This window comes from Hevea brasiliensis, chromosome 11 (assembly GCF_030052815.1).
Source record: "Hevea brasiliensis isolate MT/VB/25A 57/8 chromosome 11, ASM3005281v1, whole genome shotgun sequence".
In the NCBI taxonomy this organism is placed as follows: domain Eukaryota; kingdom Viridiplantae; phylum Streptophyta; class Magnoliopsida; order Malpighiales; family Euphorbiaceae; genus Hevea; species Hevea brasiliensis.
Window position 1 is genome coordinate 19,906,051 of NC_079503.1, and position 72,089 is coordinate 19,978,139.

At 34.6% G+C, this 72,089-nt stretch overlaps 3 protein-coding genes and 1 non-coding gene across 4 annotated transcripts in view; 3 read left to right on the forward strand and 1 right to left on the reverse strand.

The window, feature by feature from the left end:
- LOC110634924 (vacuolar protein sorting-associated protein 2 homolog 2) overlaps positions 1-1,007 on the reverse strand; it is a 4,644-nt gene extending 3,637 nt beyond the window's left edge. The window contains exons 1-2 of the mRNA XM_058129997.1: positions 770-1,007; positions 250-294 (exon numbers count right to left, since the gene is read on the reverse strand). Coding sequence (XP_057985980.1) covers positions 250-294; positions 770-803 — 79 coding nt within the window. The 5' untranslated portion in view covers positions 804-1,007. The remainder of the gene's footprint in view (positions 1-249; positions 295-769) is intronic.
- A 9,484-nt stretch (positions 1,008-10,491) lies between these two features.
- LOC110634971 (alpha-glucosidase) lies at positions 10,492-13,809 on the forward strand. Its single transcript, XM_021784138.2, has 5 exons — positions 10,492-10,863; positions 10,946-11,640; positions 11,775-12,005; positions 12,097-12,743; positions 12,841-13,809. Exons 1-5 carry the CDS (start codon positions 10,658-10,660, stop codon positions 13,723-13,725), a joined length of 2,664 nt encoding a protein of 887 aa, XP_021639830.2. The 5' UTR covers positions 10,492-10,657; the 3' UTR covers positions 13,726-13,809.
- Positions 13,810-16,458: 2,649 nt separating this feature from the next.
- LOC110634943 (alpha-glucosidase-like) lies at positions 16,459-19,802 on the forward strand. The gene is made up of 5 exons (XM_021784100.2): positions 16,459-16,673; positions 16,810-17,537; positions 17,841-18,071; positions 18,191-18,843; positions 18,918-19,802. The coding sequence occupies exons 1-5, from the start codon at positions 16,459-16,461 to the stop codon at positions 19,800-19,802; spliced, it is 2,712 nt and encodes a 903-aa protein (XP_021639792.2).
- A 26,602-nt stretch (positions 19,803-46,404) lies between these two features.
- On the forward strand, positions 46,405-46,511 carry LOC131170935 (small nucleolar RNA R71). The gene has a single exon (XR_009141699.1). It is a non-coding gene; the product is annotated as a small nucleolar RNA R71 (small nucleolar RNA).
- The last annotated feature ends 25,578 nt before the right edge of the window (positions 46,512-72,089 follow it).

The following is a 72,089-nucleotide window of genomic DNA, read 5'->3' on the forward strand; positions in this document are numbered from 1 at the left end:
AAAATATCAACAACATGGAAAGCTTCATATCTAAGAAATGATTTTTAAATGCATTTATTCAATTTCCAAAAGGAATTCAACTACTGTAGGTTTCTGGTGGAATTCTAATATACTATAAGATTTTTTTAAAATTTCGTGTTTCCTTCTGGTCCAAAATGAACCAAATATTTCCTAGCAAGCGGTATTAATTTTCCCCCTTTCGTAATTAAATGAGAATTTAATTTCAAAGGATAATAAATGCATACACACCTCTGGTGGCAACAGCCATTTCTCTCTTGCTAACCCTCAGAGCATCTGTCAAAATCAGAACAATGATTCAATCATTTTCCTCTAATATATGCAATAGAGACACAAAATAAGTTGCAAAACTAACATTGCCTAACAAAAACCTTCCCTTCCATTTGGTTGTTGATAATACACAGTAAATCAAAACGCCAAATCTAGTAGACCAGATTAAGTTAGATTGAACATGCTTTAAAACTTTTCACATACATTCTGATCGAGGACATGTAATGCTTGTGATCGTTTCCACAGAAATAGAAGCAAACCCATAAAAGATCAAAATTCACAATGAATGCAGAAGATTCTAACAAGCATAAACGTGAATCATCCATCAAAACCCTAATTACCTGTTTGCTTGGCATAAAAATATAAAAAAATATACCATTTTCCATTCCATTCATCTCCATTTCCATTTTCTCCATTAACGAACAGTTCAAAAAGTAAATTTCACCAAGAGATGGACTAATCTAGGTTAAAAAGCAAGTACCTTTAGGAGAGGTTTTCTTCTTGAAGATGTTCATGGTGAGTAGTGAAAATCCTCTTTTCAGCTCTTCCCTTCTTTTCCTCAGCACCTCTGTAGAAAATGCGAAAACCCTACTTCTAAATATGCCAAGTGAATCCTTTATTTCAGATCTCTCTCTCTCTCTGTTTAATGGCAATCAAAAGCGGAGAGTGAGAAGTGTGTGCGAATAGTGGCCGCCATTGGGGAGCGTGCTTTGGGCTTCTACATATCAACGATTCTGGTCCAACTAGCCGTTATAATTCTTCTCATTTACCATAATGCCCTTTTAGGGAAAAGATATGATAAAATATAATTTAATTTGCGTGATATTATAATATTAAAGAAAATTTACAATTTAATCTTTGAATTTCGTCTTAGAATATATTTTAATTTTTAAATTTTAAGAGATTATATATTTAATTTTTGAGTTTTATATTATATTATATTTTAATTTTAAAATTTTTAAAAATTAATTATTTAATCTTTAAATTTTTTTGTTATGTCATACTTTATTCTCTATAATTTTAATATATGTAAAATAATTTAATTCTTTTACAATGAATAAATTTATTGTAAATATTAAAATTATAAGAATTAAATTATTCTTTATATTAAAATTAAAGTAACTATATAATTCATTTCTCAAAATTTAGAAACTAAAATGTAAGATAATGTAAAATTATGAGACTAAATAATTAATTTTTCAAAACTTAATGGTTAAAATATAATATAAGGTAAAACTCAAGAACTAAATTATAAATTCCCTAATATTAATGATTGAATTTTTATATTTTAAAATTAAATTAATTAAATCTTAATATTTTATTAATAATTAATCTTTCTATTATTTTGCCTCATACTAATGTAAAATGTCAATATTATAATTAACATGGGTAAACTCAATTTAATTTCTGAAATTTGATAAAATATATAATTTAATTTTTATATTTTCAAAACCAAGTAACTTAATTCTTAAAATTTGACAAAACTTACAACTTAATCTCATAGTTTTAAAACAAAAAAATTTAATTTCTGAAATTTGACAAAACCTACAACTTAGTCTCATAGTTTTAAAACTCAGAAATTTAATTATTTACATTTTAATAAACCTATAAGCTAGTTCTTATCATTAGAATTATGGTTAACTTTCTATTAAATTTAGTAAAATATTAAAATACTTTTAACTATATTTTCAATTTAAAATAATTTAGTCCTTAAGGTTTATTTTAATAATAATTTACGTTCATATTCATATTTTTTTATATATAGAACAATGTAATATAATATAAGAAAACATTATATATATATTATTAAAATAATAATGACGTATATAGAATTTTATAAAATTATAAAGGCTTATTTATCAATAGTTATACTAGCTAGGGATCAATTTGTAAATTATATAGATGATTTTGTAATTAATCAAAATTTTTAAGAAACTTAAAATAATTAATCCATATTTTAATAATTTAAATTTAATTTTTTCATCCACATTTTAAAAATTTAAAAACTAAATTATTAATAAAACAAAACCTTAGAACTAAATTATTAAGAAAATAAAATTTTAGGAACTAAATTATTTTTATATTAAAAATAAAGATAAGGGTATTTTAGCCATATTTTATAAAATTAACGATAACTTAACGGAATTTTAACGACAGTGATTAAGTTAAGGTTTTATCAAATCTCATAAATTAAATTGTTTAGTTTTGAAAATATAAGAATTAAGTTATAAGTTTTGTCAAATTTCAAAGATTAAATTGTAATTTATCCTATTAACATTTATGCTTACCATATAAAAGCAACATGTTTGTGAATAAAGAAAGCTTGATTGGTTTTCCTTCACCTTTAAAATACAAACAATGAGAAAGTCTCAAAATTGAGTTTCCTTATCTATTTTAAAATTATTGACTCTATGATGGGAAAAGAGATAACTACCTCTAAATGTATATTTAGCAACAGACACGATTTTGCCGCTAATAATATGTATTTACAATGGATTTATCTTTAATCCATCATTAATAACTTAAGCAACGAAGTTTTTTGTGATCAACTAAATCTATTACTAAATAAGATTAGAGATGGATTTTTGAGATTAGTGACAAATTTAGTTTGTCTCAAGATGTAACAACCAAAAAAAAAAATGATGGGACTTTGGCGTGTGACAGTGGACTTCTACTGTCACAGCCATTTAAAAAAAAAAAAAAGGTCAAAAATCGGGAGGAGAACCCCCCCCCCTCCCCCCAATTTCTCTTCTCTCCTCTCCTCCCCTCTCTTCTTCTTCTTTCTTTCTCCGGTGATCGACCGGCGACCTCCCAAGCGGCTCCTCACCCGGCCGACGACCTCCAGTGACAGCCAGAACCACCAGAAACGGCGACAAGAGAGGGAGAAAGAGAGAAAACGCACGCACAGTGGGCAACGGCTTTCCGGCGCGATTCCGGCTTCATCTGACGTCCGATCGAGGCGATTCAGGTGGCATTGGAAAGCTTGTTCCGAGAGCTTTCTTTTGATACCAATTTTGCAGCAAATGGAGGTCAGATGGGTGAGATATGGAGGAGAGAAGTTTCAGGTTTTTCAAGCTTTTTCGTCAGATCTAGGACGATCCGACCGTTGGATCGACGATCCGAGACCACATATGGACTGAGGAAGAGGGGAGGAACGTGATGGTATGATCAGATCCGGCAAATGTCGCCTGCGACAGGCGACCGACCACCATGCGCGGTGGTTCCGACGGTGGCTCCGGTGGGCTATGGAGATGATTCGACTTCCAGAGGCTTTCTCATAAATTTTTGGAATTTTTGAGACACAAATAAACTTCGGGTAAGACTATTTTCATTATTTCTCTGTCTGTGGAGCATAAATGCAGTGTTTCTTAGACAGGAAAAATTGGAGAAAAATTCTAAGAAAAATATATGATGAAAGTAAAATTATTTGGAGATATTCTATGGTATTTGTTAAATTTTTGAGTGATTGTAGAATATTTTTGAAAAATATAGATAGATTTTAGTTAGATTTTTAGCATATGGGCATATAAGATTATTTGAAATTATGATATTTAAATTTTATATGATTGTTTGAAGCTTGAGGATGGCAGTTTAAATATGTGAATATTGAATTGGGTTGAATTAAGAATATGTTAGCTATTGGAAACTTATAAAATTGAGTAATATTCTTGAATAAAATATTCATGGGTGATTAAAAAATTACAATTCATTTTGCAATAGTCTTATAATATTATTAAGGACCGCAGGACAAAATTTTAGAATTTTTAGAGCTTGTTTGAGTAGATTTTTACAAAATGTCAATTTTAGGGACTAAAACGTAATTTTTAAGGTTTTGAGTATTGCTTGGTTTGGAGGGCCTAGGATGGGCCATATAATGATAATGAGATATGAGTTGAATTTAGAAGTGTTATTTGAGCCTTTTTGCAGGTTGGGTAGGTCCCAGGTATAGGGAAAACTCTACCGGATTTTTGGCATGAATTAGGCTGTCTATTGCCTCTTTAGAGTTTTATCTTAACTTAGTATTAATAAATTTATAATTTAATTATTAGGTGATCAAGGTCAGCTATTTTTCTGCATCCAGTAGCCCCAATAGTCATCGGTGTACTGTGAGTAAAATATTAATTTTAATTGTAATTTCGATATTATTACATGTTCAAACATACCCATGCATCACTTATAAATATGTATTTATGTAGTTAAACACTAGGCATGTTTTATGTTGCATTCATAATTGTTAAAGTGCCATGGATGTTGTTGTGGTAATTTAGAGCAGTGTGCGTGAATTGACGTGCGTGTGCTATGGTGTTAGCTATGGACAGGACGGGTAGACACGGCTTGAGATCTTCGCTCGGACCCGGTCCTTCGGGGTAGACACGGCTTGAGTTCTTCGCTGGGACCCCGATTTGGTTTATTAAGCGAAAATCCGGCTTGAGTTCTTCACTGGCACAGGTTGGATTTAAGGGAGCTGTATAGGGGATCAGCTCCCATATATTATAATTGATATTACTGGGTGTGTGAGTGCTCCAAATTACCTTTTTAATGTTATAATGTGAAAATATTATTGATGTTGCATTTCACTCTACAGGTTGCTTTAGTTTTAGATAATTATAGAGATTGTGGTTAAAATTGATAGTTTACTCTCTGAGTCGAACGCTTACTCCTGTTCACCATATTTTTCTAGGCTACAGGAGGAGACATTTTTCAGAATAACCTGTCCCTTTCCTCTCAGATTATGAAAAGATTACTTAATTGTATTATTATTCTCCAAATTTGTAATTTAGGACTCCGCATATACTAGTAGTAGTATTAATCCTGTCAGAGATTGCGTGAATTTAAGTTTTTGTATTAATGAATGAAAAATTTTTATGAATTTTAAATTGTTTGTAAATGATGTAACATGGTTGAGCTGGGCTCCTCTAATTTCAGTTTATGATAATTACTTGATTAAGTTGGCCCGAAATGAAATTATAACAGTTTGATTTAAATTATTTTATACGCATATTGGGCCTAAATTGTGGGCTTGGTTATGGATTTGAGAACAGTAAGGCTTACTACGGGCTTCGGGGGCTTTATGCCAGCCTAAATCCTAGTGCCGGTCCGGCCCATAGGTTGGGTCGTGACACAAGAAATTTCATTTCTAAAGGCATTAATGACAAAATAAAAATGGAAAACGTTAGATCTGCCACTAAATCATGTTATTAGTGACAAATTTGTAAATCTATTATTAAAAGTTTTTTCTTAAGTGATTGATGAGAAACAAGCTAAGTTTCAGCTTGTTCCTTAATATGAAAAATTGAAAGTGAAAGTAAATTGTGTTTTCCCACATTGATTTTTGGATGAAATATTTGAGTTATATATAAGATTTTGGCAAATCTCTCCTTTTAGAGTTAGTTTTTAGGGTGAAATTAAATTTAGTTTTTTTTTTATATATTATATCAGAACTTGCGCTACTTTAATATTGAGTCAACCACAACTATATTTGCTTACAAAATTCATACTTCAAGTATTTATACTCGGCAAAAGGAAGTGTATTGTTAGTAATAGAACCTCGGCATCCATATGTACAATTGTGAAGTGGTCTTCTTGGAACAATATTTCTGATTTGGGGAGATAAGATTGGGACTAGACCAGTTAGGTCTGGTTCCTCATGGTTCTAATCTTGACAGATCCTGCTCCAATTTTTGAGTGGTTTCAATTTTAATTTTGAGTGATTTCGGTTTGAGTATGATTTAGTCAGATTTGATTTAATTTTACTCAAATTTATAAAAATAAATTTTTAATTGAGATCTTTAATTAAAACCTTAATTAGAATAATTAAAATAGAAATTTATTTGTTTTAAGATAGACATTTTAATTAAAAATTAAAAATAGAACGTCAATATCTTGATTGAAAATTGAGAATGAAAATTGACTTAATTATGGAATTTTAGGTCTTTCATAGAAAGTCAATTAAAATGTTAATAAAGAAATTGACTTACTTTAGGAGAGACTTCTTAATTAAAAAATTGAAAATAAACAATTGTCTTAATTGAAAATGGAAATTGACTTACTTGTGCAATTTTAAGAGAGGCAATTAAAATTTTCAATTTTAAGAAAGAAAATTATGGTTTTTAATGAATATAGATTTATTTAAAAAGAAAATTTATAATTTGGTCTCTCATATTATATTTTAGTCCCTAGATTTTGAAAAATTAATTAGTTAATTCCAAAGTTTTACACTATTTACACTTTAGTTCCAAAGTTTTACACTATTTACACTTTAGTTCCAAAGTTTTATACTATTTACACTTTAGTCCCTAAATTTTTAAAAATTAATTATTTAGTTCTTAAATTTACACTATATAATTTTAATATATAGAATAATTTAATCATTCTTTCACATTAAAATCATAGGGACTAAATTATTCTATATATTAAAATTAAAAGAATTAAATAAATTATTTCTCGAAATCTAGAGATTAGTATAATATAGTACAAAACTCATGACTAAATAATTAATTTCTCAAAATTCATGAATTAAAGTGTAATATAGGGCAAAACATATGACTAAATTATAAATTTTCTATTTAAAATAAAAAAAAAAGTAAAATCCAAGATCTATGACGAACTGGACAAAAGCAACAAGTTGGACCAGCGATTCCAATCTAATTCGAACAAGGTTAAAGAAACCCTTGAACTTGAACAGGCCCTAACCTCCTCTCTCAATTCAATTCCAAGATGGCCATGTCTAAATACAGAGGTTATTTTATACATATTTTGGATTTTTTTTATGCAAGTAGAATTTTAATTCATTTTTACTGTCCATTGAAATTGAAAACTTGAGTGAGAAAAGAATTGATTGTATTGAAAGAATGCTTAGGTTAAGGTTAAAGATCACAATGATATTTTTGATAAAATATATAAAATGAACTTAAGTTATATATATATATATATATATATATATATATATATATATAACTTAAGTTCATTTTAGTTCGATTGATGAAAAATCAATAATTTTTTTTTAATAAAAATACTGAATTATTGGATCTACGCGTCCAACCGTTGCATTCTTAATAAACAAGTTGTGTCAATTTATAGCGTGACCGAAGATCATTGGATAGCTTTTATATGTTTGTTATGGTATCTTCATCACACTAGTGATCACAGCCTGTTCTTTGCCAAAGATTCTTATCATGGGAAACTCAATTTAATTCATGAAATTTGATAAAATTTATAATTTTATTTCTATATTTTTAAAATTATGTAACTTAACTTTGAGATTTGATAGAATCTATAATTTAATCTCATAGTTTTAATTCTTAACATTTTAATAAATCTACAAGCTAGTTCTTATCATTAGAATTATGGTTAATCTCTCATTAAATTTAGTAAAAATACCAAAATATTTTTAACTATATTTTCATTTTAAAAACAATTTAGTTCTTAAAGTTTATTTTAATAACAATTTGCTTTCATATTAATAATTTTTTCTTTTTTTTATATAGAACAATATAATATAAGAAAATATTATAAATTGATATATATATATATATAATTATTATAAATTATAAAAATAATAATGACATAAATAGAATTTTACAAAATTATAAGGGATTATTTATAAATAGTTATACTAGTTAAGGATCAATTTATAAAATATATAAATGATTTTGTAATTAATTAAAATTTTTAAGGACCTCAAAATATTTAATCCATATTTTAATAATTTAAATTTAAATTTTTTATCCACATTTTAAAAATTTAAAAACTAAATTATTAATAAAACAAAACATTAGAACTAAATTATTAAGAAAATAAAATTTTAGGAACTAAATTATTTTTATATTAAAAATAAAGATAAGGGTATTTTGGCCATATTTTATAAAATTAACAATAACTCAACGGAATTCTAACGACAGTAATTAAGTTGAAGGTTTTATCAAATCTCATAAACTAAATTATTTGGTTTTGAAAATATAAGAATTAAATTGTAAGTTTTGTAAAATATCAGAAATTAAATTATAATTTATCCTATTAACATTTATGTTTATCGTATAAAAGGCATTAATGATAAAATAAAAATGGATAATGATAGATCTGCCACTAAATCATATTATTAGCGACAAATTTGTAAATACAGTATTAATTTTTTTTTTTTATAAGTGATTGATGACAAACAAGCTAAGTTTTCAGCTTGTTCTTTAATACGAGGAATTGAAAGTGAAAGTAAACTGTGTTTTTTTCGTTGGTTTTGGGATGGGGTATTTGAGTTATATGTAAAAATTGGATAAATCTCTCCTTTTAGAGTTAGCTTTTAAGGTGAAATTAAATTTAGTCTATTTTCTTTATATGGTATGAGAATCCGCTCTACTTCAATATTGAATCATCAATAAATTTATTTACCTATAAAATTTATGTTCCAAATATTCATACTTGGAAACAAGGAAGTGCATTGTTAGTAATAGAACCTCAAAGTGCATTGTTAGAAACAGAACCTCGGCATTCAAATGTACAATTGTGAAGTGGTCTTCTTGGACCAATATTTCTAATTTGGGGAGATAAGATTGGGACTAGACCAGTTAGGTCCGATTCCTCATGGTTCTAATCTTGACAGATCCTGCACCAATTTTTGGGTGGTTTTAATTCTGATTTTGAGTGATTTCGGTTTGAATATGGTTCAGTCATATTCGATTTAATTTTACTCAAATTTATAGAAATGGATTTTTAATTGAGATCTTTAATTAAACCTTAATTAGAACAATTAAAATAGAAATTTATTTGTTTTAAGATAGAGGTTTTAATTAAAAATTAAAAACAGAACGTCAATATGTTGATCGAAAATTGAAAATGAAAATTGAATTAATTATGGAATTTTAGGTCTTTAATAGAAAGTCAATTAAAATGTTAATAAGGAAATTGACTTACTTTAGGAGAGACTTCTTAATTAAAAAATTGTCTTAATTGAAAATGGAAATTGACTTAATTGTGCAATTTTAAAAGAGAGAATTAAAATTTTCAATTTTAAGAAAGAAAATTATGGTTTTTAATGAATATAGATTTATTTAAAAGAGAAATTTATAATTTGATATCTTATTTTACATTTTGGTCAATAGATTTTAAAAAATTAATTATTTAATCACTAAGTTTTACACTATATTATACTTTCGTTTTTGAATTTTTAAAAATTAATTATTTAGTCCTCAAATTTATATCGTATCATGCTTTAGCCCCTACAATTTTAATATATAGAATAATTTAATCTTTCTTTCAATGAATAAAATTATTGTAAATATAAAAATTATGGAGACTAAATTATTTTATATATTAAAATTAAAAAGATTAAATAATTTATTTTTTAAAATTTAGAGATTAAAATATAGTATGGAACAAATTAAACTCAGGACTAAATAATTAATTTTTTAATATTTAAAAATTAAAGTGTAATATAAGATAAAGCATATGACTAATTGTAAATTTTCTATTTAAAATTAAAAAAAGAAAAAGTAAAATCCAAAATCTCTTACGAATTGGACAAAAATAACAAGTTGGACCAGCGATTCCAATCTAATTCGAACAAGGTTAAAGGAACCCTTAAACTTGAATTTGAACTGGCCCTAGCCTCCCCTCTCAATCCAATTTCAAGACGACTGAACCAAACCTATGTCTAAATACAGAGGTTATTTTATGCATATTTTGGATTTTTTTTTTATGCAAGTAGAATTTTAATTCATTTTTACTGTCCATTGAAATTGAAAAATTGAGTGAGAAAAGAATTGATTGGATTGAAAGAATGTTTAGGTTAAGGTTAAAGATCACAATGATATTTTTGATAAAAAAAAAATATAACTTAAGTTCATTTTAGTTTAATTAATGATATAAAAAAATTTATAAATATTATTATAAAAATTTATATATTATATTTGATTAAATATTTTTATAAATAGATTTAAATAATATATATTTAATATATAAAATTAAATTTTATATGTATTAATTTAATGATATATTATTTAAATTTATTTTATTAAATTCCGTCGGAATTTACTCACAAATGCTCAATTCCGTAATTATGAGAAAGTAAGAAGAAAATCTTATCTAACTTCCAGAAGATTAGAGGGAGATGATAAGAATAAGAGCATAACAGGGAAAAAGAACGGCGAATTTAGACATTTGCCATTATTACAAAAAAATTGACTACAAGTCAATAACCTTGTCTTTTCCTATGTCCATTAAGCTAAAGGTATTGCGATAGTGTTAACCAAAGAGGCAAAGACCTCTGTTTTATCAAACGACAGAACTAGAAGAAGAAGAAGGAATGCTGCGATCGTCCTCAAGTTAGAATTCGACTTCACAGTTGAAGCAAAGCATTCTCTTCTTCAACTCAAAAATGATCATTTTTTCCTATCAGTTGATTCTCTTTTTCGTCTTCTTTCTCTGTTATCTATCCAATGGAGAAGCAAAACCAGTTGGGTATGGCTACAGAATTCAATCTGCTGGAATTGATGCCTCTGGAAAGTTGAAAGCCGATCTTCATCTCATTAAGAATTCCTCCTCTTTTGGTCCTGACCTTCAAAATCTAAACCTGATCGCCAGGTGAGCTTAATTTTTTTTTTTTCACTTAGAATTTATTAAATGGTCAAGAAAATGATGCATTTGGCTTTGCTGATCCTAGCAGCTTCGAGTCAAAAGATCGCTTGAGGATTCGCATAGCAGATTCCAATAAGCAAAGATGGGAAATCCCTCAAGATATAATTCCCCGCCAAAATGTTGACTTTGCAGTGAACCATATCAGTTCATTGGAAAACCAGTTTATTTCAGATTCCAACTCCGACCTCATCTTTACTCTCTACAACACCACGCCCTTCGGCTTCTCCGTTGCCCGTCGTTCCTCCGGCGATGTTATTTTCAATGCCTCGCCGGACCCTTCAGATTCTAGTACCTTTCTTGTTTTCAAGGACCAATATATCCAGCTTTCCTCATCCCTTCCTAAAAACAGGTCTTCCCTGTATGGCCTTGGTGAGCACACCAAGAAGTCGTTTATGTTGGTACCAGGTGATCAGACGCATACTCTATGGAATTCTGACATTGGCAGTGCGATTGTCGATTTAAATCTTTATGGGTCCCACCCATTTTACATCGACGTCAGGTCGCCATCGCCGGACGGTAAGTTTGCAGCAGGGACCAGTCACGGGGTTTTGCTGTTTAATAGTAATGGTATGGACATAGCTTATGGAGGGGATAAAATCAGTTATAAGGTAATTGGTGGACTTATTGATTTATACATTTTTGCTGGGCCTTCGCCGGAGTTGGTAATTCAACAATATACACAGCTCATCGGCCGGCCGGCCCCTATGCCTTATTGGTCCTTTGGTAAGTAATAGTTCATATCTTCTCTTCTTCTACTGTTAATCTGTTTAGATTAGTTTCTTCTGTTGGTACCAGTTGAATCCAATGGGCAAATTCTCATTTCATTCCATGTTATCATTGTATTGTTCTGTGTGAAGGATTTCATCAATGCAGGTGGGGTTACCAGAACGTTTCTGATGTAGAAGGGGTGGTTGCTGGCTATGCAAAAGCCGGTATTCCTCTTGAAGTAATCTGGACAGATATTGATTACATGGATGGATTCAAGGATTTCACTCTTGATCCTGTCAACTTTCCATTGGAAAAGATGAAGAATTTTGTTGACACCCTTCATCAAAATGGTCAGAAATATGTGCTCATCTTGGATCCTGGTATGCATTGGCTTGATATTGAAACTCCTTAAAGGTCTGTTAATACTAGGTGGTGTGAGTTCTTAATTCCACTGGAATTCTACACGTATAGGTATCAGTGTAAACTCTACATATGCGACTTACATTAGAGGGATGGAGGCTGATATCTTCATTAAACATGGTGGCATTCCTTACATGGGGAGGGTCTGGCCTGGATCAGTCTACTTCCCCGACTTTCTAAATCCGGGTGGTAGAGAGTTCTGGAGAAATGAGATCAAAAGGTTTCGAGATCTTATCCCCTTTGATGGTCTCTGGCTTGACATGAATGAGATATCCAACTTCATAGATCCTTCTCCCACACCTTTCTCTAAACTTGATGATCCTCCGTACAAGATCAACATTGCTGGCGTTCGACGACCTATTAACAACAAAACCATCCCAGCAACATCTGTACATTATGGAGACATTGTGGAGTACAATGTTCATAACCTTTATGGTTTATTGGAATCAAAAACCACCAATGCAGCTCTAATCAATGTGACTGATAAAAGGCCTTTCATTCTTTCTAGATCAACTTTTATTGGCTCTGGCAAGTACACAGCACATTGGACTGGAGACAATGCTGCCCAATGGGATGATTTAGCTTACTCTATTCCATCTATACTGAATTTTGGATTGTTTGGAATTCCAATGGTTGGTGCTGACATATGTGGCTTTTCTGGGGACACGACTGAGGAGCTCTGTCGTCGTTGGATTCAGGTAAATATGTGGTTAGTTGGAATTTGAAAGCATATTGTAATTTTATATGTGGTTCAACCGAACATAATAATTTCAAAATTTTTGTTGTGATATGCAGCTAGGTGCATTTTACCCCTTTGCAAGAGACCATTCAGCAAAAGACAAAAAGCGTCAAGAGCTTTATCTATGGGATTCTGTTGCAGCAACAGCTAAGAAGGTGCTTGGTCTCCGATACCAATTACTTCCTTACTTCTACACACTGATGTATGAGGCACACACTAAAGGGACTCCAATAGCTCGGCCTCTGTTCTTCTCATTCCCTCAAGACATCAGGACTTACGAAATCAGCTCTCAGTTTCTAATTGGCAAAGGTGTGATGGTGTCACCTGTGCTAAAGCCAGGAGCAGTATCAGTTGATGCATACATCCCGGCTGGAAATTGGTTCGACCTTTTTAACTACTCACATTCACTTAGTGCAGATACAGGAAAGTACATGAAACTTGATGCTCCAGCAGATCATATAAATGTGCATGTTCATGAAGGTAACATTTTGGCCTTACAAGGAGAAGCCATGACAGCAAAAGAAGCTAGAAGGACACCATTCCATCTGCTAGTGGTTATTAGCAGCAGAGAAAACAGTAGTGGAGAAGTTTTCTTAGATGATGGAGAGAGTGTGAAAATGGGAGGAGAGGGAGGGAAGTGGAGCTTGGTGAAATTTCATGGTGGGATGGTAGGGCATATAGCCATGGTCGGATCAAGCATCATTAATGGAGAATTTGCAACGAGTAAAAAATGGATCATAGGTAATGTGACATTTATAGGATTAAAAAATGCCAAGGAGTTGAAAGGGTATGAATTGCATACAAAAAATGAAACAAAAAATGGAAATTCAGATGTAAGGGCAAGCTTTGATAGCAATAGACAGATTGCTTCCTTGGAGATTTTGGGCTTTTCTTTGTTTCTTGGAGAGGAATTCCAGTTAGAGCTCAAATTTAGCTTGTAAGAAATGATTCTCTGTTGTTCAGCAATAATTTTAAATAGAACAATTCTGTTATGAATGAATAAAAACAATAATGATTGATCTTTACTGGTTGATTTTCAAACTCAAGATTTTATAGAAATAAGTATAGTAGTATTTAATTAAGTATCATTAATTATATTTATAATTTTTCCCAAATATGTTCTAAAGTAAAAAATATATAAGTACATAATATCAATTGCAATTATAGTATAGTATTTTCTGGCGGTACTATCACATTTTTCTTCAATACAATTATGATTCATAATTAAATGAAACATCCAAAGTGAAAAAATCTTAATACATAGAGGTGTATGGTTCTGATTTAATTCGAGGTTTGCCCAGAAATCAGAATCGAATTGAAATTTTAGTATAATTATAATTCAGTTCTTTGTTGTTTTGGTTTCGATTTGGTATGGTATTTTATTTTTGTATTCTTAATTTTTGAAACAATTTTATATAATTATTTTCTTAAAAAAATTATATTTGAATTAACATTTAAGTTTTGAATTAGGGATATATTTTTTTAACTATTTCTAAATTTTATAACTTTTAATTATAAAATGTATATATAATTTAGGATTAAGATCATTATATAATATAATAGTATAATTATATCATATAATAAATATTTTAATTATTTATTAATTATTTAATATTTAACTATAAGATACAAATATAATTATGAATTAATATATATATATATATATATATATATATATATTATATTTATAATTAAGAATTATAAAGTAATGAAATATAATAATACCATATATATATATATATAATTATATTAAAGTACATAATACATTTAGAAAAATATAAAAAAAATATATGTATAAATTTAATTTTTGGTTTGATTTCGATTCAAAATGATTTCAGTTCAGTTTTACTATGATTCTAGTTTAGTTATGAGTGAAGAATCATAATTAAACGAAAGTATCAAAATAATTTCGATTTGATATCATTTTTCCATTCGAGACCCCAAAAAATGTGTACAGCCCTATTAATATATATGTTATGTTATAATTAATAAATAACTTTAGATAACTCAAAATTTATTAAATTAATTATACTAATGAATATTAAAATGTCACAAATGATGATGGTTACTAAAAAAAACTTTATGGCAATCCTGATGATACTCATTAAAGAAAAAAAAAAAAACATTTCAAATATATGCCATCTTTAAGTAGTTATACAATCTTTAATCCATATGATAACAAATACACAAATTTAATAAATTTATATACACTTATATATGATTAGAAAGGCTTTAAAACTATATAAATAATCTTTAATTTTTTTAATTATAATTATATGATATCACTTTTTTTTTTTATATTTTTGGTCATATTAAGTTTAACTTTCTTAATTTAGTAGAAAATCTATACAATCCTACTCAGAGATGCAATCTTTTATATATATATATATATCATGCATTAAGAGTTTCATGATTTTAGACCAGATTAAAATTGTTCAGTCCTATAATTTTATTTTTTAAATAGAATTAATTTTGATTAGGGCTCAAATTTAAGAAACGACTCATATTAGTGATTTGGAATTTGACTGAAATTGAAAACAATCTAATCCATGAAATAAAAGGAAAAATTTTAAAGGAATGCATAATTAATGAAATGTCATCAAATTATTTAAGGGTAAAATTTTTATTAATGACAGTTATAAAATAGTTAAATGAAATATGAATAAATTATTAAAAGGAAACTTTGTGATTAGTTGTAATAGAGACATGATTAAAAAACATCTCATCAAACCATTTAAGGAATTAATTTCATTTTCTTAGGAATAAATTTTTATTAATTATAATGTATTAACTAAAAAAAATTTGTCTAAACTATTTAAGGTTAATAATATGTAATATGACTAAACTATTTAATGAAATGGATTTTGATTTAATTATAATTATAGCATAATTAGAGGAAATCTATCAAACAATTTACAGCCTGTTTGGTTTGAGGAAAAATAATGGAGGAATTAAAATAAGGGAGAAAAATAAATAAGGAAAGCAACTTTCCTATGTTTGATTAGAGAGGTAAAATAATGAGGAAAAGGAAAATTTGGAGAGAAAATAACACAAAATGGGGAGAAAAATTATGATAAAATTACCTTTCTAACTCTATTAACCTTATGAACTTATAGAAGGCAAAATTATAAAATTATAGTGTTTCTTTCCTCTATTTATTTTCTTTCTTTTTAAATAAGGTATAATATTTTTAATTTTATTTATTTACATTTTTCTCTTTTTATTTTTCCCTCATCCAAAAAGGACAAGGGAAAATGATAAGAAGAAGGATAATAACTTTATTTCATTTTCATTTTCTTTCCTCCCTCACATGAGTTGCCAAATAGAATGTTAAGGAAAAGTTTTAATTAATTAATGATAATTGCAAATAATTAAAGGAAATATGATCAAATTAGTAAGAGAAAATGTTAATTAATTAAAATTTTAACATAATTAGATAATCACATTATTGAAGGAAATATTTTTTAATAATTTTAATAATAATGAACAAAAACAAGGAAATTTCAATAAAATATTTAAGAAAATATATTTTTAGTGCCCTGTATACTCACAAAAATTTAGCCATTCCATAAATTATGAAATGTGGATCCCAGAGAAATAGCTTGAGCACCTATATGTAAATGTTTCTTTTCATTCAATATGTAAACTAATTTAATTTTCTCAAAGAGTTGTCTATGGAGAGACAATCTCATTCTCATCTCCTACTTCTCTTCTTGACCATCTTATTTCCATTCTCACTTGGGCAAGAAATAGGAACTGTTGGCTATGGCTATGTAATTGAGCCCACCACCGTTAGTTTAACCAATAATTCTTTGAAAGCTGATCTTAGACCCGTCAATAAATCTACTGTCTATGGGGATGATATTGAAAGTCTCAATCTTTTGGCCAGGTATGTTAATTTTCATCCCAAACTTTCTGGGAAACTGCCAGACTATTCGGGGAAAGTTACTGAACACTGTTTGGTTTTATAACTTTTATCTGATTTTTACTGGTTTTTTCTCGTTTGGGCTATGCCATTAATGCAGCTATGAAACGAATGAGCGTCTCAGAATCAGAATAACGGACTCCAAAGCACAAAGATGGGAGATCCCACAAGAACTCATTCCCCGCAATAACATTCCCTCACAGCATTTCAAAGTAAGAGGTTCCGTCGACGATTCTCCGGTCAACCAAGGAGCCCTTCTGGAAAACCAAATCCTCTCCAGCCCCACCTCTGACCTCATTTTCACTCTTTATAACACTACTCCTTTCGGCTTTTCCGTGTCACGCAAATCCAATGGCGATGTCCTCTTTGACTCGTCGCCGGACACGAATAACTCCAGCACTTTCCTGGTCTTCAAGGATCAGTACATCCAGTTCTCCTCCTCACTTCCACAAAACAGGTCTTCCCTGTATGGCCTCGGAGAGCACACAAAGAGCTCCTTTAAGTTGAAGGCAAATGACACTTTCACTTTATGGAATTTAGACATTGCAAGCTCAACTCAGGATGTGAATCTTTATGGGTCTCACCCATTTTACGTTGACGTCCGATCAGCGTCAGCCGATGGCAAAGTCCCGGCGGGAACTAGTCACGGTGTTTTATTGTTGAATAGCAATGGGATGGACATAATCTACACCGGTGACAGGATAACTTACAAGGCGATAGGTGGTATAATTGACTTGTATATTTTTGCTGGACCATCTCCTGATACGGTTATTCAGCAGTATACGGAACTCATCGGCCGTCCTACGCCTGTGCCATACTGGTCTTTTGGTAATTTTACTTAGTTTTTATTTTTAAATAAGCTTTCCTTTATAATTTAAAATATGTAAATTCCACTATACTCCACGAATTTAGTGGTAAATCCTTCATAAAAATATGAATTTTTTATTGCGTAAAATTAAAAAATGCATAACATTACTTTATTGATTCATTAACCTCACATTTTCTTTTGAAAATGAACCTCACATTGATCTTATTTTTGGTTCTTGAGATTATTTTAGATTATCTTTCTTACACCATCAAGATTTTGTTTTGGCTACTCTTTTTTTCTTTGATTTTTTTCCTTCTGTGAAGGCTTTCATCAGTGTCGATATGGCTACAAGAATGTTTCGGATCTTGAAGGCGTGGTTGCTAGCTATGCAAATGCTAGTATCCCTCTTGAAGTTATGTGGACAGATATTGATTACATGGATGCTTATAAGATTTTCACTCTCGATCCCATTAACTTTCCTGCTGATCGTTTGAAAAATTTTGTTGATAAACTTCATCAAAACGGTCAAAAATACATTGTTATTGTGGATCCTGGTAAGTATTTTGCCGAAAAAATCAACTTTATTTTCTTGTTTAGCTCGAAGTAATAAACCTGAAACTCTTTAATATCTATTCTTAATTTCATGTTTTATCATGGTTTTTTCCTTCCACAGGCATTAGCGTAAATGATTCCTATGGAACTTTTAAGAGGGGACTGCAAGCTGATGTGTTCATTAAACGTGAGGGCGTTCCTTACTTGGGACAAGTTTGGCCAGGACCTGTCTACTTCCCTGATTTTCTGAATCCAAACACCACAACCTTCTGGAGGGACGAGATTAAACAGTTTCGAGATATCGTTCCTGTTGATGGTCTTTGGCTTGACATGAACGAGATATCTAATTTCATCACTTCCCCATTACTGTCATACTCCACCTTTGAAAATCCTCCTTACTGGATTAAAAATGCTGGAAAAGGAAATGAGATTTTAATCAACTTTAAGACAGTGCCGGCATCATCTATGCATTTTGGCGACATTCCAGAATATAATGCCCATAACTTGTATGGACTGCTGAATGCTAAGGCAACCCATGAAACCTTAAAAAATTTGACTGGCAAGAGGCCATTTGTGCTATCTAGATCTACTTTTGTAAGTTCTGGCAAGTATACTGCTCATTGGACTGGAGACATTGCCTCCTCATGGGTTGATTTGGCCAACACCATTCCTGCGATATTGAATTTTGGTTTATTTGGAATACCAATTGTTGGTGCTGATATATGTGGATTTATTGGAAATACAAATGAAGAACTCTGTCAACGTTGGATTCAGGTAAAATACTATCAACACTTCAGCTGTAATATATTCTATGTATATATTAAAAGAACTTGCCTAATTTATTTCAGCTTGGAGCATTTTATCCCTTTGCGAGAGATCACTCAGACAAGAACAGTATTCGTCAAGAGCTTTATCTCTGGGATTCAGTTGCTGCAACAGCCAGGAAGGTGCTAGGACTCCGATATCGATTGCTTCCATACTTCTACACATTACTGTACGAGGCACACACCAAAGGAACACCTATAGCAAGGCCTCTTTTCTTCTCATTTCCTGAAGACATCAACACTTACGAAATCAATTCCCAGTTTCTAATTGGTAGTGGCGTACTGGTCTCACCTGTGTTGAATTCGGGAACATTCTCAGTTGATGCCTACTTCCCTGAAGGAAATTGGTTTAGCCTGTTTAATTACTCCGATTCAATCAGTGTAAGCCCGGGGAAGTATATCACACTTGATACACCTCTTGAACATATAAATGTGCATGTCAAGGAAGGTAACATTTTGACCTTGCAAGGAGAAGCTTTGACGACAGAAGAAGCTAGAAAGACAGCATTTCACCTGCTAGTGGTGGTAAGCAGCCAACAAAACAGCACTGGAGAAGTTTTCTTAGATGATGGAGAGAGTGTGGAGATGGGTGGAAATGGTGGGAATTGGAGCTTGGTTAAATTTAATGGTGGAGTGGTTGGGGATACAGCAGTGGTTGGATCAAGCATCATCAATGGAGATTTTGCTTTGAGTCAGAAATGGATCATTGGTACTGTGACATTTATAGGATTAAAAAACTTTAAGGAGTTGAAGGGGTATGAATTGCACTACAGAAATGAAACAAGGACTGGAAATTCAGATGCCAGAGCAAGCTTCGATAGCAATGGACAGATTGCTGCCTTGGAGTTTCTAAGCTTTTCTTTGTTTCTTGGAGACGAATTCCAGTTGTATCTTAAATTTGGCTTGTAATTAAGAAATTCAAACAGAGCAATTCTGTTATGAATACAAGTAATAAATAAGTGACTTCTACATGCAAATCTCGTCCCATTTTCATTATAAATACTAAAATTCTAAATTGAAGTGATTTAAAATAATTTAACCATTCCATTATTGGAAGGGAAGTATAAATATGATCTACGATGATACCTTTATAATTAATTGGTTTTCACAAAATTCCATAATTTACATACCTTAAAAAATTTACTTTGAGCTCATATTCAAGTAAATTTAGGCATAATTTTGATGTTAACAAAATTTAATGAAATTAAATATAAATTTATAATAAATATAAAAATATGAATGAAAAGATAAATATATAAACTGAAAATTAAATTAATTATAAAATATTTATATTATATGAATTTTTAATTATTATTATTATCATTAACACATCTAAAGTTTATTTGATCTCTAATTACTGTGATAATTGAGACAAAACCTAGCATATATGATAATGTCGACTATTATCGTAGGGAAAGGAGGTGAAAATTAATACCCAGACCAATTATATTTTTTTTTTTCATGTAAAAATAAATTGAGCAGCTAAAAAAAAAAAGATCAAATTTACATGGAAAACTCTAAAAATATGAGAAAAATAAATTACAAGACAAACTCTAAATAAATCTTCTACTAAATTAATGAAAAACATACAATTCCACTAGAGAAGTATTAACTCTCAAAAGGAAAAATAGAAACAGACCTTACAAATATTTGTAAAGAAAAACACTCTCAATTTTCTTTTACTTTTCATCTCCCTATTTTTCTCTCAAGCTCATGCTTGAGCTCTAATAGTGGCTATAATTTTCTTAATCTCGATTAAGCTCTCTAAATTTTCTGATCTCCAAAATTGAAGCATCTCTTGCCTTTTTATAACTGAAGGAAGGAGAGGGCCACCGCCTCATATCGGTGCTTCATTTGGTGGTGTCATGAGCTACAACTCGTGTCCTACTTGATGCTTCTATATTAAACATACATAGCGAGTACTTGCATGGGCGCGCACGCAAACACACAGACACACACACACAATCTTTGACTTTTTAACCTTTTTTGTTTAAATTTTTTTAATTGATGGACATGGCCTATGTTGGGCTTACCATGCCAAAAAATCTCCCCAGTTAGCTTAACATGGGGCTATCTTCATATCAGCTTGTTGCCTACAAAACTCGATCTTTCCCTTTGACAAAATTTTAGTCATCATGTCTACTCTATTGTCATCGTTATGTATTTTCTTTAGCTTCAACTCCTTGTAGTCTAATACATCCCGATCCAACAATATCTCACATCAATGTATTTTGATCGAGAATAAAAAGTCAGAATTTTACATAAGTGAATTGCACTTTAGCTGTCACAATAAAATAAATACTTTTCTTGCTTTATTCCCAATTCCAATAGGAATTTCTTCAACCACAAGATACTAACTTCTGTTATAGCAATATACTTAGCTTCTGCGAAGGCTAGTGCTACACATTTCTACAATTTACTTTGCCAAAAAAAAAAAGAAAAAACTACACTGCCAAATGTCATCAGATATCTAGATGTTGATTTTCTAGTGTCAACATGCCTGCCATGTCCTCATCTGTATATCCATCTAGCATGATTTCACCACTGCCAAAGCATAGACACAACTTTGAAGTACCTCTTAGATACCTGAGAATCCATTTAACTACAACCTAGTGTTCCTTTCCTAGATTTGATAGGAAACAATTGAGCACACCAATAACATGAGCGATATTTGGCTGAGTGCACACTACATGAGAATGCCTACGGTTGAGGAATATGGAATTTTCTTCATCTCCTCTTTATCTTTCTCACTTGTAGGACACTGATTAACTGAAAGTTAAAGTGACTAGCAACATGAGCAGTATCTGGTTGAGTGCACACCATCGTGTACATGAGATTGCCTACAACTGAGGAATATGGAATTTTGTTCATCTCTGTTTTATCTTTCTCACTTGTAGGACGTTAATTAACTAAAAGTTTAAAGTGACCAACAAGTGGAGTTGAAACTGCTTTTGCCTTGCTCATGTTCAAGTGTTCAAGTACCTCTTCAACATATTTATCTTGGGAGAGCCACAGCTTCCTTTTTCGCTTTTCGCGGATTCCCTTTATCCATATGCTTTGTTTTGCCGCTCCTAAATCCTTCATTACAAAGGATTTGGTGGCAAACAATTAGCATATCATCAACATAAAGCACAAATCACCATCTATGAAGTTCTTCACAAATACACAGTGATCTGAGGTTGTCTCGTTGTATCCTTGATTTGTCATGAAAGAGTTAAACTTCTTATACCACTGCCTTAGTGCTTGCTTCAACCCATAAATACTCTTTTTAAGTTTACACACCATATGCTCCTTTCCTTTGGTTTTGAGCCCTTTTGGTTGCTCCATATTCATTTCTTCTTCCAGATCACCATGTAGAAATGCAGTTTTCACATCCAATTATTCAATCTCCAAGTTGAAACTAGTAGTTAAACCAAGAACTACTTGTGTTTGCTTGGGAAACAACTTGGCTGGCTAACAGCTTAGGACTACGAACGTGCCAGATATGAAGTGTATCAACTATACGCTCTTCTGACTTCTCTCAAATGATTGTGGGAACCTAATTAGGCTGAATGCAGCTTTATAAAAAATCTCACTTCAAATGGACAATGAAAGTAATAGAAATTATATTGATTGCTAAAAATTTAAGTACAAGACTTAAAAAATAAATGTAAGGCTTAAAAAATAAAAGACAGATAAAATTAAAGATAAATAGACTGTTGAAGTTTGTAGTTAATTGATTGATTGAGTGGTTAGGCCTTTAATGTTGCATAGCAGAGCATATTTATAGTAGCACCTAACAGTTCCTGCTAAAGTTTTGAAAACAGCATTTGTTTTGTGTCTCATGTCTTCCCATAACTCCCTAGCTCCTGTTTCTCTTAACCACTGATAACTTCCCATGATCTGATAACTCCCTTTAGTTAGCTAACTCCTTATAACTCCCTTACGATAACTACCTAGAAATAATATCTTATTATTTAATTCAGGCCTCATAATTAAATTAACACAATAAAATTAATTAAATTAATTTTACGAAATCATTAGCCTAAAATAATTAATGAGCTAATTAAATTATTTTTAGTGCAAACAATTGCCCCATGCACATTGATTGGCCGGTTAGGCCATTCTAATGTGGTCAATTAATTATCTTATCTACTTGAATCTCTCTTGCTTCTCTGAATGATTTCACTGTAACCTTACCTATAGGCTTATTTTAAATTTTAAAAATCTAATCTTTATAAGTTTTAATTCCAATAAACTTCTATCAAAAGTCATATTTAATCTTTCACCTTCCCAGGGAAAATCATCACTCCTCTTTAATTACTTTTCTCTTTCCTGTAACCCATCTTCTTCCTCTCATTTACTCTCTAAACTTCAAAGAAACTCATTTACCCAAGAGCTTTTTTACTATTCTTTCTTCCTCCATCAAGCTCACATTTTCTCTCTCTTTTCCTTTATTCTCTCTTCAGTGCACTACACATTGTGCATTTCCCTTGCCATTCACATCGTTCATGGCTTCTATTTTTGCCATTTTTCCTTGGATTTTGGCAATCACCATTGACTCTTCCTCATAGAGCATCATTCGCGAATTTCTAGGTGTGATTTCCTTGCCATTCAATCATCATTTATAGGCTACGACTTCTATTTTGCAGTTACTTCTTGGATTTTGGCACCATCAATTCTTCTTCGTAGAGCACCATTCACGCACTCCTTGGAGCAATTTCACTTTGCTCGGTCGATACCCATTGCATATATGGTATGTCTTCTTTAATTTCAAATCTTCTTTGAATTAATCTTGGCTATAGTAGCCATTTTTTGAGAATGTAGATGTTGGATATTGCCTGTGTGTTGTTGATTTTAAGAAATTTGAGAAAGATTTGAAAGGAACTATAGGTACTATGAACTTTGTTTCGTTCGGAGATGAAATTGGTACCTTTATGCTATCTTGACTCTTTTTGTGTACTTGGGGCATGTTGAATAACTTGGTTGCATTATATTTATCTTCAAAATTTTCTTGTTGTTAATATGTTATCCACTACACCTGGTACTTTGCCTGCTATATCACCTATCACTGAACATGGCACTGCACCTGTCACATTTGGTACAACACTCGGTGACACTTTTGGTACAACACCTACTACTGCACTTGGCACTATATTTAGTATAAGTTCTGGTGCAATATCTCCTCTAATGGCATCTCCCCGAGTTCTTCTGTTCCAGAACTTAGTGCCTTTTCTACCCTGAGGGTTTTCTCTCCTCCCAGCTTCCCATCATCCAGTAGTAACCCTTTTCTCCGTAGTAGCTAAAGGTAAGAAAAATTACAGAAAAATTTCTACTACACCTGCTCTATCCTATATTAATTATTGCTATTGTGTTTCTGTGTTTCCCTACAAGTTGTGTTTATTGCTTTTCTCTCGAAGATCAGCCTTTATTCTAATAGGCCAATTTTTTTATTCCTTCCTAGTATAGGGGAAACTCTTTGAAAATTTTCTTGATAAGGTGCTGTCATTATTTTTGCAGGTGTTGCATCAGGATTTTCTTCATTTGGTAGTTTTTCAGGTGTTGGGTCTTCTTCCACTAGTTCACCCATGACATTAAGTATTCCTGTCTTATTTATAATTTCTTTAGCAACTTCCCTTGGTGTTCCTTTGACTTTTTCTTTCTTTGTTTCCATAGGACCTAGGCATGGCCAATGCTAGTATTGGATCGTTGCATACCTTTACTGACCTCCCAGGTCCTCCCTTTCCTCTCGGTAAGGTAGATGAGCTGCTATTCTTGAAGACTCTGAAGGCCATCTCGAGATTAAGGGAAATAAAATCTTGGCCAAGATACACACCTAGGTGGGCTGAATGGATTGATAAAATTTCCCCCATATACTTAATACTTTGGCAGAGGGTTGGCATTGAGAAGTTCATCTACTTGACTCGCTTTGCTCCTTCATCTTGCTTATGGGACCTATGTCCATTACCTTGAAGGACATCTACACGTTGATTAGTCTACCAATGACTGGTGATGATGCACCTAGTTTGATTATAGAGCTTGAGTCAAAATAGCAACATTAAGGGAAGTTTACTTCTCATGCTACTCTGATCTCTGTTAAGATAGGTACCACCATTCCTGACCATACCATTTTTATTTGGTGCCTTCTGTCTAAGTACTTGTTATGTCCTGCATCTGGCCATCCTTTTATTGAGCTTCTTCCTTTGGTTCATTTCATAGCCATAATAGGTGAGTGCAGTTTGGGGAGTATGCTTCTTGGCTCCATTTATTAGGCATTAGCCCAGATGACTCTTGATGCTCCCCTGAGTAAGGTGAATAGGAGTTTCTAGGTAGTTTAGTTGTGGCTTTTCTCCTCCTTCCCCCAGTTGTCGAGTTCTCCTCTAACTCCTTTGATTAAAGTCTTTGGGTCTTGGGTTGTGTCCTATACCTACGACAGGAGTACTAATTAGGTGTTGTAGTTCTTCAACTTATCTCCTAGAGGCTCTAATGATTTTACACCCTTTAACTCTTCAAAGGAACTTGCTCTACTTCAGCTACCCCAGTGGTTAAACTAGAGTGACACACCTTTTAAAGAGACTATAATTCGCACCCGGGCCTCTTTTATTGCTGTGAGGCCTTTGCATACTAGCGTTACCTTTAGTACTTTACCAGGAGTGACTCACCTAGGACTAGAGTTGTATATGCCTTCTCACTGGTCTTAGCAGTTTGGTTTCATTTAGGGCATCCCATCCCCAGTACCTTCCTATAACCCATTCGATGGGCCTAGAGTTTCCTTTCCTTGGGACCAAGTCATTCTCCATTCTTACAGTGACTCCAGGCTCTACGAGACAACTTAGTTGTGTTTAGTGGACGCCCCTGCCTCTATGCTCTTGCCTTCTATAGTTGGTGGACTTGCAATTTGTAAGAATCTGTAAAAGCTCAAATTACTAGGTAATAATCTAACCTTATTTTTGCTTCTTTATACCTGTTCACTTCTAACTTGCTGTCTTTTACAGGTGCTTCACTTGTTTCTCAGTCTATCTAGAAATAAAAGGTGGCCCCCTCTCAGCTTTCTCTTACTATCAAGAAAGTAAAGTCTATCACACCATGTTTCAAGCCTAAGGTTCAGAGCACTTTACCTTTTACGTCCAGACTAGAGAAAGATCCTCCTATCTCTATTATTCCCAGGCGCTTAGGCCATACTACTCTAAGGACTAAAGGTCCTAAGATATCTCTGCCTTGAGTCCTGTTGTGATCCCTACTACCTCAGATTCTGACAGTGCTGATTCTTATGAGGGCACTTCCACCACGGATATCTCTTCTTCTCAAGATGTTATTTCTAGTGACGGTGGAAGGACTACTGCACTTACCCTTGATCAGAGAGAAGACAATGAGGTAGTAGAGGAGGTTGATTCTCCAAATACCGCGTAATTTACTTCTCTTCTTGAGATTTATACTTCACCCTTCATCTTACTTCATCTTACTGTACTAACTTCCTCTCTTATGCAGGTCCTAGACCCTAAGGTCATAATGACTTCTGTTGACCCTATGACTACTTCTACTGTAGCACTGGCTAACAAGCCCAATGTTATCATTACACCACCTGCTCTTGCATCTTTACTGATTAGCTTTTAGATTGTAATTGATCCCCTATCCTCCTTGGATCTCGCGTTCTTCACTGACCTCGAAGTTGATTCTACCAGTTCTCCCCTCAAACCCTTGGCATCTGCTGTAACACCCTCATACTAAGTAGTTCCGTACATTCTACAGTTCTCGTGAGTAATACCAGACTGGACAGCTAGAATGTCTGGAACTAAATTTAAATTATATAGAGAAGTCGTAAACAAAAGTAATAAAGATTAAATGAGTCTGGATGAAAATAAGAGTAATGAAGCACAAATAGGTTAAATGAGCCTAGGTCCTAGCAATTAGTGACCTACACGGGAAGCGACTATAATTTCAATTGCTACCCTAAATTCGTGTGGGACCTTATGGAGACCTTAATGAAGGAATTATTTAGAAATTATTGGGAATGTGAAAATCATAGAAATAAAAAGTGAACAAGCACCAATAAGTGAATCAAAACTTAAAGACTCATTGGGTATTATGGAAAAAGATGGACTATAACCCGATGAGGGACATTTTAGTCAATTCACTTCAAGGGTTGATTTTTGACCTAAATATCCATTAATTTGAGTAAGATTAAAACATTGAAAAAGAAGTAAAAATATGAATAAGAGTATGAAAAGAAAAGAAAAGAAAAAAAGTGAAAAATCTAAATTTTATTTGAATTACGACATAAGCATGACCTCATCATGACACAATTAAAATAATAGTAATTAAATATTTATATTTGGATAATTATATAAAGAGACAAAAGAAAAAAATTAAAATAAAAAAGTCATTTTCCTCCTTTGAATGGCCGGCCTCACTCTCCCTCTTCCTTCCTTCACTTTCCTCCATTGTTAAGTGAATCTTAAGCTTTGAAAACCCTACTTTCATCCACAAATCCCACACAAAATTATTAGAAAGCTTGGAATCAACACTAAATTAGAAGATTTGGAAGCAAAACATTCGGAGAAAGTTGAAGATTAAGAAGATTGAGAAGAGCACCATTAGAGGTAAGTTACATTCAAGCTTGAATTACCTTATAATTTTTGAAATTGAGATTAATTATGAAGAATAGACATGAAAAATAAAAGAAATCATGCTTGTATAGGGGAAGGGAATTTTGGCCAGCTAAAGGAGAGTAGGGTTTTAATGTGTTTTAAAAGAATTGAGCATGAATTCTAGCTTGATTGAGGTTGTATATGTGATTGGTGTATTGAAATTGCATGAATTTTGAAAATGAGGAATTAGGGTTTATGGGAAATTAGGGCTTTTGTGTTATGTCATGCAATTGATGTTTATAAGAGCAAATTATGGTCATTTGGTATTCCTTGGTTGAGAATTGATGTGAATTGATGAAAGGAATGAATGAATTGGTAGTGTGTTGAATTACTAGAATCTAGACATTTGAGTCCAGTGTGCTTAACAGCCTACAAAATGAGCTACACAACTCCAATTGGTATGAAACCAATTGGAAAATAAACCTAAGACATAATGCTAAATTTTTCATGAAGACATCCAGCCCAGAAAATTGACCATAGGATACCTCAAATTAGGCTTGAATCCGTGTTACCAATTATAGACTAGAGAAAATAACCATATGAATAGTAATTAGTAAATTAGGCATAACTCACTCTAGAAAACTCCAAATTAAGTGATTCTTAAACCAATGGAAACCTGAGACATAGGAGAACAATTATTATGAAGACCATAGGGCCAAATTATGAACTTAACTTGATCAAATTGCTAGACAAAATTAGTCTAGCAAACCTGCCTTGATTCTGGACTAACTTGAAAATCCTGAATAATTACCTATCCTACCAGTATTGGCAAAATTGCCATAACTTGAGCTAAAAAACTGAAAATGTAGTAATTCCAAAGCTAAAATTCTCATAAGACATAAAACTAAAAACTTCATGGTTTGATCAAAACCCAGTTCTTAGGAAAAAGTGGGGGAACTGTTGGGATAAATTAAGAATCCCAAATATGGAATTCCTGTTCCTTAGCAAATTGGCCTTATGACCTCTGAATGATTATCAATCTATAACTTTTTCTACAAAACTACAATTTAAGTAATTCAAAATGATTTGGAAACCTAAGACAAAGACCTAAAACATTGTTTTAGGGACTAGGGCTAAATTATGAGCTTAAGATGCCCGAATATAAAACGCAAAGTTTAGGTACAAATCTGGAAAACTTGAAATTTCAGGTTATGGCACCCAAAATAGTGTTTAGTAATTTGGCCATAACTTGAGATCTAGAACTCTAAATTAAGTGATTCAAAAAGGAAAATAAAACTAAGACATAGAGGAATAACTTTCATTAAGATTACCTTCCCAAATTATGACTGGAACTAGGTTGAAATGGGGTTGAAAAATTAGGGTTCCAAACTGTCCAGAACCAGAATTATTGAAATTGCGTAGCCAACTTAGGAAACTCATTAGGCATTTATTGAATAACTTTTAGAGATAATTGGGATGAGTATTGAGACATTTTAATTATGTGTTTCAGTAGAAAAGGAGACCTTGGGAGATAAGAAAAAGTAAATCAAGAGAAAGAAAATTCATTAAGGTTTGTGCACAACTAACCTTTTTCCTTGGTTTTAACCTTACAATTGATTTGAATGAATTTATTTTAAATAAGTTATGATTTTTCTTGCATTGAGAACTTTAATTTATGAAATGAATTTGTGAATGTGGAAAGACGGATGTTGGCCCCTTTTATATCATTGTAGTATGGAGGTGGGCCGGTTTTGAATGCTTTTAGAAGTGTTTGAGAAATGGTGTGTTGCCAACCCTTTTGGGTTTTATGATGATTTGAATGTGGTTATTATTTTCGCAAATGTGATTATTGATTGAGAAACCTTTGAAAATTGTTTTTAAACCACAGTTAGCATGACAGTCTCTTACTGTATTCCTCCTCCTTTTATGGGGTTGAGTTTGATTATGTGATCCTCTCTCCCTGGTTCACCAGTTGAGGTTGAGTTTGGATGAGTACTCATATAGCTAGGTAGCCACCTCCCTCATTAATAATAATTAGTGAGGTTATAGATTGCTTTGTTGTGGTGTACAACACGGCATTGATTGAAAATTTTGTGTCATGGTCTAAACTGTGTGTTATTGGCAACACTTGTGAAATGTGATTCTTGAAGTAAAATGTGATTTTAATTAAATGAATTTCTATTGATTAAAAATTTCTGTGATGTTTTCCTGATTATGAAAAATGAGATTGTTATGTTTTGATAAATTATGCTCTATATTGAGTTTTAAATCATTAGTTGTGCACCACTGAGTGAAATACTCAGCGATAGCTTCTTTATGCTGTCATAGATAAGGAAAAATGCAAAGCAACAGAGTGAACTACTTGTAGCTGTGGTTGAAGCCATGTTTGTATCATTTTTAGGTATATTAGTTATATCCTTTGTAAATTCATTTTGATATAAATTTATCCATATGTATCTAAAAGACAAAATAAACAGTTGTACAAATGAAATTGTGATAATATTTTGTTATGTTTTAGTTTGTAAATTTGTATAAGAACATTTATTTTGATTTGTATATGAGATGAACACACTTTCTTGGTATTGGATGAATGAGAAGAAATGACTTGAGTTTGATTACGTTCAAATTGTGTATGATATATTTTTATAAATTGATTTTCAATAGGTTTGAGGAATTATTTTTATATAGTTTTAGCCATCCCCATGCAAAATTTTTGTAAAATTTTAAAAATGCTAATTTATTTCAAAATCAAATTTATGGCATATATCCAACCCAAGAACACTTTAATAACTCTTTTATCATTGCTTTAAACTCTAAAATGAAATGGAATTGTTTTAAAATCCCTTATAGTATATTTAATGGATTATCGGTAGGTGAAGTTTGATAATTCATTAGGTATAAATGGGATCATGTTATACCTTACAGAGGGGTAAGGTATGATATGTTTTTTAAGTGGTATCAGAACATGTTTTAAAATGAGTTTTGAACTGTGAAGTTGAACTAATTTTTGATTAGTCTAACAGCTCAATTGTCATTGATTGATACATGTAGTACATTTACATTTTGAATATAGACAAATGGAGAGAAATCTCCTTTTTGTGGGTTGTTCAAGAAGTAGAAACTTTGTGATTGAAATGGAAGAAAGGGATCCTTCAGTAGAATAATCAGTTGCGGCTGAGGCACAGGGGAAAGCCCTAGCTCCTCAGAATGCCAGTGGGTTAGCTACACTAGTCCCACCCATGTAGCAGTTCCCTACATAATTCGCACAAAAAATGGATGCATTCTTCCAGCAAATGGTTGGAAATATGCAAGCACAAGCCCCTGTGCAAGCACTAACAGTGCAACCTCAACCCCCAGTAAGATAATATGACAAGTTAATGAAATATGGGACGTTAGAATCTAAGGGTACAGTAGACCTGCTAGAAGCAGAGCAGTGGCTGGAGAGGGTCTTCAAGAAACTGCACTGCATAGATGAATTAAAGTTTGAGTATTTAGTTTCTCTGCTGCATGGAGATGCATATAAATGGTGGAAGACTATTCCCCACAGTTTGGTAGAACCTCCAGTGCTAACATGGGATGACTTCCTTAGAGAATTCAGACAAAAATACATCCTAGATACCTATGTAGACATGAAGCTTCAATAGTTTTTGAGTTTAAAGCAAGGGAACAGAACGGTGGCCGAGTATGAGAGAGATTTTTCCCATCTGAGTCATTATGTTGGGAATTTACTCACCACCAGCAGAGACAGATATAAACGGTTTGAAGCCCTGAAATTGGAAAGAATTGAGTTAGAAGGGGCCATTAAAAAGGGAACGGAAGAAAAGGAAAAGAATGGAAAGACTTTGGGTTAAGCTTCTGGTAGTGGATCAGGAAAGAGAAAGTATTTTGAGAGATCTAGTTCTCATAAATCTGGTAAAGGGAGATCCTTAGGACAGAGGGCACCTAGGTTTACTCAGCAGACACCCAGAGGAGTACCAACTAAAGACCCATGTAGGGGTATGCTACAAGGCCATAGGTGCCTGTTATAACTGTGGTGGTATGGGGCACTTTGCTAAAGATTATACTAGTGCCTACAGATCTAGGCCACCTACCACCATTGAAGGATCTGTTCAAGGTTCTGCCACTAGAGGTTCACAGTCAGCCAGTAGAGGTAGAGGCAGAGGCAGAGGTAGAGGTAGTACTTCTGGCAGTCAAGGCACTACATCATGCGCCAAAGGGAAGAGGCCGAGACTTCTGATATAATAGCTGGTACATTCTCCATTTTTGAGCAAGATGTTTATGTGCTGTTTAATCCTGGTTCTACACATTCTTATGTTAGTGCTAGTATTGCTTTTTTTGCTGCTATTCCTTACATAAAAATAGATTTTGAGGTGCTAGTGACTAGTCCTTTAGGACAAGAGGTTAGGGTGAACAGATTGTATAAGGATTGTCCATTGGTGATCCAAGGACATACTTTCCTATCTGATCTGATTAAAATGCCTTTCAGAGATTATGATATCATCTTGGGCATGGATTGGCTAGCTAGGCATCATGCCATGATTGACTGTAGACTAAAGACAGTCACTTTTGGTCTACCCCAGTATGAAAATATGGTAATACATGGGGAGAGACAGTTATTGCCATCAAATCTTATTTTAGCTGCATTGGCAAGAAGAATGATTCGGAAGGGTTGTGAAGCTTATTGGCTCATGTGATAGACACCCAAGTGGGGAGTCCAAGTCTGAAGGATATCCCTATAATATGTGACTTTCTGGACGTTTTTCCTGAAGAATTACCAGGATTACCTCCAGAAATAGAGGTGCAGTTTGAAATTGAGGTTATGCCTGGTGTGGAGTCGATTTCTATTACTCCTTATAGAATGGCACCTTCTGAGTTGAAAGAGTTGAAGGTGCAGTTATAAGAATTACTTAATAAGGGTTTCATTTGCCCTAGTGTGTCACCTTGGGGAGCACCAGTATTGTTTGTCAAGAAGAAGGATGTTACTCGCCGTCTGTGCATTGACTACAAACAGTTGTACAAGGTGATAATAAAGAATAGATATCCTCTGCCATGAATAGATGATTTGTTTGATCAGTTGAAAGATACAGCTGTGTTCTCCAAAATTGATTTGAGATCGGGATATTATCAGTTGAGGGTGCAAGAGTAGAGTATACCTAAAACTGCTTTCAGGACTCGGTATGGCCACAATGAGTTCTTGGTAATGCTATTCGGGTTGACTCATGCTCCAGTTACTTTTATGTACCTGATGAACACTATCTTCAGGTCATATTTAGATCAATTTATTGTGGTGTTTATTGATGACATTTTGGTGTATTCGAAAAATGCAGAAGAGCATGATAAGCACTTGAGAATGGTGTTACAAACTTTGAAGGAGAAACAGTTGTACGCCAAATTGTCTAAATGTGAATTTTGGCTAAAGGAGATTGCCTTTTTGGGGCATATTGCATCAGCAGAGGGTATCATGGTGGATCTCAGTAAAGTAGAAGCCATTCTTAATTGGAAGCCGCCCAGAAATGTTACAGAAGTTTGAAGTTTTTTTGGTTTGCCTAGTTATTACTGCATATTCGTGAAGGGATTCTCCATGTAAGCATCTCTATTGACTAAGTTGCGTCAGAAAAATGTGAAATTTCAATGGACTGATCAGTGTCAGAAGAGCTTTGATGAGTTGCAACGCTGTTTGACTGAAGCTCCAGTCTTAACTTTACCTATACCGAGTTAAGAATACACCATATACAGTGATGCTTCTCATAATGGTTTAGGCTGTGTGCTGATGCAAGATAGAAATGTCATTACCTATGCTTCACACCAGCTTAAGCCACATGAGAGGAATTACCCTACACATGACTTGGAGCTAGCAGCAATCGTTTTTGCCTTGAAAATTTAGAGACACTACCTGTAAGGGGAGAAATGCTACATATATATAGACCACAAGAGTTTGAAGCATTTGGGTACCCAAAAGGAACTAAATTTGAGGCAAAGGAGAAGGTTAGAGCTGATAAAAGATTATGACTGCTTGATAGATTACCAACCTGGGAAAGTAAATGTAGTAGTTGATGCCTTAAGTCATAAGACCATGGCTAGTTTGAGAGTTTTGCTTGTATCCATGGTGCACGATTTAAGGGCATTACATGTAAATTTGGAGATAGATGATGAGGGACGGATGGTAGCTACTTAGCAAGTAAAGCCAATGTTGATTGACCAAATTAAAATGACAGCTCAGAATGATGATAAATATGTGAAGTTATTAGAAGAGGCTCGGGATGGCAAGAAACCAAAATTTTCAGTGAATGATGAGGGCTTGTTGCTATATCAGAGTAGAATGTGCATTCCTGATGATGTTGAATTGAGGCAAATCATTTTGAAGGAAGCACATGACTCACCATTTGCTATGTATCCTAGTAGAACTAAAATGTATAGAAACATGAAAAAACACTATTGGTGATGGGCATGAAGAAAGATATTGTAGAATATGTGGCAAAATGCCTAACTTGTCAGCAAGTAAAGGCAGAACACCAAGTGCCAGTAGGGTTGCTACAGCCATTGCCGATTCCCGAGTAGAAATGGAAAAGAATTACTATGGATTTTGTGATGGGACTTCTACGTACACGGAAGAATCATGATGCAGTTTGGGTCATTGTAGACAGATTAACTAAGTCTGCACATTTTCTGCTAGTGAGAATGGACTACAGTATAGACAGATTGGTTAAATTATAAATTGATGAAGTGGTAAGATTGCATAGAGTGCTAGTGTCCATTGTGTCTGACAACGATTCAAGGTTCACTTTCAAATTCTAGAGTAGTTTTTAAAAAGCCCTAGGAACTAGATTAAACTTCAGCACCGCATTCCATCCACAGACAGACGGCCAGTCTGAGTGAATCATCCAGATTTTGGAGGATATGCTTCGAGCTTGTATGATTGAATTTGAAGGAAGTTGGGATACACATTTGCCTTTGATTGAATTTTCTTACAATAATAGTTATCAGTAAAGCATTGGGATGCCTCCATATGAAGCTTTATACGGTAGAAACTTTAGAACTCCCTTGTGTTGGGATAAAGTAGGCGAGAGAAAGTTGATTAGCCCCGAAATTATGTAACAGACGAAAGGAAAGATTAAGCTCACTCGAGATAGACTCAAGGCTACATTGGACAGACATAAGTCCTACATAGATCTGAAGAGACGGGATATTGAGTACAATGTGGGTGACAAGGTGTTCTTAAAAGTTTCCCCATGGAAGAAGATTATGAGATTTGGCAGAAAGGGGAAACTAAGTCTCGCTTTATCAGGTTGCATACAGACTTGCATTACCTCCGGAGTTGGAGAAGATTCACAATGTTTTTCATGTCTCTATGTTGAGGGGGTATAGATCAGACCCATACCACAGCTTGCCAGTAAAGGAGATTGAGGTGAATCCAGATTTGACTTATGATGAAGAGCCCATAGATATCGTGGCATATGAGGTGAAACAGTTGAGGAATAAGCAGATACCATTGGTCAAAGTGCTGTGGAACCATCATTTGGGCTAGGAGGCTACGTGGGAACATGAGCAGCACATGAGAAGACAGCACCCACAGCTATTCAGAGACTGATACCAGGTAAAATTTTGGGATGAAATTTTCTTTTAAGGAGGGGAGAATTGTAACACCCTCATACTAAGTAGTTCCATACATTCTGCTATTCCGGTGACTAATAGCTGTCCGAACAGTGTTTGTTGATTTTACAACCTCGCAAGTGCACGAATCACTAACAAGTAATAAAGTAGCGAGTAGAGTATCGTCCCACGAGCAATTTAACTAGCAAGTACCAAACTGCACAGCAATTTTGACTGTCTAGGCTACCGAATAAAATGGGGGAGTGAAACTGATCTATTTTGAATGATAAAGACTAGAAGGATAATGAATTTAAAATGAAACAATCTATTAAAACAATTCCAGAATTAAGATTTCACACTTTAACCTTATTATGGATTTAATCTTGTTCATTCATTGGATTAAGGATCGTTGCTTTGATGGAAATTAATCCTTAGATATCCTAGGTCCTCTCTCAAGGCACCTAAGGTGTGTTTCAATTAGAGCTAAACCCTACTTTCTTTGGTGATTAGTCCTAATAAAAATCCTTTAAGATCTATGATTAATTATGAAATTCTATAAAAGTTATTAGCCTATCTCTAGGTCAGATTTCCCTAGTTTAATACTCTAATTTTCTAATACCAATCTTCACCTTTTAATCCTTCAATTAGTATCTTTTATTATGTCTAAGTGGGTACTAATACATAGCATGCATTAAGAACATAGAATATTAAATCAAAGAACAAAACTCAACTCTAATAAATTAAACTCAATATTTATCCATAATAATAATTACAAGCGTTACTCTCCTAATTCCATAATAAAGAAACTACTCACTCATGGTGAGTTTAGCAGACATAATAAAAGTAAAATAAAAGAACATGAAAGCAGCCTAAAGAAATAGAACAAAAAAACCGAAGAGAATCTACAGCTTTAAACTTGTGGAACTTCAGCTGAGGGCTCCTCCTTGATGCTGATGCGCTATTCTTCAAGACGGCTTAGAGAGGATGAAGATGTATGTGAATGAAGATGTGTATGTGAAAATGCTAATACTGGGATCCTTTTTTATGTTTTCTGCTGTCTCTATTTATATTCAATGTCTAGGATTAGGTTTTTAGAGTCCCAAAAACATTAAAAGTCTCTTCTTTCTGTAAAAACTAGAGCTGGAACCAAATTAGAAAACTTGTTATCGACTGATATACGACTCGTGTGTCACTACATGGTCCAGGGCCGTGTAACTTACTGGAGCTAGAAGGTTGCATCTTGTGTCGGAGTAGAAGGTTACACGGGTCCAATTACACGGCCCGTGTTCTGTTCTTCTTCCGGGAGCTCTTCGAGCTTTGCTAGGCAGAATCATACATGGGTCTCCGCAGGTTACACAGGTTGTGTTACACAGCCTGTGTATTGTGTTTCTTCTTTAACTTCTTTGGTAGGGGTGCCCACGGTCCGGTTTCGTACTGGAACCGAATTGAAATGGGTTCGGTCAAAACCAGACCGAAATCGATCAAAATCGGAATCGGCTTCAAACCTGACCGAAACCATCCTTTTACGATTTGGTTCAGGTTCATAATTTTTAAAAACCGTGAACCAGCGATTCTGAACCGGATTGAACTGACGATTTTGAACCGGACCAAACCGGTGATTTAAATACAAAAAAATTCAATAAATACCTCACTCTACTCCTAATTCATTTATATATATATATATATATATATATATATATATATATATATATATATATATAAATTTTCTATACAATTATTCTCTACACTCTCTTTAATTCTTAATATTCTTTCAATTTCTCTCAAATTTTCTAAATAATTATTTTCTACACTCCTTTTAATTCTCAGTACTTTCACAATTCCCCTACTTTATTATTTTTATGCTCTTTGAAAATTTTAATACTATCTCAATTACTCTGTTATTATTTTATATCTTCAATAAAATTTTCAATACCCTCTATTTTGATTTTTTTTCTTTTATATTTTTTTAATTATCAATTATCATATAATTTTTTTAAAAATGGCAAGTAATACTCAATTCAACTCAATTCAACTAAGCTTTTATCCCAAAAATTTATTGGGGTCGGCGATATGGATTCTCTTTCTCCACTCTAAACGATTTTGGGTTAAATCCTCGAAAATATGTAATGCTTCTAGGTCATGTTGTACTATTCTCCTCCAAGTCAGTTTAGGTCTACATATTATTTTCTTTCTATCATCAACCCAATATGCTCTACTTGTATAATTGGAGTTTTCCTATGTCTATGCTTCACATGACCAAATCACCTCAATCTCCCTTCTCTCAACTTATAATTGAAAATTTTGATTCCTCTAAATCCTAAAGGGATACAAAGGCAAAATTAAGTTCATGCACATTTTTCTAATTTTTTTTAAAAAAAAATTAATTTTATCTCTAGTTTTTTAATAAGTTCTAGTCTTTGTTTATTAAATTTTTCTTAAAAATAAGTTATTTTTATTCTTATTTTTCTTATTTTATTTTGATTGAAAGATTTTTAAGAAAAATTAAAATATTTTTACAAATATAACTTAAATTCTAAATCAATAAAATTTTTCTCTAATTTTTTCCTTTAAGTTGCTCTTAAACCGCCTTTAAACCGCTTTCAAACCTTCTTGAACTGTCATTTTTCAAACCATCCTTTAAACCGTTTTTAAATCGGAGCTTGAACAGGAACCGACGGTTCAAGAACCATCTTCCAAACCGTCCTATGACGGTTTGGTTCAGATTCATAATTTCATTGACCCTGAACCGGCGGTTCAGGAACTGTAACCGGTGGTTCCTTTTACGGTTCCTGAACTGTGGCCACTCCTATTCTTTGGTTTTCTCCTGGCAGCAAGTTACACGGGTTTGTGGTATGTTTACATAACCCGTGTACTATGTATCAGTAACAATTTTCTCTTCTTGAGTTTTTCCAAGCTTCCTTCTTTACTTTTATACTTTGAAACTTCCTTTAAACATCTAAAAATATGTAAAAAATATAGAATTTAGTACAGAGTGATGAAATCTACAAAAGTTAATGAATTTGGTGATTATGCATGAAATTACCTATCTAAATGCTATGAAATGCTGTACAAATGTGCTTAAAAATATCTATGTAATACAAATGTATCAAATACCCCCAAACTCAAACTTTTGCTTGTCCTTAAGCAAATCAAAATCTTTTTAGAATATATTTTAGGGGATAACTTAAAAACACAACCATAAATTCAATATGCATATAATTGAACTTCTTCCATCCTTCATACAAATTACCCTCTTTCAAGGCATAAGAGTTTTAATAGTTGCCTGTTTAAAGCTTCACCCCCTTTCATAGTGTTTCAACTAATTGCTCCTCTATGCAAGGTTATTAATAAGTCACAAATAACTTGTTTTATCATAATAGACTTAAGAAACACTTACTCTCCTTAAATTTGCCTCTATTATGGATAATTGTGATGGAGTACTCAATTCCAACTCTATAGGCACATCTCAATTCCTTATCTCCACTAATGTAGCACACACTTTCAAAAGATCAAAAGGTTTTTAGAGAGGTTGTAATGTGGTTAAGGGATGATGATTTGGTTACCAATGAAGGGTTTTAAGGAGTGCAAACAATGAGGATAGCTTTCATGCACAAAGTTCCAAGTATACCAAGTTTATTCTGCTGATTTTGTGTGGGAAGAAGGGTTCTTTATAGTACTAAGCATACTTTCATGAAACTTGTGGGACCCCCTTTTTTTTTATATATATATCCTTTTTATCCTCTCCCCCAAACTTATTGCTTTTGTTGGGTGAGAAAGACAAATTTTTCTTTAATTTTAATTGCACACTTGCACTCTTTTTGGTTTTTCACACCTTTTCTCCATGTTTTCTTTTACACTTGATATACCTATCCTTAATACACTAGGTTTCCTTAAAAGGGTGAGGTGAGTGTTTAGGCTAGGGGCTAGGTGAATATTTATGGGTAAACAAGGAAAATTATACAAGTAAGAATATAGGCTCAAGTTGGCTACAAGGGGTATATATTTTAATTAGGGATGGCTAAGGCTTAGAGATGCTATATCAAAGAATGCCTTAATCATCTCTTTGTCAGGCATATGATAGGATCACGCCTCGATAGGTCCAAGAGACATGTTTTAGAGCTAGTGAGGCATTTTTAGGTTTGTTTGTATTTCAAAAATTTTCTCCTAATTTTGCGAGTTCAATGTGACAAATTAATAGCTATGAAGGGGTTTAACTAGTCTAGCTCCACTAAGGTGATTAAGTTTTTCACAAACAACAAATTAAATCCCTTTTTGCTTATCCAGATACATTCATTCCTCAATTTCATGGAGTCCAATTATTAGCATATTAATATTTGTAGTTATAATTCTAAGTTAAAAACTATTTCAAAAAGTTTAAAATTTTTCAAAATTTTCTGGATTTTTGATACACAAGTATAATATGGACATAGTTAGGCGTTGTAATGCAATGTAATGAATGCAGTGCATGAAATGCATCTGTACCCCCAAACTCAAATCTGACATTATCCTCAATGGCAACACAATATGCAAAATTAATAGATAGCACAAAAAGTTATGAAAAAGCATATCATGTATTAAGAGTTAAAAGTTTGGACAAAAAGCAAGTAATAGAGATCTATAAGCACAGTTTAGGACTAAGGCATATAAGTTTTTACATGAAAGAACCTATCCTAAAGTCCTAACTCTAGAAAGTCTCTGATGGTGATGATGGTCCCTCTCCGTTGAGCCTCTCAATTATCTTATCGAGCTTGTTGTGAGCTTCTTGGAGGTTGTCTTCAAGCGCTTACATTCTGTTGTTGAATGTGGTCTCCATGCACTGAAGGTATGCAAGAATGGGGTCTGTCGGTGGTGGTGTGTATGGAGAAACTCTAAAGGGGGACTCGTGGTGGAGTGGCTCTTGGGCTTCCTCCTAGGCTTGTGAGGGTTCACCCAACTCTTCCCTTACTTCTTCCTATCTAGGGATGACATTCCCTTCTGCATCCATAAGGAAGCACGTGTTCCCAACCTTCTTATATATCTCTATGGATATGCAGATGGTTTGGTCAATTCTGGTGATGCCAGCAATGGAGCGTAGCCTGTGATGTCCAGGAACGAAGCCGTAGTGGAGTGCTGTGGCTGTGATGTGACTGTCAAGCACTATGTGCCCTGTAGGCTGATGGGATATGTGGTGTAGGTGGTTGCATAGGAAGAACCTGGTGCTGTAACGTTGGCCTGTGACCATAAACCATAAAAAGAAGAGCTCATTGGCATTCACCATGTCTAAGCTGTCGCCACAGCCCATGATGGTGTGAGCAGCTAACTTGTGCATATACCCTAGAGCAAGACTAGTGATATTTGACTTACTGGAGTTATAGACGTTAGTGTTTAGGGCAATGGAGCGCCAGAAGTCCACGCTGTTGTAGATCATCCTATTTTGCAAGATCTTCTAGAACCCAGTGCTGTCAAAGCTGAACACTACATTAAACTCATCCATGTTCATCACTCGATCGATGCTAAGCAGATAAAATTCGATTCTCCTCCTGTCCTCTGTCCGTGGGCGAAAAGGTGGCCTTAAAACTCCCAAGGAACTCAAGTGTGGGGTCTTAATAGGTTGGGAATTGGAGTTAGGCGAATCTAGTCCATCTAATGCTGTCAAGCAGCCCATCAATATCCTTTTGCAGGCCGAGTTGTTCTAGCAACCCAAAATCCATATACTTGGTAGAGATAATCCTCCTGTTATTAAGCTATGCACATAAGTCTTGGTGGGTGGAATCGCAGAATGGCTAGGCAATGGAGAATTTCAATTATGCTAGCTATGGGGGTTATGGTTGGGGTTGAGGTGCAGCTTGTGGCTGTGGTGGAGGTGTGGGTTGTGGCTATGGTGGAGGTGCGGGTTCTTTTGTTCTCAGGCATTGGGGGTGATGGCTAGGGAAGTGAAGATGAGGAATCTCCTCCTTGCCTTGAGGAAGACCCAATTCTTCTTACAGGGCATTTAACAGGTGCCATTGGTGCTTTGGAGAAGGAGAAAAGCTAGGGTTTTATGAAGGAAATGGAGATTGGAGAGGTATTTGAAGAGGAAAATTTTGGGAGAGGAAGAGTTTTAGAGTGGGTGGGAATGTAGAGGGGATTGGAGTATTTAAAGAAACAAAAAGTCCCTTCATTTCATGCATTTTCGCTCCCTTGGGTATTCCATCTGTGATATGATACACGGGTCGTGTATCACTATATGGGTGTCGGTCTGAGGACCCTTATAATTTTCTATCCAAAAGTTCCCTTATTGGAAAGGTTACAGGGCCCGTGTAAATCAGTTTGAGGACCCATGTAACTTTCTGTCCGAAAGTCGCTTTGCTAGTTAAGTTACATGGCCCGTGTAAATTTATTTGTGGACCCTTGTAACTCTTTGTCTCCCTTAAACATCAAAATTTTTCTCTCCATTTATGAAACACGATGCATGTAACAAGGGGTCGACCCGTGTAGGTTTCTGTAACTTATGCAAGTGTGTTTTGGGGTTCTAAGATGTTACACAGGGCATGTAAAACTTATACATGGACCACGTAAATTTCTGGCTTTCCAGTTCTCTCTTTTATATATTTTATTCATGCTAAAGTATTCCTATCTGTATGAATGAGATGAATGCAAAGATTTAACAACATAGTTACTTCCCCAATTTTGTGCAATTTCTTCTTATGTGGTTTTGACTTGGTGTTTCCACTCCTCCCTTGCCTTTAGTTCCTTTCTTTTGAAGAATTGTGATTTGGGGTACCTTCAAAAATTAAAGAACATAAAGTAAAATAATGAAAAGTAAAAGAAGGATTACAAGAGTGTTTGGGTTGCCTCCCAAAGAGTGCTTGTTTATAGTGATTAGCTGGGCTGTTCTTCAGCTTTATTTTTGAGGTGGAGGGGTGCTGTAGGATTGGGTAATTTTTTCTTCAATTTTATCGCCTGGGAAGTATGGCTTCAATCTCTACCCATTGACCTTTAAGGCACTAGAGGTTTTACTCCATACTTCTACTGCTCCATGTGGGAAGACTTGAGTTACCTTAAAGAGTCCAGACCATCTTGACCTCAACTTCCCTAGAAAGAGTTTTAATATTGAATTCAACAGTAGGACAAGATCACCTTCTTTGATTTATTTCCTTGATATACATCTGTCGTGCCATCTTTTGGTCTTGTCCTTAAAGATCCTAGCATTCTCATAGGCATTCTGCCTGATTTCTTCTAACTCATTGAGCTGTAGAAGCCTTTTTTTTTTCACCAGCAGCCTTTAGGTCAAAATTTAGGGTTTCGATTGCCCAATAGGCCTTGTGTTCAAGTTCGACGAGGATGTGGTAGGATTTTCCATAAACCAAGTGGAAGAGAGTTATTCCAATGAGAGTTTTATATGCAGTCTAATTTGGCTACAATGCATCATCCAACTTCATAGACCAGTCTTTCCTTGAGCGATTGACTGTTTTCTCAAGGATATGTTTCAACTCCCAGTTTGAAACTTCTACTTGACCACTAGTTTGAGGATGGTATGAGGTTGCCACTTTGTGAGTCACTTCATATTTCTTCAATAATATTTCAGATTATTGATTGCAGAAGTGACTTCCTCCATCGCTAATTATTGCCTGTGGTGTGCCAAGTTTTGTGAAGATGTTCTTTTTAAGGAATTTTGTGACCATTTTGGCGTCATTTGTTAGTGTGGTGATTGCTTCCACCCATTTTGATACGTAATCGACACCAACCAAGATATACTTATTTCCAAAAGAGGTTGGGAATGGACCCATAAAGTCTATTCCCCACACATCAAATACCTCTATTTCATGTATACCATGTAGTGGTATTTCATTCCTTTTTGAGATGTTTCCTATTCTTTGGCATTGATCACAAGCTAGCACAAAGGATCTCACATCCTTAAATAGATGTGGCTAGTAAAACCTTGCTTACAAAATCTTGGCTGCTGTTTTTGTGGTGCCAAAATGTCTTCCTTATAGTGGTGAATGGCAATGCTATAGAATGCTCTCTACTTCCTCCTCTAGTGTGCATCTTCTTATTAGCCCATCATTGCATCTCTTGTACAACAGAGGTTCTTCCCATGTGTAGAAGCGCACATCATGCAAGAATTTCTTCCTTTGCTGATAGGACATATTTGGTGGCAATACCCTACATACAAGATAATTAACAAAGTCAGCATATTATGGAGCTTGAGATAATGCTAGTAATTGCTCATCAGGAAATGATTCATTAATTAGTAAGTCCTCAATGTCCCCTATGTCTTCCTTTTTCAGCCTTGAGAGGAGATTAGCTACTACATTCTCAAATTCCTTTTTGTCATTGATTTTAAGGTCAAATTCTTATAGGAGTAAGATCCATCGAATCAGCCTTGGCTTTGCTTCCTTTTTGTTCAAAAGGTACTAGATGGTAGCATGGTCTGTGAATACAATGACTCTTGATCCAAGTAGGTAGGATATGAATTTGTCGATTGCGAACACCACTACTAGGAATTCCTTTTCTGTGGTAGCATAGTTGATTTGTGCATTGTCAAGCATCTTGCTGGCATAGTAAATGGCATGAGCTTTTTATCCTTCCTTGTCTGAGTACTGCTTCAACTGCGTAATCACTTGCATCGCACATTACCTCAAATGGCGACTCTCAATTAGGTGGTTGCATAATTGGTGCTGAAATTAAGGCTTCTTTGATCCTATTGAAAGAAACAAGGCAATTTTCATCAAAATCAAAGGGAACATCTTGACTTAACAAGTTAGTCAGTGGCTTAGCTATTTTGGAAAAATCTTTAATAAATCTTTAATAAATCTTCTGTAGAAGCCTGCATATCCCAAAAAGCTTCGCACTCCCTTGACTGATGTTGGTGGTGGCATCTTTTCAATAATTTCAATTTTAGCTTTGTCAACTTCAATTCCTCTTTCTGATATCAAGTGCCCAAGAACTATACCTTCCCTTACTATGAAGTGACATTTTTCCCAATTCAGAACCAAGTCCGATTCTTCACATCTTTGCAACACTTTGGATAGATTAGCCAGGCAGTCATCAAAAGTAGTTCCATAGACAAAAAAATCATCCATAAAAACTTCCATAATATTTTCAATATAATAAAAAAAAATAGCCATCATGCATATTTGGAAAGTAGCAGGGGCATTACAAATATCAAAAGGCATTCTTCTATATACAAAGGTTCCATAAAGACATGTGAATGTGGTTTTTTCCTGGTCTTCTGGGTGAATAGGGATTTAGAAAAATCCTGAATACCCATCTAGATAACAAAAGTAGGACTGTTTTACTAGCCTTTCTAACATTTGGTCTATGAAAGGGAGAGAAAAATAGTATTTTCTGGTGGCACTATTCAATTTCCTATAATCTATGCACATATGCCAACCAGTGACTACCCTAGTAGGGATTAGTTTGTTATTTGCATTTTGAATGATAGTTATCCCACCCTTTTTAGGCACTACATGCACTGGACTAACACATTTACTATCAGAAATTTGGTATATAATACCTGCATCTAATAGTTTCAGAATTTCTTTCTTAACTACTTCTTTTATGTTTGAGTTAAGTCTCCATTGATGTTCAATAGTGGGTTTGCTATTTTCCTCCATGGGTATCCTATGCATGCAAATTGAAGGATTAATCCCTTTCAGGTTTTCTATTTTTTATCCTATGGCCTTGCTATGGGTCCTAAGCACCTTTAATAATTTCTCCTCTTCTACATTTGATAGGCTAGCATTTATAATAATAGGACACTTAGAGTTTGAGTCCAAGAATGCGTACCTTAGTGTGGAGGGAAGAAGTTTTAGTTCTACCTGTTTGGTGTCCTCTTATGACTTGGTTTTGGGTTGTTCCTCCTTTAGCTCTTCCACTTAGAGAGCTTGAGCTAAGGGTAGAAATGGGCTAGCTTCTTAAGATTGTGCACAAGTTGCAATTTCCATGTTTTCATTATCTGCTATGTCGCTGTGCACTATGCATGCTTCAAGTGGATCTTCAGGATGTATTTTGTGCAATTCCTCTTTAACTAGCTTGTCAGCTATGTCAACCCTTAAGCATTCATCAGGTTCAAGTTTATCCTTTACTACTCTAAACAGGTTGAATTCCACTTCTTCATCTCCTACCTTGAGAGTTAACAACCCATTTTTAACATCTATGATAGCTTTGGTAGTTGCCAACAAAGGTCTTCCCAGGATGATAGGAATTTGGACATCCTCTTCCATTTCCAGGACAACAAAATCAACAGGGATGAGGAATTTTTCCACCTTGATGGAGATGTTTTCTAGGATGCCCACCGGGTACTTGACAGACCGAGAAGCTAATTGTAGTGAAATTGTTATAGGTTTAAGCTCTCCTACATCCAACTTTTAACATATTGATAGAGGCATCAATCTCACACTTGCATTTAGATCACAGAGTGCTCTATCTATTTTTATGTTGCCAATAAGATAAGGTATGGAGAAGCTTTCTGGATCCTTGAGCTTTGGTGGTAGCTTGTTTGGTTATCAGAGTCATCAGAGGTTTTCTCAGTTAATTTTTCCTCTGATGGTTACTTTTCTAATGTTTTGCCACTCCTTAAGGTAACTGCCTTACAGTACTCTTTTGGGTTCATTTTTTATTGACTTGGCAGTTTACCAGTAGCCTTGCTTGAAGAACTTGCCTGTTGAGCAATTTGGTTTTCAAGCATCTTATTGTGGGTGGCTAATTGGTCCATTCTGAAAGCTAACTGCTTTATCATTTCATTTTACTATTGTTGGGTTGCTAAGAAGCCTTCCATCATGGATTGATAGTCAACCTTGGTTCAAGCTGTTGAGGTTGAGGAGGTGGTGGTGGCTGCGCAAGGCATTGTCCTCTGTTCTGAAAACTTGGGGGTGCTAGTGGTCTGTACCCTTGCTGTTTGTTCATCGGCTGATTCTGCGAATTGGACCATGAGAAGTTAGGGTGGTTTCTCCATCCAGGGTTGTAAGTGTTTGAATATGGATTATTGACCTGCCTCTGGCTGAAGTTTCCTCCGTTATTCACATAGTTTCGCTATTCTATAGAGGGATCATTGAAGTTATTGCATTTTGAAGTCATACACCTTCCACCACAGCTGTCGCAGTGTTGGTTGTTCATCCCTATTGGCTTGCATTTTGTCAAGCCTTTTGGCGAGCTGGTCAAATTGAGCATTTATCATGCTTAAGGCATCCACTTCCAGGATCCCTGCTGTTCTTCTTGTATCTCCCCTTTCATTTGTCCACTCATAGTTGTGATAGGCGACACTTTCAAGAAGTTCAAGAGCTTGTGTTACTATTTTCTCCATCAGGTCTTTATCTGTAGCTAAATCTATTGTGCTCCTTGCAGAGGGCAGTAGCCCATTATAGAAGTTTTGAACTAGGAGCCAATCCTCTATGCCATGATGTAGACATTCTCTCTGTAGGTCTTTATATCTCTCTCATGCATCATAGAGTGATTCACCTTCCTTTTGCCTAAAAGTGTTGAGTTCAACCCTCAACTTTGCAGTCTTCGCAGGTGGGAAATACCTTGCTAGAAAAGCTTCCCAGAGGTCTTTCCAAGTGGTGAATGTTTTAACTAATTGAGAGAGTAACCACTTCCTTACTTTATCTAGAAGGGAGAATGGGAATGCTCTGAGTCTTATAGCTTGATCAGAGACTCCATTCATCGTGAATGTGTCACATAGGGCAAGAAAGCATTAGAGATGGTAGTGTGGATCTTCTGTAGGTGAACCTCCAAACTGGGTCTATTGGATCATCAGGAGCCATGCCGGTCTTAGTTCAAAATTGTTGGCCTCCGCTGTGGGTCTTCTAACACTAGGCTAGAATCCATGGATAGATGGGGCTCCATAAGCCCTCAAGGATCTTGGCTGGTTGTTGTTGTTGGCCATGACAGGAGCTTTTAAATTTTCTTGATCTTGTTCTTGGTGTCTCCTTTCTCTCCTGATGGTTCTTAGAGTCCTATCTATCTCGGGGACCAAGTCTAAAATTTCTTCCTCCGATTTTGTTCTGGTCATGTACCAAACCAAATACCTAAGAGAAAGTAAAAGAATGAAAACAAATTAAGCAAATTTAAATAGTAAATGTAAATGCCTAAATCAGCTAAATTGCCTATCGCCTAATATTACTATCAATAAATTCCCCAGCAACGGTGCTAAAAACTTATTTGCTGGTTTTACAACCCCGCAAGTACATGGATCACTAACAAGTAATAAAGTAGTGAGTGGAGTATTGTGCCATGAGGAATTTAATTAGCAAGTACCAAACTACATCGCAATTTTGACTGTCTAGGCTACCGAATAAAATGGGGGAGTGAAATTGATCTATTTTGAATGCTAAAGACTGGAAGGATAATGAATTTAAAATGAGATAATCTATTAAAATAATTCCAGAATTAAGATTTCATACTTTAACCTTATTATGGATTTAATCTTGTTCATTTATTGGATTGAGGATCGTTGTTTTGATGGAAATTAATCCTAAGATATCCTAGGTCCTCTCTCAAGGCACTTAAGGTGTGTTTCAATTAGAGCTAAACCCTACTTTCGTTAGTGATTAGTCCTATTAAAAACTCTTTAAGATCTATGATTAATTATAAAATTCCACGAAAGTCATCAGCCTATCTCTAGGTTAGATTTCCCAAGTTTAATACTCAGATTTTCCAATACCAATCTTCACCTTTCAGTCATTCAATTAGTATCTTTTATCATGTCAAATGGGTACCGACACATAGCATGCATTAAGAACACATAATATTAAATCAAAGAATAAAACTCAAATCCAATAAATGAAACTCAATATTTATCCATAATAATGATTACAAGCGTTACTCTCTTAATTTCATAATAACGAAACTACTCACTCATGGTGAGTTTAGCAGACATAATAAAACTAAAATAAAAGAACATGAAAGCGGCCTAAAGAAATAAAACAAAAAAACTTAAGAGAATCTGCAGCTTTAAACTTGTGAAACTTCGGCTGAGTACTCCTCCTTGATGATGATGCGTTATTCTTCAAGACGGCTTGGAGAGGATGAAGAGGTGTATGTGAAAATGCTAATGCTGAGATCCTTTCTGAAACAATTCTCCTTCCTGTAATAAATAGTTTAAGGCTTGTATTTTCATGCAATGAGATACTTTAGTTTAGGATTCTCCAGGTACCTTATCAACAAGGTCCTCTAGTCATCTACAGCAATCAAGTCAGTGGTAAATGGATCAACTGGAGTACCTCTTTCCTCTATAGATGGCTGTTTTTTTTTTTGGACCAAGATCATCTTGTGGGTGAGTTCTCAAGACATTTTCAAGCCTGTGGCTAATTGGGCTAACTCATTAGCTTTCCAATTGACTTCTCTAGGCACATGTGCAAAAGCCACTTCTTTGAAGCTGTCTAGAAGCTGTACTACTGAGGTAAATTATAGAGCCAAGGAAGAGCTATTGCACTTGTACTTCCCTATTAGCTGCTTAATGACTAGTTGTGAATCTCTCATGATATTTACCTACTCAGCTCCTAACTCTCTAAGCATCTCTAGATTGATTATTAGTGCTTCATATTCGGCTTGACTATTGGTATACTGGAACTCCAGGTTAAAAGATATTGCTGCCTTGGTTCCTGTAGAGGAAGTGATTGCAAATCTAGCACCTGCTAAAGTTTCCATACTGGAACCATCAAACTAGAGGGCCTATGGAACCTTTTTAGCACTGAAGATATTTAAGTTTTGCCTAACTGGTTTTCCACATTTAGACAGGGATGGTCTGCCAAAAAGTCTACTAGCTCCTGTCCTTTCATAGCTTTTTAAGGATAGTAGATTAAAGTAAACTCGAACAATACCAATAATCATTTCCCAATCCATGTAGTAATTAAAGGTTTACATAGAATATATTTCATTAAGTCAGTTTGAGAAACAACATGCACTCTGGACCCAATTAGATAAGGTCTTCGTTTCATACAAGAGAAAAACAGAGCTAAATAAAGCTTCTCAATAGGAGAAACTAGTTTTCGTATCTGTGAGATTCCTGTTGAGATAGTACATTGCCTACTCATGACCAGCCTGGTTATCTTATGCTAGTAGACAACCGATAGAATCAAATGTGGTGAACAAATAAAGCTTCAATGGAATACCTCCCCTAGGCGAAACCAACACTGATGGCTTGGTGAGATAATTTTTTTTTATTTTATCAAAGGCATACTAGTGCTTCTCCTCCACTTGAACTCATTCTCTTACTTGAGTTTTAGCAAATCGAAAAAGTCCTTTGCTTTTCCTGCAAGGTTAGAGATGAATCTCCTTAAATAATTTACCTACCCAAGAACCTTTGTAACTGTTTCTTAGCCTGAGGTAGCTTAGCTTCTTGAATTACTTTGGCTTTATTTTGATCAATCTCAATCCCTCTCTAATGTACTAAAAATCCTAAAAAGTTACTGACTTTCACTCTGAACACGCACTTGAGGGGACTGATTTTTAGTTGATGTTGTCTCATCCTTTGGAAACTCTTTCTTAGGTGCTCTAAGTGGTCATCTGCTTTCTTCAATTTTACCACTATGTCATTAATGTAAACCTCCATGAAGTATTTAAGCATGTCATGAAAAATTGCATTCATGGCACTCTAATATGTAGCACCAATATTTTTTAACGCAAAGGGCAAGACAAACCATTCAAATGTTCTAATGGAACTGGAACATCTGAAGGTGGTCTTGGACACATCTTCCGGTGCGATGAAGATTTGATTGTGGGTAGAGAAACTATTAAGGAAGGATAGTAGTTTATTTTGCGGTAGCATCAATCAGCAAGTTTGCTATTGGCATTACGTACATGTCCTTGGAGGTTGCGGCGTTCAGATCCCTGAAATCAATACACATATGCAACTTCCCATTTTTCTTAACAATCACTACAATATTAGAAAGCCATTGACTATACCTAGTAGGTCTGATAAAACCTACTTTTAACAGCTTCTCTATTTCTTCCTTCACCTTTAAGACTACCTCTCTTGACGTCCTTCTACGCACTTGTTAGTGCAGCAGGTAATTTGCCTTAATGGGCAACTTAAGCTCAACCAAACTCCTTTGTAAACCTAGCATCTCATCATAATTCCAGGCAAAGCAATCCTTATACTCATGCAAAAGTGAGATTATTTTTTTTATTTCAAATCACTCTTTAACAAAGTACTGATACAAGTTACTCGAGGCCCCCCTGGGGAGACGAGATTGACCTCTTCCATGGGATCCTGAACTCCAGTCAATATGTCATCCAGTTTCACAGGTGCAGGGTCCAAGTCCTGAAATTGTATTTCCTTTGGGTCATCCTCATATGGCTTCTCCTCAAAAATGACCTCAGCACTTTCTATCTCAAAAGTTCCTTCTACTTCTATCTTATCAAGGAGTTACAGCATCTGAATTCTAGTTATGGTAGCTACAGCTACTACCATTTTCCTTTGCATATATTTGTTACCCATCATGGAGCTCTTCTATCATGGGCTCCACTCTTGGCCATTTGTAAGGCATGACTGCAAGTGCAGTGTCAGTTTCTTTCATTGGACCTCCCTTCTTTGCTTTCTATGTCCCTTCTCTAGGAACAGTGAGCCTGGTTGTCATAACAGACTTTGCGTAAAGGCTTTCTGTCAAGGGAGTCATAGGCTACTACCTCCTGAGCCTTCTAATGAGGTTTCTTCTTCAAAAACTAGATCAGACTTATGTCAGCATCATAATATTGGGCCTCTACTGCATCAGAGTGGGTCATAAATGGCTTAGCATCTACCCATATGACTTCCACATAATTCCCTTTCCAAAATAATAGAAATTTATGAAATGATGATGGCACACACTAATTTACGTGTATCTTATCTCTCTTTAAAAGTGCTTCATAGTTTACAGTGGAACGACCACAAAGAAAGTGGTGGTGGAAGACTTACTACCCATATACCTCCATTGGAAGAACTCTAAAAGTCTTAGATAACTCTCTAGTGAATGCAGACAATGAGACATTAGTGGTAATGAGGTCCTCCTCTGACTTCCCCTATGTTAGCAACATTCTAAGTGACATTATATTTACTGTCAACCCGTTGTTAATGAGTACCTTGAAGGTGGGTCGTGTCACACCCTACCCCTCTGTAAGGCATAACATGATCCCGTAGTATACCTAATGAATTACCAACTTCGCCTACTGATAACCCATTAAATACACTACAAGGGATTTTCAAAAACTTTTCTTCCTTCTTTTACAGTGGTGAGCACTATTTACAGGTGTTAAAAACCTTGTTGAACAGTGGTGAATTAACTAACACATTTAGACTATTAGTAATTTCTGTAAAAAAAAAATTTGGCAGAGTGCCCTCCGTAATTTGGATAAAACAGTTCTTCAAAAACCTGTAAAAAACACTTCAATATTTTTCTCAATCTCAAACTCTAGCATAATTCAACACAAATCCACAATAATTTTTCAAAGACTGAGATATAAGAAATATAATACAATTTTTACAAGTCCAAATAACTCATAATTTATTTTACAACTTTAATGTACAATTTTAATTTACAACTGCTCAAAACCAAGAACACTATATACATACAGTGAACATAGATTACAATATAAAATGCAGAATATGGTATACTCAATATACCCAATGATTTCTCGCTGAATGTACTAGCAGCCTAGTCTGCTACTGTCGATCTGTCTACTGCGACAATGAAAAGCTATCGCTGAGTAAAATTTACTCAGTGGTGCACAATAACAATTTGAAATGCGATATATAAATCTTTTATTGACAGTTCATAAATCAAATGATTCACAATTCCATTTCATAATTTACAAAATTCACCTAACACAAATTTGATCAAGTAATTGAATAATACCGTTTTGCAAATCAATAACACAATTCGATCAAATAACTGAATAATACCGTTTTGCAAATCAATAACACAATTCGATCAAATAACTGAATAATACCGTTTTGCAAATCAATAACACAATTCGATCAAATAACTGAATAATACAATGTTGCCAATTGATAACATAATTTAGGCCATGACACAATTTTTCCACACATGCCGTGTTATACACCACGACAAGACACACTCACCCCAATAATCGAAATCAATGAGGGAGGAAGCTAGCTGAATAATGAGTACTCATCCACACTCACCTCAGACTGGGAAGTCAAAGAGGGAGGAACATAATCACACTCACCCCAGACTGATAAGTCAAAGAGGGAGGAATATATCACACTCACCCCATAAATGGAGGAGGAACATAGTAACAGTGTCATGCTAATTGTGAATAAAAACAATTTCAAACCACAATATTCCATACAAACCATCAAACACATTTTATCTCAAAATTTCCATTTGCAAAGTTGGCAACACAATAATTTCCAAATAATATTCCCAAAACCAAAGCAATCAAAAATTATTCATAATTAATTTCTTCAAATAAATTTGCTAGTAAAAGTAGTGAATATAAAAGTATTGTGCACGGACACAATTTAAAACTATAATGTTCAATTAAATTTTTAAGTAGAAAATGAGAAGTCAAAATTATTGTGCACAAACATAATTTAAAACAATGACATACAAATAATCATAATTTATTTCAATTGAAAAATTCAAAAGAAATAACTATTGTGCACAAACATAATTTAAAATAATAATGTACAATAGTCATAATTCATTTCAATTGAAAAATTGAAAAGAAATAGCCGTTGTGCACAAACATAATTTAAAACAATACAAATAATTATAATTTATTCCAATTGAAAAATTCAAAAGAATTAATTATTGTGCACAAACATAATTTAAAATAATGACATACAAATAATCATAATTTATTTCAATTGGAAAATTAAAAAGAAATAGCTATTGTGCACAAACCTCTGATAACTGTCTCTTGGCTCTGACTCAGTGTTTCCTTCCCCTCCCTGAGTCTTTGCTAACTAAGAAACACAATTTGAAGTGTTTCAGCACTCATTTAAACTGTCTCTAACGATAATGCTTGATAATTAATTCACTGAATTCATTTATTCGCTTAGTCAACCTACTATGTCGACCCTTGGTACATTCTAGGTAATTTAGGTTTTAATGTCATTAATATGTCACATTCGATAGTCTTTTAGGGTTGGTACATGTTACCAAATTCATTTCCGTGTATACTGCATTTTCTTGCGATTTGCTGGATTCCGGGATACTAGTTTGACCTAGTTGGATGACCTAGTTCCATCGTTAGGGTTCTCGGCTCGCTTAACGGTTGCATTTCTTTGCTATTATTTTTCCTTTATTTTTCTTGTATTTTCTTTTCTTGTATTTCATTATTTTATGTCTCCTCACTCATAACGAAATGTAGTTCTAGGCATCCTAGCTGTCCGGACAACACTGGTCACCGGAACAGTAGAACGCACTACCGAACTTAGGGGTGTTACAATTCTCCCCCCCTTAAAATAAATTTCGTCCACGAAATTTTACCCAATAGCCATCTTACAATAGTCATACATTTATTTTCTCCTTTCTATATGATGGTATAATCTTCTTTTCCTCAAATTTGTGTAAGACTTTTAACTATCTAATACAACGTTTAATTTGTTTGTATAACACCAATCTCCCCTTACTATTGTGCTATCTAATATTTCAGTTCATGTTCTTTCTTGAATGACCCTTGAGGTCATGTTAGAATGATTTATCTAGTCATTGGTCCTCTGACCATTCTAGTCCATAGTCTTCCTCACATTCGTAACATTTCTTTGTTATATTTGAACCAACTGTTCGAATTTTTACTTCCATAACTCTTTTTATCTGTCAATATTCTATAACTTACTTTCTTTTGTACTGAACTATAACCTTTCGGTATTCTAACCTTTGAGTTTTAGATCCCTAAGTAGGATTTTCAAACTTATTTCTAACAATTAAATTCTGTCATGGCATAACTATGCCAAAACAGATGCCGTTGGCAACTATTCTTATCTAGGTGTACTATCGGGTAGTACGTAGCTCTACACAATAATCTCAAGTCAGTACTATAATCTACAGCTTACAGTATAAACATCAAGAACATTGCATAGTTATTACGATACATCCCAATAGATCAAATTTTCCAATCTTTTATCCTTTTCAAATTCACCAATATCCCGAACTTATTATGATTACAATATCCATTAACAATTACTAACAATGACATCCTTGCCCTCATCTAGAGCAATTCCATTACTGCATCTTACTTTTACGTCCTCTTGCCTTACATTAAGTAGGCTCGCCAATTAGCTTTATAATTTATGGTGTGTTAGAAAATACTTTTCGCTAATAAACTCTTTCAAAACTAATTTCACTTACTATCACAATCCTTATTTTAAAGGGCTAATCACTAACGCATCAAAATTTATTCCCCCGTAAAGGAATAACAATAGAACATATAGTTCTAATACTAACATAAAAGTATGCAGACCCCAGGTCAAACAATACATATATATATATATATATATATATATATATATATATATATATATATATATATATATATATATATATATATATATATATATATATATATATATCTTAGTTACTATTTGAGAAAGTACCAGCAATAATATCAAAAGTCTAAGTCTCTTCTCTCTGCCGTATAGCGTATACTCCAGCTGGAGCTGTCACACCCTACTCCCCTGTAAGATGCAACATGATCCCGTAGTACACCTAATGAATTACCGTACTTTGCCTACCGATAACCCATTAGATATACTACAAGGGATTTTAAAACAATTTTCGTGAAATTTAAATCATCGGTTAAAATCTGGTGTTATAAATTTTTTTTTTTTTAAATTTCGGTAAAGTGCCGGCTGTATTTTGAGAAAACAGTTCTTCAATCCTGTAAAAGAAAATGCTCCCAATATGTTTTCTCAAATACAACTCCAATAAACTTTAATTCAATTCACAATTCAATTCTCAATAAACAATCAATTCATTTTCAAACTAATCTCATCATGAAGAAATATTTCATTGATTATAAGACTCAAAATTTATATTACAAAACTATTCAAGTAAATGAAATCTTAAATTTACATTTACAATAATTTACATTTAATTACATACCAAAATATTTTACAAGAGTTTTATACAACTGCTCAAATAATTTACATACATATTATTACATGCATACATCAAAACCTATGTACATGGGTATACCTATGATATACCTGGAGCTGATCTGAAAGTGTCTTCAAAAAACTTACTCACTGCTCTATGCTCTTCTTACCTGCGACAGCATACAAAGCTATCGCTGAGTGGTGAACTCAGTGGTGCACAACTATAATTTAAAACATAGTACAATATATATTGATAAAATTTCTGATAAATAATTTGGAAATCTGAATACTCATCAAATTCCAAAACTCAAAATATTCATTGCCATTAATGTAAATCATTTGTATAAAATGACTTTGATCACGAAATTCAATTTATCAAATCATGACTAACCATTTAAGGTAGTTCCAACAAAATCAATTATACATAAATCATAACTGAAATCATAATTCTTTACTGTTTAAAAACATTTTGTGTCTCAAAAATCATGTTGTATCTCAAAAACCATGCTGTATCTCAAAAATCATTCTTTATCTCAAAAATCATGCTGTATCTCAAAAATCATGCTTTATCTCAAAAATCATGCTTTATCTCACTAACTATGCAAGACTAATCCGAAAGGGCCATATTCGATGTGATTCTAACTCCCTATGGTCGGGAAGGTCGAATCAGATTCTAACTCCCTATGGTCGGGGAGGTCGAATCATCGTGCACAGTACCATCACAATAATGAATCTTCCGCAAGGGCCATAACGATAAAAAAACTTAGATCTAACCTCAAATCAGAGAAAAATCTAAGCCTGTGCACGTACCATGGTAATCAAAACACAACTAACTCCATTGTCTTCTCAACAAATGAGAGAGACGGGTAATAACCTAGTCAAGCATCTATAGTGAGATATAAAACAATATCACAATCCTTTTAGTGAGCATAAATCACAATATAATTCAATTCAAAGTCAATTCCAAGTCAATTCCAATATCCAATAATTTTTATGCTCATCACAATTCAAATCATAAATTTGCATTTTTCCATGAAAATTACCATCACAATTCAAAACATGTTCTATCACAATTTTCCAAAACATAATTTATTCAATCCATAACAAAGCTTAATACTTGTGGAAATACCATTTCATAAAGCTAAATTCATACATACTATAACAATTTCAATAATCATTGAATTAAATCCAATGCTTATTAAACATAATACATAAGAAAAGTATGTCATTTAATCATATGAAATATTCAAACAAAATCAGTTAAATACTAGTTGTGCACAAACCTCTGATAACTGTCTCTTGGCTCTGACTCAGTGTTTCCTTCCCCTTCCCTGAGTCTTTGCTAACTGAGAAACACAATTTGAAGTGTTTCAGTACTTAATTAAATTGTCTCTAACGATAATGTTTGATAAATAATTCACTGAATGCTATTATTTGCTTAATCAACCTAATATGTCGACCTCAATGCATTCTAGGTAAATTAGGATTTAATGTTACTAACATGTCACATTCGATAGTCTTTTAGGGTTGTTACATTTTACCAAGTTCATTTCCGTGTATACTGCATTTTCTTGCAATTTGCTGGATTCTGGAATACTAGTTTGACCTAGCCAGACGACCTAGTTCCCTCGGTTTTCGGGTTTCGGTCAAAACTACAAACTTGTAGATCTATGTCTTATGGAACGCGGGGCAAAATTTCAGGTCATTCTGAGTTATGTAGACCAAGTTATGGTCATTTTACTATTGCTGGTCAAATTGCACTAAAATTGATCACTTTAGGTCATTTTAGGTTCGGCCAGTTTTTGGAGCCGAATTTGTGCAAGCTGTTTGACTTGCTTATGGTCATTTCTGGGCTTTGGTGTCTTCATAAGACTTGTAGATATGGGTCTTAACTATTCATGGTTAAAATTTCAGGTCAATTGGACCTGTTTTGAGTGAGTTATGACCTAAACACTAACTGCTGCCCAAATAGTCAATTTTCAGGTCTCAATTGCACTTAATCCGGATTTGGTCATTTTTCAAGCTACCTTGCAAGCAGAATTTTAGCAAGCTTTCTTCATGAAAGTTGGAATATTTTGTGCCTAGTTTCACCTCCAATTGGTCTCATACCAATGGGAGCCACACACTTAAAGTTATAGGCCTAAAACTCAAACTGCCTTATTGCATTTCTTGCATACACATCAAGCATCACTTTTAACACTCACCAAACATAACATTCAAACCAATTCTGGTTGTACCACAACCTAAACATAATTCAAAACACATTATAGGTCATTTTGGCAGCTTACAATTACATTCAACATACACCAACAAGTGCAGAATTTTTCAATCAAATTTAAAACAATTCAATTACCTTTTTATGCTCATTTACATGTTCCACTTCACACCATCTTACACACACTCAAACTGCCATAACAACCAACACATTTTAACATCATTATTCCATAAACCAAGCATGAATTCCAGCATTCTTCAAGAGCTTACAAACTGCCACAATGGTACACTTACATTCCATTACTTTCCAAGCTTTAAATCTCATTTTACATTTACATATACTAAGTATACATCACCCAAACAATTTCCTACACAATATACATTTAATCAATCATTTAATTCACCATTTACAAGCACAATTAAACTGCCTTCAAGGTGCTTCCATGGCTGCCAAAAGTGCACATTCCCGTTCAACATCAAAACTAAAAAATTTCTTCATAAATCAAACACCCATAACATTCCTACTAACTTTAATGAAGCAATAACCCAAAAATACAAACTTACTACTTTGGAAATTCTTCAAAATCTCTCCGAAACTTGGTCTTCTTGCTGCCTATCTACTGCCCATGGTGTGAGGATTAACTTTAATGAAGGAAGGTGAAAAGAAGGAAGCTTAAATCAAGCTTGCATGAAGCTTTCAAATAGACATCAATGGTGGATTTTCTTGGGAGAAATTTGGCTGGTTCTTGGAGAAGTGAGGAAGAAGATGATCTGCTGTCCAAATGAAGTGGTAGTGGTCCACTTTCATGAATTAGTGGAGCACCATGTCAAAATAAATTATTAGTTTAATCTAAAATTTCATTTTCCCACATTAAGCTTCCCATTTTTGCTATTTACATTAGGTACCCCTAAATTAATTTTTCATTAAATTTTCCAAGTGTAATATTATTTATTTTTAATGGACATTTAGGTCAAAAGACAACTCGGAATGTCAAATGACCACAATGCCCCTGTTCGAGTTGCATTCTCGATTTTTCGGTAACACCGGGTTTTGTCCGTTTTTCGATTTCCCACTTTTTTTTATACTAATTATTTAATTTTTCTTTGATATTTCTAATGATATTCATACTTCAATAAATATTTATTTGAGTCCTAAAAATATTTTTCAGGGTTTCCCACAGTCCAGGGCTAGTCAACGGTCCATGCCGTGACTTCCCAGTGCGGTTACCCATCGCTAGGGTTCTCGGCTCGCTTAACTTGGTTACATTTCTTTGCTATTATTTTTCCTCTGTTTTCCTTGTATTTTCTTTTCTTATATTTTATTATTTTATGTCTCCTCACTCATATCAAAGTGTAGTTCTAGGCATCCTAGCAGTCCGAACAACACTGGTCACCGGAACAGTAGAACGCATTACCGAACATAGGGGTGTTACCGGAGCATCACCCTGTTCTGGCTGATTCACAGTACTCTGACTTCTAGGTGTACTACCCCTACCTCTACCTTTGCCTCTACTAACTGATGGTGAACTCTTTGGGGTAGAAACTTGGGTTGATCCCTTTGGTGTAGTAAATGATCTAGAACGACCTGGATTTACACAATCCCTAGCAAAATGGCTAGTCTCTCCACAGTTAAAACATGCTCCTACGGCTCTATAACATACCCCACTATGTGGTTTACCACAAGTTTCACAAAGTCGATCTGACAGCGCATTCCTGGGTTTCTATTGAGTTTGCTGATCGGATCGAGGTGGTTTCTGTCCAGAAGATCTATCTCTACCGGACTTCTTACTATCTCTGTTATATCCCCCAAAGTTTTTCCTCTTTCCAGTAAGACCACTAGAACTCTGTTCTACTGACTTTCCCTCTTTTTCTGTCTTCTCTGATTTCTTTTTCTCAGAAGCTGCTTCAGATTCAATTCTTTCTAATTCTAGTGCTTGAGAAATAAGTTCAGAGAAGTTGTTATGTTTGAATCCGACCACTTGTAATCTGATACTAGGCTTCAAGCCGGTTTCAAACCTCTTACATCTCTCCTCTGGTAGAAAGTAGACTTCTTGCATAATGGCTCAGTGGAAAAATTCCCTTTCATATTCAGCACCGATCTACTCCTGTTTGAGACTTAGGAACTCTTGCGCTTCGATCTACATAAGCATCGAGGACATATTTTTGTCGAATTCCACGAGAAAGTCACTCCAGTTAGCACTGCAGTTCTACCAAAGCGTGGGAATGGTTTTCCACCAGTCATAAGCATCCCCTGTAGCAAAGATCACGAGTATTCAAATCGAGCTCCTGCAATGCGGTCTGATTTCTTGAATACCCTATCCATCCTTTCTAACCAGCATTACGCCTCTAGAGGATCTCTGTCCCCTTGAACTCTGTAGCCCCATATTTCATCAATTTTTCATTTTGTCTAGCAGAAGACTGTGGTTGTAACACTTGTGTCTGTATTGGGGCTTGAGTATGAACATTACCAGCAATTTGTTGGAACATTGCGACCATCTCTGCCGAGCGAATCGAGGCTGCGATGCTGCGGTGGTCTTCTTGAACCATCGGCATTATGTAGGGCTGGGGCATCCCCTTGCACCTCAGCCTCTATAGATTGATCGACTGAACGATTACCCTCTTCCATAGTCAATGCGAGGATCTTAGACCTCCTAAACAAATAACACAAGGAGATTTCCTCCCGTTAGTGCATATTTATAATGTAATGTACTGTATGTATCAGACAATGATATTGAGCAGTTGTACTACGAAGAAAGAATATTCAAGTAACATGTGAAAATAGAATTTAAAAAAACTAGCTCTAATACCACTAAAACATGTCACACCCTACCCCTACATGATCCCGTAGTATACCTAATGAATTACCAACTTCGCCTACTGATAACCCATTAAATACACTACAAGGGATTTTCAAAAACTTTTCTTACTTATTTTACAGTGGTGAGCACTATTTACAGGTGTTAAAAATCTTTTTGAACTGTGGTGAATTAACTAACACATTTAGACTATTAGTAATTTCTGTAAAAAAAAATTTGGCAGAGTGCCCTCCGTTATTTGGATAAAACAGTTCTTCAAAAACCTGTAAAAAGCACTTCAATATTTTTCTCAATCTCAAACTCTAGCATAATTCAACACAAATCTACAATAATTTTTCAAAGACTGAGATACAAGAAATATAATACAATTTTTACAAGTCCAAATAACTCATAATTTATTTTACAACTTTAGTGTACAATTTTAATTTACAACTGCTCAAAACCAAGAGCACTATATACATATAGTGAACATACATTACAATACAAAATGCAGAATATGGTATACTCAATATACCCAATGATTTCTCGCTGAATGTACTAGCAGCCTAGTCTGCTGCCCTGTCAGTCTGTCTACCTGCGACAGCAATGAAAAGCTATCGCTAAGTAAAATTTACTCAGTGGTGCACAATAACAATTTGAAATGCGATATATAAATCTTTTATTGACAGTTCACAAATCAAATGATTCACAATTCCATTTCACAATTTACAAAATTCACCTAACACAAATTTGATCAAGTAATTGAATAATACCGTTTTGCAAATCAATAACACAATTCGATCAAATAACTGAATAATACCGTTTTGCAAATCAATAACACAATTCGATCAAATAACTGAATAATACCGTTTTGCAAATCAATAACACAATTCGATTAAATAACTGAATAATACAATGTTGCCAATCGATAACATAATTTAGGCCATGACACAATTTTTCCACACATGCCGTGTTGTACACCACGACAAGACACACTCACCCCAATAATCGAAATCAATGAGGGAGAAAGCTAGCTGAATAATGAGTACTCATCCACACTCACCTCAGACTGGGAAGTCAAAGAGGGAGGAACATAATCACACTCACCCCAGACTGATAAGTCAAAGAGGGAGGAATATATCACACTCACCCCATAAATGGAGGAGGAACATAGTAACAGTGTCATGCCAATTGTGAATCAAAACAATTTCAAACCACAATATTCTATACAAACCATCAAACACATTTTATCTCAAAATTTCCATTTGCAAAGTTGGCAACACAATAATTTCCAAATAATATTCCCAAAACCAAAGCAATAAAAAATTATTCATAATTAATTTCTTCAAATAAATTTGCTAGTAAAAGCAGTGAATATAAAAGTATTGTGCACGGACACAATTTAAAACTATAATGTTCAATTAAATTTTTAAGTAGAAAATGAGAAGTCAAAATTATTGTGCACAAACATAATTTAAAACAATGACATACAAATAATCATAATTTATTTCAATTGAAAAATTCAAAAGAAATAACTATTGTGCACAAACGTAATTTAAAACAATAATGTACAATAGTCATAATTCATTTCAATTGAAAAATTGAAAAGAAATAGCCATTGTGCACAAACATAATTTAAAACAATACAAATAATCATAATTTATTCCAATTGAAAAATTCAAAAGAATTAATTATTGTGCACAAACATAATTTAAAACAATGACATACAAATAATCATAATTTATTTCAATTGAAAAATTAAAAAGAAATAGCTATTGTGCACAAACCTCTGATAATTGTCTCTTGGCTCTGACTCAGTGTTTCCTTCCCCTCCCTGAGTCTTTGCTAACTGAGAAACACAATTTGAAGTGTTTCAGCACTCATTTAAATTGTCTCTAACGATAATGCTTGATAATTAATTCACTGAATTCATTTATTTGCTTAGTCAACCTACTATGTCGACCCTTGGTACATTCTAGGTAATTTAGGTTTTAATATCATTAATATGTCACATTCGATAGTCTTTTAGGGTTGGTACATGTTACCAAATTTATTTCCGTGTATACTGCATTTTCTTGCGATTTGCTGGATTCCGGGATACTAGTTTGACCTAGTCGGACGACCTAGTTCCCTCGGTTTTCGGGTTTCGGTCAAAACTACAAACTTGTAGATCTATGTCTTATTGCACGCGGGGAAAAATTTCAGGTCATTCTGAGTTATGTAGACCAAGTTATGGTCATTTTACTATTACTGGTCAAATTGCACCAAAATTTGTCACTTTAGGTCACTTTAGGTCATTTTAGGTTCGGCCAGTTTTTGGACCCGAACTTGTGCAAGCTGTTTGACTTACTTATGGTCATTTCTGGGCTTTGGTGTCTCCATAAGACTTGTAGATATGGGTCTTAACTATTCATGGTTAAAATTTCAGGTCAATTTGACCTGTTTTGAGTGAGTTATGGCCTAAACACTAACTGCTGCCCAAATGGTCAATTTTCAGGCCTTATTGCACTTAATACGGATTTGGTCATTTTTCAAGCTACTTTGCAAGCAGAATTTTGGCAAGCTTCCTTCATGAAAGTTGGCACATTTTGTGCCTAGTTTCACCTCCAATTGGTCTCATACCAATTGGAGCCACACACTTAAAGTTATAGGCCTAAAACTGAAACTGCCTTATTGCAATTCTTGCATACATATCAAACATCACTTTTAACACTTACCAAACTCAACCTTCAAGCCAATTCTGGTTGTATCATGACCTAAACATAATTCATAACACATTATAGGTTAATTTGGCAGCTTACAATTGCATTCAATGTGCACCAACAAGTGCAGAATTTTTCAAACCTAATTTACAACAATTCAATCACCAATTTACACTCATTTACATGTCCCACTTCACACCACCATACACACACTCAAACTGCCATAACAACCAACACATTTTAACATCATTATTCTATAAACCAAGCATGAATTCCAGCATTCTTCAAGCGTTAGGAAACTATCACAATGGTACACTTACATTCCATTACTTTCCAAGCTTTAAATCTCATTTTACATTTACATACACTAAGTATACATCACCCAAACAATTTCCTACACAATATACATTTAATCAATCATTTAATTCACCATTTACAAGCAAGAGTAAACTATCTTCAAGGTGTTTCCATGGCTGCCAAAAGTACACATTTCCATTCAACATCAAACCTTAAAATTTTCTTCATAAATCAAACACCCATAACACCCTTACAAACTTTAACAAAGCAACAATCAAAAACTCAAACTTACCTACGGATGAGACTTCTCAAATCTTCACTAAACTTCTTGATTTTGGTATCAAACTCTTCCTTGTGATGTGGGGATAAACTTTAATGAAGACAAGTGTGGGAAAAGATGGCTTGATCATGGACTTGTAATGGTTTGAAGGTGGGTGGCCATGGGAGAGGTTTGAGAGTTTTTTATGCGGCAATGGGACTTTCAATTGAAGAAGGTGAATTGCAGATTTGTTAGTGGATTTACACCTGCCCATTAGATGTTAAATTAATTCCCATAGTGGTCCACTCACCTTAATTAAATCATATTTTATGTTTAAATGTATTAATTACCTAATTTGAACCCCATTTTTGCCATTTATATTAGGTACCCCTAAATTAATTTTTCATTATATTTTCCAAGTGTAATATTATTTATTTTTAATGAAAATTTAGGTCAAAAGACAACTCGGGGTGTCAAATGACCACAATGCCCCTGTTCGGGTTGTATTCCTGATTTTTCGGTAACACCGAGTTTTGTCCGTTTTTCGATTTCTCACTTTTCTTTGTACTAATTATTTAATTTTTCTTTGATATTTCTAATGATATTTATACTTCAATTGATGTCTCTTTAAGTCCTAAAAATATTTTTCAGGGTTCCCTGTGGTCCAGGGCTAGTCAACGGTCCACGCCGTGACTTCCCAGTGCGGTCACCCATCGCTAGGGTTCTCGGCTCGCTTAACGGTTGCATTTCTTTGCTATTATTTTTCCTTTATTTTTCTTGTATTTTCTTTTCTTGTATTTCATTATTTTATGTCTCCTCACTCATAACGAAATGTAGTTCTAGACATCCTAGCTGTCCGGACAACACTGGTCACCGGAATAGTAGAATGCACTACCGAACTTAGGGGGTGTTACAGGTCGGCCATTGAGATGGGCCATGATATACAAGGGCCATAAATGTTTGGTCATTCGCTCTGATGGTTTATTAATCACAATTTTCTTTGGCTCCCTTGGATTAGTGCACTGGATTGTAACCCCACTGCATACCTCAGCATAAAAAGGATCTGCTGTCCCTTGCATTTCCTTAGATACTTCTGCCACTACCTTCTGAAAAGCAGTAGGCAGAATTAAGCAAGCAGCATCACAATTAGTAAGTAAAGCTTTACCTTCTTTCTTTTAAAAAGGAATTTCTTTTGAACTCCCTATTGATTCTGAGTCTTTAGTTGCTTTCTTATTGAACTTGTTTTTTTTAGGGGCTGAACCTTTTATTTTTCTTTTTGTCTTTGTTCCACTACCCTTTATCTCTAGAGTCTTCTTTTTGTGTCTGGGTTAATGGCTAAGGAAATTTAGGATAGTGCACCAGTTGCCATTGTTTTTTCGACTTGACCAAGGGTGGTGCCACAAACTTGAGTTGGTTACTCTGTAACTTTACTGCAGGTTCCACAAGTGCAATAGGTTCAACCTTCTTCAGGAAATAGCCTGGATAATATCTGGTCTCCCAGTGGGCTTGCTATAGGATCTTCTGTATACTTCCCTGGGACTCCTTTTAGGTGGTGTGCTATATCGTGCCCACCTCCCAAGTGGCCTCTTAGGAACCTTAAGAAGGGCTCCATAAGTTGAAAACCCTCGAGGCTGATCACCTCAATTTGAACTCGTAATTTCCTTAGCTCATTAATGACTCCTCGAAGATTCACTGTGGCCATGCTGATAGATGCTAATGGAGAAAAAGGATCCTTGTTAATCAATATAGAGTCCTTCTTCTCAAGGAATTTCAAGACCCCTTTATAGATATGATCCTGGATAACTCCCTTGAGGGCCCAATAGTTATTTATGTTATTATTCTAGGAATCGTGATACTTACAATAGTCTCTCTCTGTCTCATTTCTTTTTTGGTTGGAAGCTTGTGATCAGGAGGAAGATTAATGAACTATTCTTTCAATAAGAAATCAAATACTTCCTCTATCTTACTAGTGTTAAAGGTATATTGAGAAGGTGTGGCTAAAGTTGTTTAAGTCTTTCTTTGGTGAACCATTTTAATTGGTGTACTTAAAGTAGGACATGTGCAGGTACCGATAGTAACCAAATTAGCAATAGCAAGTTCATTATTACTTACCTCTCGATAATATGTACCCATAGCCATCCTCTTCCAATTTAATTCTTCCATTAGCAACTCTTCTTATTCAACAACTTTAGCAGCAGACTCATTAAAGTCCCTGAACTCCATTCATTAGAAATTCTTTTGAAACTTGATGTCTAGCCCCCCTCTAAGCCATTTTGACATATTCAGGAGGACCCTACTCTTCTTACTAGGAGCAGAAAATGTACTGGACTGACTTGGACCCCTCTTCTGCTGTTTTTCCCTTCTATTTTGTTCATTGATTCGGACCCTTTCCACTTTTGATGCAGCATCAACTAGCTTAGCAAAATCAGTAATCTCCAATGCTGTGATCATGACTTTGATATTGTCATTGAGTCCTTCTTTAAACCTTCTGCACTTCTCTACCTCTGTAGGGACTATCTCCCTCCCATATCGACTCAGTCTGACAAACTCACGCTCATACTCTACCACTGACAATTGCCTCTATCTCAGACTGATAAATTCTCTTATTCGCTCTTCTAAATACACCTTGCTAACATATTTTTTCCTGAACTCTGTGAGGAAGAATTCCCAGGTGATCCGTTCCGGTTGCACCTCACTGGTTACTGTGTCCTACCAATGATATGCATCATCCTGAAGTGGGGACACAGCACCCTCTAGGTTCTGCTCGGGGGTGCAATTAAGTTGTTTCAGCACTCTAATGGTTCTATCCAACCATTTTTCTGCGGTCATGGGATCATCCTCCCTCTTCCCAAAGAAGTCCACAGCCCCATGTTTTCGCAATTTCTCCAAATGGGACTTCTGTGGTGCTGGTGGGGGTTGTGGCTGTGGTTGTGGTGGTGGAATTGCCCCCATCATTTGCTGGTAGAATTCGGTCATTTGCTAAAATAGCGCAAACTGAGGTTGGGCAGGTGCCTCAGCTGCTGGTGGAGCAGATTCTCCCCTGCCCCCAGATTCAGCCCTAGGTGGAGCACGACTCTCCACCTCTTCATCAATTGCTCTTTGAGAAGCAGGATCCATATCCTATTCAAAATAAGAAAACAAACAGATCTGCATCAGTGTCACCTCAACACTTGTAAATGTAATGCAATAGTATGCACTCTATCTAGGCTCAGAAACGCCTAAATCGATGCTCTGATACCACTAAATGTGACACCCCTTACCCGTCTACAGTGTAGCCGAGTAAGTTATGCCACTCAATGTGCCGGAGCACCAATTCATATTTTAATTACAATTTATCCCTTTTAATTCATTTATTTACAATTTTTGCTAAATCTGAATTTTTCTGAAATTTTTATAGAAAATACGGCAGAGTGCCGGCTGTAAATTGGAAAAACAGTTCTTCTGAATCTGTTAAAAAAACATTTCCAATATAATTTTCCAAAACCAAACTCCATTATACACACTTCAAATCAATCTCAAAATCTCAATACTATTCTCAGAATATTTCTGTTCACATCACCACTTAAAGCATATTCATAAATATTTCTCAACATTTCTTTTTTTTTTTCAACATACATTATACAGAAAATTTCAATAATATGAAATTTCATATATTTACATCATCAATTAATTTCAAGAGTTTATAGTTACAATCTAAAACTAATACAAAATATAAAATACAAAATGCTACCCTAAAGTCCTAATATCCTACCATATGCATTGCAGATGTGAGGTGACTCTGGACTCCGAATGCAGATTTGAAGGCTCACCCAGTCTGATATCTGCTGGGCTCCCCAGCTAGGTCTCCAGTACCTGCGCATGGAAAAAGTGACACGCTAAGCAATTCTGTTTAGTGGTGACAATATAAAATAAAATAAAATAAGTATGCAGAATGTATAATTTCATTTTTGGGTAGACTTAATTTCTGATATTATTTACAGTATTATTCGTTTAAAATTTTGTAAGGTTTATTATCATTGCCCGAGTAACCCATACAAGTTGACTGGACTGGATAAATGGGTAAACTGGTACTGGGTACTAAGTACCTCGGACCATCACACCATCGGTCACATTGTGTCTCCCGGTGTGCAACAGAACAACTAATAAGCTGTAATAATCATCAGGGATAAAATCCGAGTGTAACAACTCAAATAACATAGCCAAAGGCTATTATGTCACAGAATGACATGGGAAGCCATGAAACACAGAATGACATGAAGCCATATGCAGTACTGCTAACAGAACCCTATTGGCATGCCAACCTATCCAAACCAATCACATTAGGCCTACTAGGGCATTTAACACTTTTAATTTACGTAATTCTTTGAAATTGAAATTTTATGGCTACTATTCATTTCATTAGTGAACTAAAATGTTCACTTTTGCATTGACAATAGGTATATTGGTGTAAATATCATCAACATACCACATTTTGCATTTTAAAATTGTTGGTATTGGTTGCCAATATCATGTCTAAGCTTAATGTTAATTGGACAGAATTTTCAGTTTTCTAGCTTTGGGTTTACTGTTCCATTAGTCATTTTTGCAGTGGAAATTTGGCAAAATGATCAATGAAAGTTGTTCCTTATTTTGTCTAGTTGCATTTCCTTTTTTGAATCATTCCATTTGGAGTTTTGTACCTCAAGTTATGGCCCAAAAACTACAATTGGCCGAATTGAAATTTTTCCAGAATTTCTGGACTGACCAAATCTACAGTGTTAGGAGCAGTGACTTCAGGTCACTTTTTGAATATGTTATGTTCATAATTTGAGTTAGGTTTCTTCATGAAAGTTGTTGGTCTATATATAAGCTTATTGCTGGTAAACTTTCTGGTCAATTGGACCTTTCTACACTGAGTTATGGCCAAATGACTAAATACTGTTCATTTCGTCATTTTGCCCAGGTAGAATGCAGGTCACCTGGATTAGGGCAATCTTTGGGTCAAGTTGGTTTGATTTTCTGGGCATGGTTTCTTTATCAAAGTTATGCCATTATGTGTCTGTTTCATATCCAATTGGCCTTGCACCAATTGAACCCCTACAATTCTAGTTATTATTGCCCAAACCTGCTGGACTCATGCCCAGTCCTGCAGGTCACCAAGGGAAGCCACACCAAACTCCAATCCCACTACACAATTCACTTCATTTTTTATTTAAATAGAACCAAATGGTCACTAATTGACCATTAAAACCTACTTTCATCATCACATAATCAAAGCCTCAATTTCCATCACAAAACCCTAACTCAAACATCACATACCATGCAATATCATTGCATTTCAACATTCCACTTAAGAGATGCAATTTAAGGGCAGCCATACTAGCATGTTAGCTCCATAAAACTCATCACAATCATACCCCAACCAAGGCTACCAAAATTTAGGGTTAGCATACCAATGGTATTTCATCAATTTTCTTTGTCATTTGCACTTATTTATAGTCCTTAAATATGAATTTAAAGTGAAATTCAAAGTTAGGTCACAAACCTCTAATGGTGTGAGATTTCCCACTTGCTAGAGTTCTTGTTTTCCTTTTCTTTTTGCTCCCAAAAGACTCACCAAGATGCAAGAACACTTTTTTGTGTTGGGAATATAGGGTTTAGTGGGGTGAGAGCTAGGGAAATCAAGCTTTCAAAAGCTTGAAAATGTGTGGCTATGGAGGGAAGGTGACGACAAGGAAGAAGGTAGAAGAAAGAGTTCTGATTTTTTTTTTTCATTTTTCAGCCCATTTTGTCTCTTTTAAATAAGCTTATGTCATGTGTCAACATTGGATTGGTTGGGAGAATTTTAATGACATCATTATGATGTCATAAGTCCATTTTCTTTCATTTTCTCTCCATTTCTTGTCTATTTAATTTCAATTAAAGTTTTAACAACATTTGTTCATATTTTATGTTATATAAATTATTTATTTAACTGGACAAGTTGGCCAATATGATCTCTGAAGATGAAATGACCAAAATGCCCTCCGTTTGGCTTAACGAGCCAAAATTGGGTGTACCGATAGAAAAATTTTTCTAAGAATTTTCTTGGCATTCTAATGCCATAAGAATCTCAATGACCCTTCTCTAGAGTCTCAATAATTATTTTATAATTTTTTCCCTGGGTCTAGGGTTGCTAACGGCCTTCACCGTCACTTCGCCTTCGGGTTATTCATCCCTAGTGTTTCGGCTCGTTTAACCTTAGTGTATTTGGTTTCTAAAATTTTTCCTTGATGTTTATGAGCATTATTTAATTTCTTTATAACTCCTCACTCTAGTCTATTTATAATTTCAAACATTCTAGCTGTCCGGATCGACATTGGTCACTGGAACAGTAGATTGTATGGATTAGCTAAAGTGAGGATGTTACAACTCTTCACCTCTAATAAAAGTTTTGGCTTCGAAATTTACCTGATGCAAAGAGTTGAGGAAATTATTGCCTCATCGTCTCTTCACTTTCCCAAGTTGTCTCTTCAGTGTTGTGGTATCTCCAAAGCACTTTCACTAGTGGAATTTGTTTATTTCTCCGTTCCTTCACTTCCCGAGCTAGGATCTGTATAGGTTCTTCTGTATATGTCAAGTCCGGTTGGATTTCAATCTCTTCCATGGAAATGACATGTGAAGGGTCTGAGCGATATCTTCTCAGCATAGAAACATGGAATAAATTATGGATTTTATCCAGTTCTAGTGGTAAAGCTAGCCGATAGGCCACTGGTCCCATACGTTCAATGACTTCATATGGGCCAATGAACCTAGGGCTTAACTTACCCTTTCTTTCAAACCTCAGTACTTTCTTCCACGGTGAGACTTTGAGAAACACTTTACCACCAACTGCATACTCTATCTCTTTTCTCTTTAAGTCAGCATAAGATTTCTGTCTATCTAAGGCAACCTTTAGGTTAGCTTTAATTATCTTCACTTTCTCCTCAGTCTATTTCACCAGGTCTGGTCCTACCAGCTTATCTTCGCCCAATTCAGTCCAACACACTGGAGTTCTACATTTCCTCCCATACAGTGCTTCATACGGAGCCATTTGAATGCTAGCTTGGTAGCTATTGTTATATGCGAATTCTGCCAGTGGGAGATATCTATCCCAACTCCCCACAAACTCAATGACACAACTCCTTAGCATATCCTCTAGGATCTATCACATAATTCACATTGTTACTATCATTTCAATTTATTAATTGTAAAAATTCAATTAGGTTCTAGGTTTACCTGGATTACGCGTTCTGACTGTCCATCCGTCTGGGGATGAAAAGCCGTGCTAAAACGGAGTTGTGTGCCCAAGGTTTCTTGCAACTTTTTCTAGAATCTCAATGTAAACCTTGGGTCTCGATCAGATATGATGGAAAGTAGGATTCCATGTAGTCTAACTATCTCACTGATATGCAATTCTGCTAGCTTCTTTAGTGAGTAGTCGGTCCGAACTGGCAGAAAATGTGCTAACTTCGTTAATTTATACACTATCGCCCACACTGTATCATGCTTCTTCTGGGTAAGAGGTAAACCACTAACAAAATCCATAGTGACCCGGTTCCGTTTCCATTCAGGTATGCTTATAGGCTGTTGCAATCCTGATGGAACTTGATGTTCTGCTTTAACTTGCTGACATGTCAAACACTTAGTCACATAGTCAGCTATATCCTTCTTCATACCCGGCCACCAATAATGAGGCTTCAAATCATTATACATTTTTGTGCTTCTCGGGTGCATAGCATAAACACTAGTGTGTGCTTCTTTCAGAATACTAGTCTTCAATTCCCCATCATCTGGTACACACACTCTTCCTCTGTATTACAGACACCCATCTGTTTTTACCTCATAATCAGTTTCCTTTCCCTCTGAAATTTTACTCACAATGACCATTAATTTTTCATCTGCCCTCTGCCCATCTTGTATCTGCTGTAGCAAGGTTGGCCTTACTTACAACTCAGCCAAAATAGGTCCATCTTGAGCTAAAGACAGACAGGCATTTAATAACCTTAAAGCTGTGATGGACTTCCTGTTTAAAGCATCAGCAACCACATTTGCCTTCCCAGGATGATAATCTATCACACAATCATAGTCCTTTAGGAACTCAATCCATCGCCTCTGTCTAAGATTGAGCTCCTTCTGGGTTGGCAAATATTTTAGACTCTTGTGGTTTGCATAGATGTAACATTTTTCACCATATAAATAATGCCTCCATATCTTCAGTGTGAAGATAATTGCTGCTAGCTCCAGGTCATGAGTAGGGTAGTTCTGTTCATGTGGCCTTAACTGCCTGGAAGCATAGGCGACCACTTTCCTCTCTTGCATCAATAAACACCCTAGCCCATTATATGAGGCATCACTGCAGACCACAAAGTCTTTTCCCGACACTTGCTGTGTTAACACTGGTGCTTCTGTCAACATAGCCTTCAGCCTCTCAAAACTGGCTTGGCACTTGTCGTTCCAGCCAAATTTCACATTCTTGTGCAACAACTTGGTCATTGGAGCAGCTATAAGAGAGAACCCCTTCACAAATCTTCTGTAATACCCAGCTAGCCCCAAGAAACTTCTGACCTCAGTTGTATTTCTGGGAGGCTTCCATTCCATCACTGCTTCTATCTTTTTGGGATCCACTCTAATCCCCTCAGCTGATACTATGTGTCCAAGAAAGGAGATTTCACTCATCCAGAAGTCACACTTGGACAGCTTAGCATACAGCTTCTTTTCTCGCAGGGTTTGCAGAACAATCCTCAAATGTTCATCATGTTGTTCCCTG

What these genes read in the sequence shown, in the direction of transcription:
- LOC110634971 (XM_021784138.2), top strand. Translation starts at nt 10,658, where the DNA reads ATGATCATTTTTTCCTATCAGTTGATTCTCTTTTTCGTCTTCTTTCTC. An exon ending in AATCTAAACCTGATCGCCAG is followed by an intron (nt 10,864 to 10,945) that starts GTGAGCTTAATT and finishes TGATCCTAGCAG; the next exon opens with CTTCGAGTCAAAAGATCGCT. An exon ending in TGTGCTCATCTTGGATCCTG is followed by an intron (nt 12,006 to 12,096) that starts GTATGCATTGGC and finishes CTACACGTATAG; the next exon opens with GTATCAGTGTAAACTCTACA.
- LOC110634943 (XM_021784100.2), top strand. Translation starts at nt 16,459, where the DNA reads ATGGAGAGACAATCTCATTCTCATCTCCTACTTCTCTTCTTGACCATC. An exon ending in CATTGTTATTGTGGATCCTG is followed by an intron (nt 18,072 to 18,190) that starts GTAAGTATTTTG and finishes TTCCTTCCACAG; the next exon opens with GCATTAGCGTAAATGATTCC. An exon ending in TCTGTCAACGTTGGATTCAG is followed by an intron (nt 18,844 to 18,917) that starts GTAAAATACTAT and finishes AATTTATTTCAG; the next exon opens with CTTGGAGCATTTTATCCCTT.